At 40.3% G+C, this 61,135-nt stretch overlaps 2 protein-coding genes across 2 annotated transcripts; both read left to right on the top strand.

Moving 5' to 3' along the window:
* The first annotated feature begins 38,618 nt into the window (after positions 1–38,618).
* Positions 38,619–41,943, top strand: TSPYL1 (TSPY like 1). Its single transcript, XM_006055675.4, has one exon. The coding sequence runs from the start codon at positions 38,736–38,738 to the stop codon at positions 40,035–40,037; it is 1,302 nt and encodes a 433-aa protein (XP_006055737.1). The 5' UTR covers positions 38,619–38,735; the 3' UTR covers positions 40,038–41,943.
* Positions 41,944–56,028: 14,085 nt separating this feature from the next.
* On the top strand, positions 56,029–59,979 carry TSPYL4 (TSPY like 4). The gene has a single exon (XM_006055674.4). The coding sequence runs from the start codon at positions 56,147–56,149 to the stop codon at positions 57,389–57,391; it is 1,245 nt and encodes a 414-aa protein (XP_006055736.2). The 5' UTR covers positions 56,029–56,146; the 3' UTR covers positions 57,392–59,979.
* Positions 59,980–61,135: the final 1,156 nt, after the last annotated feature.

The raw sequence follows: 61,135 nt of genomic DNA, 5'->3' as shown, positions 1-61,135 counted from the left end.
ACAGTATGAAAAATGTAAAAGTAAACTGTATTTTTATAGCATTTAATATAAAATTATAATAATTATTAAAACATCTCTCAAATAAAATAGCACTATCTTGTGAATAAAGCAAATCTGAAAATTTCCCCAATATATTTAAACCAGAGTGCTATTTTAAAGTATTTTTATAGTCAGATGGAACATAGAAAGTTTACAGGAGGCCCAGAAAATGTACTGGAATGACTTATCTGAGCCAAAATTCTATGAGATGTCCAAACATTTCTTCTAATCCTTTATTTGAATGACTAATATTTGTTTGCGTTACAAGATAACTATAAAGGTTAAAATCCACATGATATAACTAAACTCAAACTTGTTCCCATGACCCTCAAGTCTTAAAAAACAAAAAAAACTGAAGGGCTTCCCTGGTGGCTCAGTGGTAAAGAATCTGCCTGTCAATCCAGAAGGCTCGAGTTTGATTCCTGGATTGGGAAGATCCCCTGGAGAAAGAAATGGCAACTCACTACAGTATTCTTGCCTAGAAAATCCCATGGACGGAGGAGCCTGACAGGTTACAGTCCGCTGGGTCACAAAAGAGTCAGATGTGATTCAGCAGCTAAACAACACAAAGTGAGGGGCAATCAATTTACACATGTTGCAATACGTAGTAGAATATAATTTGAAAAATCTGATTTGTTCCATTAGAGTCATGGCTTATGATAACACAACAAAATTTTCTTTTATCCTTATTGTGAAAGCACATGAACTGGAAAAAAGACAAAATAGTAAATCGTGCTTTAGTATAAGAGATTACACTGACTAAAAACAGGAAAAAAAAGGAAAAAAGGCAATCATCAAGGCAGTGACTGAGAGTCTTGAATACAAAGATAAGTAAAGTGAAATGATATAAACAGTGAGAAAACTACTCTGAGCCTAAGAGGGTTTACGTTTATGTATAATTAATTTCTCTATGAATTTTCTGATTCAGGATATGAGTTAGCAAAATTATTAGGATAGTGAGTCCAAAATCTGTTATAATAGTTAAAAGAATAGGCATAATAAATGACTAGATGACAGGCTGTTCATGAGCTTAAAACCAAAAAGTTGGAATTTGTGCTTTATAAGAAAACAATAATTAAATCATTTGATCAGCTATACACAGAAATGAATGCTTCAAGTAAGAAAAAGGAAAAGAAAGCCTACTGAAGGTTTAGCTTTTAAACTGGAAAATGTTTACTGAAGGTCTATGTCTGAATCTGCTGCTGATTTAGTGGCTTAAATTACTCCAACTCTGCTTGCAATTAACCTATAAAGGATTTACATGCAAAAAGCATTTAAAGATGCTCATGTATTTATGGTGTTTTGTAAGCAATCATTATTACTAACCAACACAAAGACAGAGAGTTCCAGTCAAATTTACCAAGTGCTGCATAAACCCATTTAGAAAGCAATGCTATAGGTTTACTATGGTTTGGCTTCATTTAAAAATTAGTTTGTAAAAGTGCCAATTGTATATTATTTTTCCAGGGCTGCCATACATAAAGTATGATAAACTAGGTGGCTTAGTACAGAAAAGATGTATTGTCACAATACTGGAGGCTAGCAATTCGAAATCACAGAATTGGCAGGGTTATGCTCATGGCATCTGGTCCCATCACTTCATGGGAAATAGATGGAGAAACAGTGTCAGACTTTATTTTTTGGGGCTCCAAAATGACTGCAGATGGCAATTGCAGCCATGAAATTAAAAGACGCTTACCCCTTGGAAGAAAAGTTATGACCAATCTAGCATATTAAAAAGCAGAGATATTACTTTGCCAACAAAGGTCTGTCTAGTAAGGCTATGGTTTTTCCAGTGGTCATGTATGGATGTGAGAGTTGGACTGTGAAGAAAGCTGAGCACCAAAGAATTGATGTTTTTGAACTGTGGTGTTGGAGAAGACTCTTGAGAGTCCCTTGGACTGCAAGGAGATCCAACCAGTCCATCCCAAAGGAGATCAGTCCTGGGTGTTCATTGGAAGGACTGATGCTAAAGCTGAAACTCCAGTACTTTGGCCACGTCATGCGAAGAGTTGACTCATTGGAAAAGACTCTGATGCTGGGAGGGATTGGGGGCAGGAGGAGAAGGGGATGACAGAGGATGAGATGGCTGGATGGCATCACTGACTCGATGGACATGAGTTTGAGTAAACTCCGGGAGTTGGTGATGGATAGAGGGGCCTGGCGTGCTGTGATTCATGGGGTCGCAAAGAGTTGGATATGACTGAGCGACTGAACTGAACTGAACTGATGCTCCCTCTAAGCCTCTAGGGAGGATCTGTTCTTGCCTCTTCCAACTTCTGGTAGCCCCAGATATTCCTTGGCAGATAATTCCTGTCTCTGCTTCTGTCTTCACGTGGCCATCTCTTTACAAGTACATGAGTCATACTGGCCTAGGGCCCTACCCTACCCCCATATGACCACATCTTAACCAATTACATCTGCAACATTTCATCTCCCAATAAAGTCACACTTGGAGGTACTAGGGGTTAGGACATCAACATTTTTTTAAAAACACAATTCAACCCATAATAATCTATACCTAGTGTTTGGCTTACGTTATCTGTCTACAAAAAAGGAGAAAAAAAGTTTAAAGTATATAAACCAGAAAAATGTGAGAGTAAGTTTCTCCATTATTGGCTCTAAAGATTTACAGATTGACATTCCACTTTCTATTTTCAGAGTAAACCACATTACAAGCGTTAAATGATTTCCTGTTAAGTCCTTACAGGTTTCCCTTCTCAGATTCTCCCTCCTATAGCAGGATCCCCCCACCAACCACTCCTCATTCCTTCACTGCGTTCCTGAAATGCTCCTCCCTCTTCCCATCACATCCCTTCTGTCCTTTCGGGATCAGTAGTGTTCTCCTTCAGGAAGGCTGCCCTGACCAGTGACTGTGCACAGGGTGACTTACATTCTTCCAAACCTGACTCGCGGGCTTGTGCCTGAACTACTGAACTGGTGACCATCTCACTGGTATTTTTCAAACTGTACTTATGTGGTTAAAACAAAAAAGGAATAGATTATACTCTCCAAAGTTGATAAAAGCAAAAAGCAAAAAAAAAAAAGTTGTCCTCTCATTGTGAGAAATGGACCATAAAGAAGATTGAGCACCAAAGAATTGATGCTTTCAAACTGTGGTGCTAGAGAAGACTCTGGAAAGTCCTTTGGACAGCAAGGAGATCAAACCAGTCAATCTTGAACATTCATTGGAAGGACTCTTGCTAAAGCTGAAGTTCCAATACTTTGGCCGCCTGATGTGAAGAACTGACTCACTGGAAAAGACCTCAGTGCTGGGAAAGATTGAGAGCAAGAGAAGGGAATTCCAGAGGGTGAGACGGTTGGATGGCATTGCTGACTCAATGGACATGAGTTTGAGCAAACTCGGGGAGATAGTGAAGGACAGGGAAGCCTGGCATGCTGCAGTTCACGACTGAGCGACTCAACAACTCAACCCTGAACCCCACATTCACTACACCTCCACACATCACTTTCATCTATTCCACAAAATGAAGGCTTGGACTACATGATCTCCAAGGTCTCTTTCAATCTGAAAACACTAAGGCTCTAAAATAGAAGATATTAAGAAGGAGGGATAACACATTGTGGTAGTTGATATACTCTAAAATGAAACAGAACCTGATTTACGAACTCAGTTCCACCTCTTTCTATACTTGTTTCTGAAAAAATGTTTTTTTCTGGCTGCACTATGGGGCATGTGGAATTTCGTTTCCCAACCAAGGATCAAATCCATGCCCCTGCAATGGAAATGTGGAGTCTTAACCACTAAACCACCAGAAAAGTCCCCTCTCATTTCCTATTTCCACCTTACTCCAGCCACTGTTCTAGGCCCTGACAATGCAGCAGCAAATTAGACTGTTAAGGTCACTGTCATCATGGTGATTACATTCTTGTAGGATAGACAAAGAATCTAAAAACAATATAAATGTATGAGTAAATAATATGATCTTGGATAAGAAAAGTAAAGCAAGGAAAGAGAATAATGAGTGAGGAAGCTGTAAAAGATGTTTTAAATAGCATGTGGGGATATGTTCTCTGGGAAGTGCTATTTGAAAGAGGGAAAATGTTTGAAGAGCATCCTCGAGGGAAGCAGCAGCATCCGTAAATATCCAGAGGAGGAAGGCACACGGTCAGGGCACAGGTCTGCTACTTACTTGTTTCATTTTATTTTAGACATAGTATAAATAAAATGGACTTGAATGGTGAATTTAACTCAGATGACCATTATATCTACTACTGTGGGCAAGAATCCTTTAGAAGAAATGGAGTAGCCCTCATAGTCAACAAAAGAGTCTGAAATGCAGTACTTGGATGCAATCTCAAAAACGACAGAATGATCTGTTGGTTTCCAAGGCAAACCATTCAATATCATGGTAATCCAAGTCTATGCCCCAACCAGTAACGCTGAAGAAACTGAATGGTTCTATGAAGACCTACAAGCCCTTCTAGAACTAACACCCCAAAAAGATGTCCTTTTCATTCTAGGGGACTGGAAAGCAAAAGGAGGAAGTCAAGAAACACCTGGAGTAACAGGCAAACTTGGCCTTGGAGTACAGAATGAAGCAGGACAAAGGATAATAGTGTTTTGCCAAGAGAATGCACTGATCATAGCAAACACCCTCTTCCAACAACAAAAGAGAATATTCTACATATGGACACTATCAGATGGTCAACACTGAAATCAGATTGATTATATTCTTTGAAGCCAAAGAAGGAGAAGCTCTATACAGTCAGCAAAAACAAGCCCGGGAGCTGACTGGCTCAGATCATGAACTCCTTATTGCCAAATTCAGACTTAAACTGAAGAAAGTAGGGAAATCCACTAAACCATTCAGGTATGTCTTAAATCCCTTACAATTATACAGTGGAAGTGAGAAATAGATTTAAGGGACTAGATCTGATAGAATGCCTGATGAACTATTGAGGGAGGTTCATGACATTGTACAGGAGACAGGGATCAAGATCATCCCCAAGAAAAAGAAATGCAAAAAAGCAAAATGGCTGTCTGTGGAGGCCTTAAAAATAGCTGTGAAAAGAAGAGAAGCAAAAAGCAAAGGAGAAAAGGACAGATATGCCCATTTGAATGCAGAGTTCCAAAGAATAGCAAGAAGAAATAAGAAAGCCTTCCTCAGTGATCAGTGCAAAGAAATACAGGAAAACAACAGAATGGGAAAGACCAGAGATCTCTTCAAGAAAATTAGAGATACCAAGGGAACATTTCATGCAAAGATGGGCTTGATAAAGGACAGAAATGGTATGGACTTAACAGAAACAGAAGATATTAAGAAAAGGTGCCAAGAATACACAGAAGAACTGTACAAAAAAGATCTTCACAACCCAGATAATCATGATGGTGTGATCACTGACCTAGAGCCAGACATCCTGGAATGTGAAGTCAAGAGGGCCTTAGGAAGCATCAGAGTCAGACGCGACTGAAACAACTTAGCATGCACACACACACAACAAGAACATAGTGAAGAGTAAGAAACCTATTAGACATCCAGATGAGGATTTTAGGGAATGATTGGATATAGGAGGGCCTTGACAGTGACTTAAAAAAAAAATTCTTCGGCCTACAGATGACTCATCAATATATTTGGAGCCATTTGGTACATGAAGCAACCTAGGGAGGGAGCATATACAGAGGAGAAAAGAGGCCAAAGGCTAAATCTGGAACCCTCCCATAATTAGAAGCTAGGAGGAAAAGAAGGACAAACAAAGATAAGAAATAGCTGCCTATAAAATAAGAGCAACAATTGGAGAATGTAGCATTCCAAAGCCACCTACAAATTACAGGATCTAGGCTTTGAGCTTTGGCTTTCTCATCTGTAAAACAGTACTTAACTATAAGAACTTGTGGGGAATGAATGAAACTATATATGTTAAGTACCTACCAGAAAACCTAGCCATGATAAATATTCAATAGAATAATAGTTGGCAAAATTTAGAATATTGTTTATACACATGACTGGGAAAGACTAGAGATCTCTTCAAGAAAATTAAAGATGCCAAGGGAACATTTCATGCAAAGATGGGCTCAATAAAGGACAGAAATGGCAGGGACCTAACAGAAGCAGAAGAAATTAAGAAGAGGTGGCAAGAATACACAGAAGAACTGTACAAAAAATATCTTCATGACCCAGGTAATCACAGAAAGTGTTGCACTCAATATGCCAGCAAATTTGGAAAACTCAGCAGTGGCCACAGGACTGGAAAAGGTCAGTTTTCATTCCAATACCAAAGATAGGCAATGCCAAAGAATGCTCAAACTACCACACAATTGCACTCATTTCACACGCTAGTAAAGTACTGCTCAAAATTCTCCAAGCCAGGCTTCAGCAATACGTGAACCGTGAACTTCCCGATGTTCACGCTGGTTTTAGAAAAGGCAGAGGAACCAGAGATCAAATTGCCAACATCTGCTGGATCATCGAAAAAGCAAGAGAGTTGCAGAAAAACATCTATTTCTGCTTTATTGACTATGCCAAAGCCTTTGACTGTCTGGATCACAATAAACTGTGGAAAATTCTGAAAAAGATGGGAATACCAGACCACCTGACCTGCCTCTTGAGAAATTTGTATGCAGGTCTGGAAGCAACAGTTAGAACTGGACATGGAACAACAGACTGGTTACAAATAAGAAAAGGAGTGTGTCAAGGCTGTATATTGTCACCCTGCTTATTTAACTTCTATGCAGAGTACATCATGAGAAATGCTGGGCTGGAAGAAGCACAAGCTGGAATCAAGATTGCCAGGAGAAATATCAATAACCTCAGATATGCAGATGACACCACCCTTATGGCAGAAAGTGAAGAGGAACTAAAAAGCCTCTTGATGAAGGTGAAAGAGGAGAGTGAATAAGTTGGCTTAAAACTCAACATTCAGAAAACGAAGATCATGGCATCTGGTCCCATCACTTCATGGGAAATAGATGGGGAAACAGTGGAAACAGTGGCAGACTTTAGTTTCTTGGGCTCCAAAATCACTCAGATGGTGACTGCAGCCATGAAATTAAAAGACGCTTGCAGAGAAAGCCTTTGACAAAATTCAACATCCATTTATGATAAAAACTCTCCAGAAAGCAGGAATAGAAGGAACATACCTCAACATAATCAAGGCTATATATGACAAACCCACAGCAAACATTATCCTCAATGGTGAAAAATTGAAAGCATTTCCTCTAAAGTCAGGAACAAGACAAGGGTGCCCACTTTCACCATTACTATTCAACATAGTTTTGGAAGTTTTGGCCACAGCAATCAGAACAGAAAAAGAAATAAAAGGAATCCAAATTGGAAAAGAAGAAGTAAAGCTCTCACTGTTTGCAGATGACATGATCCTATACATAGAAAACCCTAAAGACTCCACCAGAAAATTACTAGAACTAATCAATGACTATAGTAAAGTTGCAGGATATAAAATCAACACCCAGAAATCCCTTGCATTCCTATACACTAATAATGAGAAAACAGAAAGAGAAATTAAGGAAACAATTCCATTCACCATTGCAATGGAAAGAATAAAATACTTAGGAATATATCTACCTAAAGAATCTAAAGACCTATATATAGAAAACTATAAAACACTGGTGAAAGAAATCAAAGAGGACACTAACAGATGGAGAAATATACCATGTTCATGGATTGGAAGAATCAATATAGTGAAAATGAGTATACTACCCAAAGCAATCTATAGATTCAATGCAATCCCTATCAAGCTACCAACAGCATTCTTCACAGAGCTAGAACAAATAATTTCACAATTTGTATGGAAAAACAAAAAACCTCGAATAGCCAAAGCGATCTTGAGAAAGAAGAATGGAACTGGAGGAATCAACCTACCTGACTTCAGGCTCTACTACAAAGCCACAGTTACCAAGACAGTATGGTACTGGCACAAAGACAGAAATATAGATCAATGGAACAAAATAGAAAGCCCAGAGATAAATCCACACACATATGGACACCTTATCTTTGACAAAGGAGGCAAGAATATACAATGGATTAAAGACAATCTCTTTAACAAGTGGTGCTGGGAACTCTGGTCAACCACTTGTAAAAGAATGAAACTAGAACACTTTCTAACACCATACACAAAAATAAACTCAAAATGGATTAAAGATCTAAACGTAAGACCAGAAACTATAAAACTCCTAGAGGAGAACATAGGCAAAACACTCTCTGACATACATCACAGCAGGATCCTCTATGACCCACCTCCCAGAATATTGGAAATAAAAGCAAAAATAAACAAATGGGACCTAATTAACCTTAAAAGCTTCTGCACATCAAAGGAAACTATTAGCAAGGTGAAAAGACAGCCTTCAGAATGGGAGAAGATAATAGCAAATGAAGCAACTGACAAACAACTAATCTCGAGAATATACAAGCAACTCCTACAGCTCAACTCCAGAAAAATAAATGACCCAATCAAAAAATGGGCCAAAGAACTAAATAGACATCTCTCCAAAGAAGACATACAGATGGCTAACAAACACATGAAAAGATGCTCAACATCACTCATTATCAGAGAAATGCAAATCAAAACCACTATGAGGTACCATTTCACACCAGTCAGAATGGCTGCGATCCAAAAGTCTACAAGTAATAAATGCTGGAGAGGGTGTGGAGAAAAGGGAACCCTCTTACACTGTTGGTGGGAATGCAAACTAGTACAGCCACTACGGAGAACAGTGTGGAGATTCCTTAAAAAACTGGAAATAGACCTGCCTTATGATCCAGCAATCCCACTGCTGGGCATACACACTGAGGAAACCAGAAGGGAAAGAGACACGAGTACCCCAATGTTCATCGCAGCACTGTTTATAATAGCCAGGACATGGAAGCAACCTAGATGTCCATCAGCAGATGAATGGATAAGAAAGCTATGGTACATATACACAATGGAGTATTATTCAGCCATTAAAAAGAATACATTTGAATCAGTTCTAATGAGGTGGATGAAACTGGAGCCTATTATACAGAGTGAAGTAAGCCAGAAAGAAAAACACCAATACAGTATACTAACGCATATATATGGAATTTAGAAAGATGGTAACAATAACCCTGTGTACGAGACAGCAAAAGAGACACTGATGTATAGAACAGTCTTATGGACTCTGTGGGAGAGGGAGAGGGTGGGAAGATTTGGGAGAATGGCATTGAAACATGTAAAATATCATGTATGAAATGAGTTGCCAGTCCAGGTTCGATGCACGATACTGGATGCTTGGGGCTGGTGCACTGGGACGACCCAGAGGGATGGAATGGGGAGGGAGGAGGGAGGAGGGTTCAGGATGGGGAACACATGTATACCTGTGGCGGATTCATTTTGATATTTGGCAAAACTAATACAGTTATGTAAAGTTTAAAAATTAAAAAAAAAAAAAAAAAAAAGCTCCTAGGCAATTGAACCACTTGAGCTGTGACATAAAATCATTTCCTTTAATCTAGTTTATTCATTGTGGATAGCACTCCAAAATAATACTTTAAAAGTCAAAAAAATAAAAACAATAAAAGACGCTTACTCCTTGGAAGAAAAGTTATGACCAACCTAGATAGCATATTGAAAAGCAGAAACAGTACTTTGCCAACAAAGGTCTTTCTAGTCAAGGCCATGGTTTTTCCAGTGGTCATGTATGGATGTGAGAGTTGGACTGTGAAGAAAGCTGAGCACCAAAGAATTGATGCTTTTGAACTGTGGTGTTGGAGAAGACTCTTGAGAGTCCCTTGGACTGCAAGGAGATCCAAGCAGTCCATCCTAAAGGAGGTCAGTCCTGGGTGTTCATTGGAAGGACTGATGTTGAAGTTGAACCTCCAATACAACAGAGGATGAGATGGTTTGATGGCTTCATCGACTCAATGGACATAGGTTTGGGTGGATTCTGGGAGTTGGTGATGGACAGGGAACCCTGGCATGCTGCAGTTCATGGGGTCGCAAGAGTCGGACACAACTGAGTGGCTGAATTGAACTAAACTGATTGGGCTATTTTCATACTGGAGTTAAGTAAAGATGAACGTGTTCATTTATGAATATCTGAAGCCACAAAGTGGCAAGAGTAGGATTCACAGAAATAACAGAAAATCAATAGGTAATTGACGTTCATTTTGGAGTAATGTGTGTGTGTGCGCGCGCGTGTGTGCTTACTCAAATGACATCATGACTAAGTATATGTTAATTTCCAGACCTTCTTAGAAGTTTCCTAAAAGGAGAGTTTGTGTGTGAAGGTTGGAGGAAGAACAGAATAAAAAGAGTATTTATGAGTGCTTACTATGTATCATGTACTATAATAGATTATTCAAATTTACTTACATAGACATCAGATCAGATCAGATCAGTCACTCAGTCATGTCCGACTCTTTGTGACCCCATGAATTGCAGCACGCCAGGCCTCCCTGTCCATCACCAACTCCCTGAGTTCACTCAGACTCAAGTCCATCGAGTCAGTGATGCCATCCAGCCATCTCATCCTCTGTTGTCCCCTTCTTCTCCTGCCCCCAATCCCTCCCAGCATCAGAGTCTTTTCCCATGAGTCATGAGGTGGCCAAAGTACTGGAGTTTCAGCTTCAGCATCATTCCCGCCAAAGAAATCCCAGGGCTGATCTCCTTCAGAATGGACTGGTTGGATCTCCTTGCAGTCCAAGGGACTCTCAAGAGTCCTCTCCAACATCACGGTTCAAAAGCATCAATTCTTTGGCGCTCAGCCTTCTTCACAGTCCAACTCTCACATCCATACATGACCACAGGAAAAACCATAGCCTTGACTAGACGAACATTTGTTGGCAAAGTAATGTCTCTGCTTTTGAACATGCTATCCAGGTTGGTCATAACTTTCCTTCCAAGGAGTAAGTATCTTTTAATTTCATGGCTGCAGTCACCATCTGCAGTGATTTTGGAGCCCAAAAAACTAAGGTCTGCCACTGTTTCCACTGTTTCCCCATCTATTTCCCATGAAGTGGTGGGACCGGATGCCATGATCTTCATTTTCTGAATGCTGAGCTTTAAGCCAACTTTTTCACTCTCCACTTTCACTTTCATCAAGAGGCTTTTTAGTTCCTCTTCACTTTCTGCCATAAGGGTGGTGTCATCTGCATATCTGAGGTTATTGATATTTCTCCCGGCAATCTTGATTCCAGCTTGTGTTTCTTCCAGTCCAGCGTTTCTCATGATGTACTCTGCATAGAAGTTAAATAAGCAGGGTGACAATATACAGCCTTGGTGTACTCCTTTTCCTATTTGGAACCAGTCTGTTGTTCCATGTCCAGTTCTAACTGTTGCCTCCTGACCTGCATACAAATTTCTCAAGAGGCAGATCAGGTGGTCTGGTATTCCCATCTCTTTCAGAATTTTACACAGTTTATTGTGATCCACACAGTCAAAGGCTTTGGCATAGTCAATAAAGCAGAAATAGATGTTTTTCTGGAACTCTCTTGCTTTTTCCATGATCCAGCGGATGTTGGCAATTTGATCTCTGGTTCCTCTGCCTTTTCTAAAACCAGCTTGAACATCAGGAAGTTCACGGTTCACATATACTTCAGGAAACATGAGATAATATTAGTATGTTCCATTTACTAAAGGGTGTTCTAAAAATTTTTAAATTTGAATAAAAGCAATAATCAATCAGAAATGCTAATTACCTATCAGTTTATTTCCTTCTCTTGACTTAAAAATTATTCATTATAAAAGCTACTATTTATTGAGTATCTACTATGCTCAAGGAACTGGAGCTCATAATTTACATGTATTGTTTCATTTTAAAAACAGTCCCACAGAAAGATAGGTGCTATTATCACCATTTTATGGAAGATATACTTGAGGGAATTCCCTAGCAGTCCCGTGGTTAGGACTCTGTCCTTTCACTGCTGAGGGTCCAGGTTCAATCCCTGGTCAGGGAACTAAGATCCTATAAGCTATGCAAAATGAGGAAAAAATTCAATAGAAAAAAATTACAAATAAAGAAAAGAAGATATGTCAATACTTGAGACCCAATGGGTTTATGTAAGTTGTTTTAAAATATAGTTAATAAGTCATTAAATAAGACCATGGACTCTGGTTTTTCTCATTAAAAAGGCCTCATTGCATTCACTATACTGTACTATCATCATAATATTTTGATAATTATTCTTCATGTTCAACCTTCCTAATGTTTTCACTTTCATTTATAAAGAAGTATTTTCTGCTTAAACAGTTCATTTCAAAATATATTAGAACAAGAAAGGATACATCCAGTTCTATGTTACTTTACACACTTACAAGATTTACAAATCCCTTATAAAATTTAAGCCAAGATCAAAACAAGCAAAACTCCAGAATTTCTGAGTCTAAAGCTTACCAGGGAACAACTTGCTTCTAATGCTATCAGTGTACAGTATGGGGGCAGGCAGTGTCAGCCAAACAGTGTGTGGAATCAGTCAGGCTGTATGCCAGCCAACAAAGGAAATGAATCTGTTCTATTGTGGACTGAATGTCTGTGTTCCCCCTAAAGTTCACATTCTGAAGCCCTAACTCTCAATGTGATGGTATTAGGAGCAGAGGCCTTTTATACATGATTAAATTTAAATCAGGTCGTGAGGGTGGTATATTCATGGTGGGTTAGTGCCTGCATAAAAATAGTGAGAGAGAGAGCTCTCACTCCCTCTACACACACACATCAAGGATTGGCCAGGTGAGTAAACAGAGAGAGTGAAGGATTACAGGCCAGGAAGAAGGCCTTTACTAAGAACTGAATATTTGGGTACCTTGATCTTAGACTTCTTAGCCTAACAAACTGTGATAAATAAATATCTGTTATTAAAAATGACCCAGTCTACAGTATTTTGTTATAGCAGCTCAAGCTGACTAATACACTAGGTAACATAGCTAACATAGAGCTGGAATTATATGTGATTCAGGACATTCAGAATTAGTCTAGATGGTCTTTCAAAGGACATAAAGAGTGTATTGATAGATTTTACAATTGCTACAGATCTCATGGAATATTCATGGTCATGTAGAGAATGAAATGAAAACAAAGAAATCAAGCAAAAGTGATCTCTAGTTGACAGCAATTACTACTGGATAAGTTAGAATTTAGGAATATATCAATTTTTTCAGTATTTCTAATACTTCCTCCTAATTATGTTTGAATTTGACTAAATAGTTCATATTTATACAACCTTTCTCCAGCTTTCAGCTGGAAATATGTACTTCCCCTTTGGAGTGATCTTGTGCACATATCCTCCAAGATGCAGCATAGGCTGCACAGTATTGTTTTGAGTAAAATATCTGCTGAGTGAGGGAGTAGGAAGGGGACTATGTAGGGAAAGGCTTTTTATAAAAAATGAGCTGGAGTAAAAGAAACAAATAGAGATTCATGTTCTACCCTTGTTCAAATTTGTACTACCTAATGTTCATAATTTATTTATTGCTCACAGAAATTTACTAATAATGTTACTTCACTTTTAAAAACTTTCTAAATTAGTGTGCTGCTGCTGCTAAGTCACTTCAGTCGTGTCTGACTCTGTGCGACCCCTGATACAGCAGCCCACCAGGCTCCCCCGTCCCTGGGATTCTCCGGGCAAGAATACTGGAGCGGGTTGCCATTTCCTTCTCCAATGCATGAAAATGAAAAGTGAAAGTGAAGTCGCTCAGTCGTGTCCGACTCTGATCAACCCCATAGACTGCAGCCCACCAGGCTCCTCCGCCCATGGGATTTTCCAGGCAAGAGTACTGGAGTGGGGTGCCATTGCCTTCTCCTAATTAGTGTAGGCATGCTTTATTATCTAGTAGGCATGCTTTATTATCTAGTTCATGTGTATATAAAGTGTATGAAGGAAATTTTCTTTTCAGAATAAGTTTTGAATTAAAATATTCTTTACTAAGAATCCTCTTGAGGCTACTGAATCCATCACTGATGATATGGAAACAGAAAGGCAGGGCTATTGGCAATGTCTCTGCTTCATTAGAAACTGTGGCTTTCTCTGTAAAACGCTAAAATCAATCTGTCACAATTTCAAGCAAAGTCACAATGAACCCATACTCAAACAGTAGAGTTAATGAATAACTGAAGTGATCAGGTTTAGATTCTGCTTCTTTCATTCAGCAAGCCTGGACTCCAGTGGTCAGGCACTGCTTCGGGGACAGAAAAATAAGGTACACACCTGCTGCCCTTAGGATTCACTTTCTTGTGTGACAGAAAAATCCATCAGCAACTCATTGTACATCAGAGTCCTAACTGCTATAGCTTATTTCTAGGCAAATTGCTATGTATACACAGAGGAGATACATTAGTCTGCTTGGGTTGCCATAATGGAATGCATGGTTTAACAAACATAAATGCATTTCTCATCCTTCTAGAACCTGAGAAGCCAAGATCAAGGTGCCAGAAGATTAAGGCTTGCAGAGGTCCACCTTCTCACTGGATCCTCACATGATGGAGTAAGAGACAAGTTCTCTGGTGTCTCTTTTTACAAGGGCACAAATCCCATCATGAGGGCCCCATACTCATGACCTCATCTTACCCTTTTTACCTCCAAAGTCTCATCTTAAAATACTATCACATTGGGGGTTAGAACTTCAACATATGAATATTAGGGAACACAACATTCAGTCCCTAAGAGGAGGGATGTGTTAACGCTGCCTACGATTATGGAGTAGGGCATTGCAGAAGAATTGACCCCTGAGGTCTCAGAATGGGCATAAGAGGTCGCCAGTGAAGAAACAGTGAAGGCATACTTTGTAGAAAGAATAGCAGGGGAAAAAAAACACAGGGGGAAGAATGAAAGGTGATCGCTGCATCATGGATAGAATAAGGAGTAACTATAGGATAGGAAACAGTGAATGAGGCAGAAAAGTAGTTTGAGACCAGATTATAGAAAGGCCTGAGCATGACTCTGAGAAGCTTAAAATTTCTTTGTATGGGTAGCAAGAAGCTGACGAAATTGTGTGTGTGTTATTAACAAAGTTTGTTTGGACTAAAGTACTACAATTAAATTTAATATTTAAAATTGATTTTTTATAAGTTTTTATGATAAAATAACATCAAACTTTGAGAAAGCAAGAATAACACAAAGAACTCCTGTATAGTCTTTACAAAGATTTACCAATTATCACTATTTGGCCACATATACCTTATTCTCTCTCTCTCTCTCCATATATATATATGTTATATATATAACATATATATATTTCTTATATAGACACATAGATATGCATGGGTATGTATACACACACACACATTTATATATCAGTTCAGATCAGATAAGATCAGTCGCTCAGTCCTGTCCGACTCTTTGCAACCCTATGAATTGCAGCATGCCAGGCCTCCCTGTCCATCACCAACTCCCGGAGTTCACTCAGACTCAAGTCCATCAAGTCAGTGATGCCATCCAGCCATCTCATCCTCTGTCGTCCCCTTCTCCTCCTGCCCCCTATCCCTCCCAGCATCAAAGTCTTTTCCAATGAGTCAGCTCTTTTCATCAGGTGGCCAAAGTACTGGAGTTTCAGCTTCAGCATCATTCCCTCCAAAGAAATCCCAGGGCTGATCTCCTTCAGAATGGACTGGTTGGATCTCCTTGCAGTCCAAGGGACTCTCAAGAGTCTTCTCCAACACCACAGTTCAAAAGCATCAATTCTTCAGCGCTCAGCCTTCTTCACAGTCCAACTCTCACATCCATATATGACCACAGGAAAAACCATAGCCTTGACTAGACGGACCTTTGTTGGGAAAGTAATGTCTCTGCTTTTCAATATGCTATTTAGGTTTGTCATAACTTTCCTTCCAAGGAGTAAGCGTCTTTTAATTTCATGGCTGCAGTCACCATCTGCAGTGATTTTGGAGCCCAGGAAAATAAAGTCTGACACTATTTCCACTGTTTCCCCATCTATTTCCCATGAAGTGATGGAACCGGATGCCATGATCTTCGTTTTCTGAATGTTGAGCTTTAAGCCAACTTTTTCACTCTCCACTTTCACTTTCATCAAGAGGCTTTTTAGTTCCTCTTCACTTTCTGCCATAAGGGTGGTGTCATCTGCATATCTGAGGTTATTGATATTTCTCCTGGCAATCTTGATTCCAGCTTGTGTTTCTTCCAGTCCAGCGTTTCTCATGATGTACTCTGCATGTAAGTTAAATAAGCAGGGTGACAATATACAGCCTTGACGCACTCCTTTTCCTATTTGGAACCAGTCTGTTCCATGTCCAGTTCTAACTGTTGCCTCCTGACCTGCATACAAATTTCTCAAGAGGCAGGTCAGGTGGTCTGGTATTCCCATCTCTTTCAGAAGTTTCCACAGTTTATTGTGATCCACACAGTCAAAGGCTTTGGCATAGTCAATAAAGCAGAAACAGATGTTTTTCTGGAACTCTCTTGCTTTTTCTGTGATCCAGTGGATGTTGGCAATTTGATCTCTGGTTCCTCTGCCTTTTCTAAAACCAGCTTGAACATCAGGAAGTTCACGGTTCACATATTGCTGAAGCCTGGCTTGGAGATTTTTGAGCATTACTTTACTAGCATGTGAGATGAGTGCAATTGTGCAATAGTTTGAGCATTCTTTGGCATTGCCTTTCTTTGGGATTGGAACGAAAACTGCCCTTTTCCAGTCCTGTGGCCACTGCTGAGTTTTCCAAATTTGCTGGCATATTGAGTGCAGCACTTTCACAGCATCATCTTTCAGGATTTGAAATAGCTCAACTGGAATTCCATCACCTCCACTAGCTTTGTTCGTAGTGATGCTTTCTAAGGTCCACTTGACTTCACATTCCAGGATGTCTGGCTCTAGGTGAGTGATCACACCATCGTGATTATCTGGGTCGTGAAGATCTTTTTTGTACAGTTCTTCTGTGTATTCTTGCCATCTCTTCTTAATATCTTCTGCTTCTGTTAGGTCCATACCATTTCTGTCCTTTATCGAGCCCATCTTTGCATGAAATGTTCCTTTAGTATCTCTGATTTTCTTGACGAGATCTCTAGTCTTTCCCATTCTGTTGTTTTCCTCTATTTCTTTGCATTGATCGCTGAAGAAGGCTTTCTTATCTCTTCTTGCTATTCTTTGGAACTCTGCATTCAGATGTTTATGTCTTTCCTTTTCTCCTTTGCTTTGTACTCACATGTATATACACACATTTTTTTCTGAACTAATTGAGAATAGTTCATCCTTTTACCTCTTAATAGTTCAGTGTGTATTTTCCAAGAATAAAGGCATTCTCTTTTATAACCAAATTACAATTTTCAAATTCAAGAAATTTTAATCCATATACTTTCAATTTTGTGAACTGTTCTAATAATGACTTTTACACTATGAAAAATTTTACCCTGTAGAATCAAATCCGGAACCATGTATTGCATTTCATTTTCTTGTCTTTTTCATGTCCTTTAATCTGCAAAGTTCCTTAACCTTCTTTTTCATGATAATGGCATTTTTAAAAAGCATTGAGAATTTTTAAAGAAAATGATATGTTAAAAATACCTTATTATTGAAAAATGACTAAGGTCAGTGAAAAAGAGATGAATGAATGAAAAAATAAGGGGCAGAGAGGTGACTTGGATGACATAAACAGCTTGAGGTGATAAAGATTCAGTGGGAGGGTGAAAAGGGCACCCACATGGGAAATTCAACAGCATTCAGTGCCGATTTTGTGCGAAAAGTAAAGAAATTAAAGTTTGCTTCTAGCTTGGTCCATTCAATGGATGATGATAGGATTATAAATAAAGATTTTGCCTTCTCTTTGATTCTAGGTTGAAGGAGGATAGCCAGTTTTTCTTTTGAGTGCTAAGTGGATCTAGGTATCATGCAGTTGGAAATAAGACACAGAACTCTGGTAAGATATCTAGGGTAGAGAAAGAGTACCTGAAGAATAACAAACCTAAATAGCCTATCTTTTGTTTAGCTTTCCATCTTCCAGCTGAGACTTGTACACAGGAGATGGTTAAGATGGATTGTAGCCTGACAACAATCTCACAGTAGCTTAAAGTGAAGTTGCTCAGTTGTGTCCGACTCTTTGTGACCCCATAGACTGTAGCCTATCAGTTTCTCTGTCCATGGGATTTTCCAGGCAAGAGTATTGGAGTGGATTGCCATTTCCTTCTCCAGGGGATATTCCCGACCCAGGAATAGAACCTGGGTCTCCCGCATTGCAGGCAGACGCTTTACCATCTGAGCCATCCGGGAAGCCACCAGTAGCTTAAAGGAAAGGCAAAAGGGTGGTCAAGTTTTCTTCCAGGCAGATGAGGGCTGGGAGGACTCTGGGGATTTCCCTGCAGAATTGAGGAAGCCCTGAGCTGATCAGGGCAGCTCCTCCCTGCTGCAGAGACTCAAATAGGAATTAATAGGGTCCCAGAGGAACAACGCTTTGTACCAGCTTCACAATCCCCCATCCAGAATTTCCAAATCCAGAGAACTCCTATAGAACCTTTCACCTACACTTCTCTTCTACTGTCCTGTCCTGCACCCGCTGTGGGGTTGGGAGGGAGTGTGCAAAAAGGAATCAGACCATCCAGTTGGTCTTTTATTGGCTCATCATTTATTCATCTATTCAAGAAATACATAGTGAATGTCTATATAGTGAATGCCAGATGCTGAGCTAGGTTCTTCAAGTATGGCAATTAACAAACATCTTTGACATCATCATTGTATTTCCAATCTATCAAGGGAAACATTAAATAAATAATTAACTAAAATTGTTAAGTGCTACAAATGGGGATGCTGAGTGCAGTCAGAGTGTGTGAGAGGGAGAGGCCCAGCTTGGTGTAGAGGCTCAGGGAAGTCTTCCCAGAAAAGGTGACACGAGAAGGTGAGGAGGCAGCTGGGTAAAAAGGGTGAGGAAGCAGGGAGGATGAGGTAGAGAGAATGCCAGGCAAAGCAAACTGTATAAAAAGAACCCAAGGCAGGAATGTGGAAGTGAACATTTGCCTAAATGTGGAAGTGAAAGTGTTAACTGTGGCTAAAAGGAAGACAGCACGCCTGGGGTGAGGTCTTTACGCTAAGAGATAATCAGCCACTGGTGGGTGGGGAGGGCGGTTACTGGAAGGATGTGACAGCTACTGCCTATCAGGTCTCTGGTGTGAAGTGAAGAGATTAGAAGATCAAAGGTGAATGTATGAAGAACAGAATAATACAGTCTTTCCCTCTTGGGGCACACAGACATCTATTAATAATGTAAGAGGTGATATAGAAACATAGCAAACGAGCATGACCCTGAGCAGGGCCGGACCTCCCTGCTCCTGAAACACAGCCTGGCTCCACATGGGTAAGGCCAGGGATTCTAGAAGTCCTGGCCATCTCCAGGGAAGAAGAGGAACAAGACTCCCTCTCCAGGTAAGTCCTCAGGACTGCCTTGACCTCCAAGGGAGAAGAAACCTGACCCCAAACAGTTTGCCTGCTCTCTCTCTCTTTATGCCAGCACATAACACCAACTCCAAAATCTTTCAGCCTGACCCAGTAATCCAACTACTGCTCTATAATCAAAGAATGCTCTCTCTCTTAGGACCTTGCTCCATATTTTCTGTTTGCACAGTATCTGAATAAAAACCATACTTGAGATGATTTCACCTTTAAATTTACTACCTATAAATGCTCATCATAAGATGGCTGTGAAGTTTGCATTAAGAATCATCATCATATGTTACCATATATAAACGACTTCACTCAACTAGAGTAGCATTTACTCTGGCTTACTTCCATATGCCAAGACTTTAATGCTGCCTGCTGGCAACAGGAACACTGCTGGAATTCTTTGTTGAGCAGAACTTCTGAACTGGAACTCGACACTAAAAAGCAGTGAAGAAAACTTGTTACCATTCATTTATTTTGGACTTAAATTCAAAGGGTGAGAGGAACGGGAAGGACAATAGTTCTTTGACACAAGCAAGTTAGTAGAAGGCCAAAAATCTCTTTATTAGACTTGATAGCCTGAGGCAGAATAGTCAGGAAAACAATTTTGCAAAGTAGATCTTTGCAAGGGAGGGGAATGATAAGATAAATATATGTAATGAAGCATATTAAGCAACTGCAAATGTTGTACCTGGACCCTCTCAATTCTAAAAATTCCCAGCTTTTCACTCATGTGGAATTTGATAAAAAGAGTGATAAAATTATATATTCAGAAGTTAAAGGAACTTGGACATTTGAAGTTGAACTTTTTTGCTTTAATTTTTGCATTTATATGGAAATCATATTCAAATATGACATGAAATGAGTACTGTATTATTAAAGCGGCTGTTGTTATTATTCCCAAAATAGTAACAGCCACTTAAAATGTACTACTTGAAACTTACTCTTCAAGCATATTCTATTACTTCCACTTATTTCCTAATTGTGACTTTGGGCCCCAAAGGACAACAGCAACTTTCAGAAGCATAAATTTAGTAGTTTAGTGCTGAATAAAATGTCTTCCTGTAAGATGTGAAAGTGTGTCTACACTTTACTTTCTTATTACTGTACAGATCTTCCTAAGATAAACTTACACTCTTTTTTTGGACTAAGATTTATTAATAACTGTCAAATTAAAAAGAAATGGTTTGAACAAAAGCAAATTATTAGCAGACCAGCAGATTATTAAAATTCCACAACTGTATTTCCATCTCATGTTCTACATTATGGTTGTCCACAGACAACCACTGCCAAAACACTAGCAGTCTCAGAAAACAGAAAAGTGTGCAAAGCAATTTTCTTTTAGACCATGTTAATTTTACTTTCTGAACTTCAATATTCACAGTATACTATGGAATTTATTTCTCTACCCACCTCTTCACTACCCACAAGTGCAGCACACATTTCTTTTTTCTTCCTTACTCTGTGCATCATTCAACCCAGAAATCTGAAAAGGAGGAAATTCGGAATGGCAGAGTCTACAAAGCTGATTTAACTTGGCTTATATTCTTAAAAATTTTGGCCTAGAATAGCCAGATATATTCTAATCATAATAGTTACAAGACTCAGACGAGCTCAAATTCTACAAAATCAATGATTTTTCTTTTTTTTTAAATTTAAGCAGACTTTCCAGATGAGAGAGTTTAATACTCTTTTAGTTTACCATGCCTTGGGGTCATTTTGTTCCCATAATTTTATAAACCTATAATTACAGATAACTTTTAATTGGTTCAAATTATTCTTAAAACCATGAGAGGGAGAAAAACTGCTAGTTGTTCCTCAATATTCAGCCCTTCCTTCTTTCCCCAGAATTTTAGGTGAACACAAAATCACTTTATCTGGAGACTCATTTCTCTAGCAAACCAAGTTTTGCCATCGGCATGTGAGGGGATATGACTGTGGGATTTTTTAGGTCACATTAGAAAACTGCCTTTACTTCCTCGTTACCTATATTTATTACTTAATAATACTTAATTAGAGATACCAAGGGGACATTTCATGCAAAAATGGGCTCGATAAAGGACAGAAATGGTATGGACCTAACAGAAGCAGAAGATATTAAGAAGAGATGGCAAGAATACACAGAAGAACTGTACAAAAAAGATCTTCACGACCCAGATAATCACGATGGTGTGATCACTCACCTAGAGCCAGACATCCTGGAATGTGAAGTCAAGTGGGCCTTAGAAAGCATCACTACGAACAAAGCTAGCGGAGGTGATGGAATTCCAGTTGAGCTATTTCAAATTCTGAAAGATGATGCTGTGAAAGTGCTGCACTCAATATGCCAGCAAATTTGGAAAACTCAGCAGTGGCCACAGGACTGGAAAAGGTCATTCCAATCCCAAACAAAGGCAATGCCAAAGAATGCTCAAACTATTGCACAATTGCACTCATCTCACATGCTAGTAAAGTAATGCTCAAAATTCTCCAAGCCAGGCTTCAGCAATATGTGAACCGTGAACTTCCTGATGTTCAAGCTGGTTTTAGAAAAGGCAGAGGAACCAGAGATCAAATTGCCAACATCCACTGGATCACAGAAAAAGCAAGAGAGTTCCAGAAAAACATCTATTTCTGCTTTATTGACTATGCCAAAGCCTTTGACTGTGTGGATCACAATAAACTGTGGAAAATTCTGAAAGAGACTGGAATACCAGACCACCTGACCTGCCTCTTGAGAAACCTATATGCAGGTCAGGAAGCAACAGTTAGAACTGGACATGGAACAACAGACTGGTTCCAAATAGGAAAAGGAGTACACCAAGGCTGTATATTATCCCCCTGCTTATTTAACTTACATGCAGAGTACATCATGAGAAACGCTGGACTGGAAGAAACACAAGCTGGAATCAGGATTGCTGGGAGAATTATCAACAACCTCAGATATGCAGATGACACCACCCTTATGGCAGAAAGTGAAGAGGAACTAAAAAGCCTCTTGATGAAAGTGAAAGTGGAGAGTGAAAAAGTTGGCTTAAAGCTCAGCATTCAGAAAACGAAGATCATGGCATCCGGTCCCATCACTTCATGGGAAATAGATTGGGAAACAGTGGAAACAGTGTCAGACTTTATTTTCCTGGGCTCCAAAATCACTGCAGATGGTGACTGCAGCCATGAAATTAAAAGACGCTTACTCCTTGGAAGGAAAGTTATGACCAACTTAGATAGCATATTGAAAAGCAGAGACATTACTTTCCCAACAAAGGTCTGTCTAGTCGAGGCTATGGTTTTTCCTGTGGTCACGTATGGATGTGAGAGTTGGACTGTGAAGAAGGCTGAGCGCTGAAGAATTGATGCTTTTGAACTGTGGTGTTGGAGAAGACTCTTGAGAGTCCCTTGGACTGCAAGGAGATCCAACCAGTCCATTCTGAAGGAGATCAGCCCTGGGATTTCTTTGGAGGGAATGATGCTGAAGCTGAAACTCCAGTACTTTGGCCACCTGATGAAAAGAGCTGACTCATTGGAAAAGACTCTGATGCTGGGAGGAATTGGGGGCAGGAGGAGAAGGGGACGACAGAGGATGAGATGGCTGGATGGCATCACTGACTTGATGGACGTGAGTCTGAGTGAACTCCAGGAGTTGGTGATGGACAGGGAGGCCTGGCGTGCTGCGATTCATGGGGTCGCAGTCAGACACAACTGAGCGACTGAACTGAACTGAACTGAATACTTAATAATTTACAAATTGATATCGTCCAGGCAAACCAGGATGGTTAATCACCATGTCTGAACCTTTTACCCAAACCCCAATTACAAAGGTTTAGCAAGAATTTTTAAAAGCCTGATGGTCACAGACCACATCTAAATTCCAGAGAACTCCATCGTGGTGGGAGACGATTCCTTATGAGACCAAAAGTTGCTAGAGAAACTCTGCCTCTTCCTCCAAGTCATCTTTTCCTGGGTTTGACAAAAAGTGAATTTGCTGGAAATGGTCCAGATAATTTACCCTAAGAAGATTCATAAGCAGGGCCTTGCAAGGAGATGGGAGAACACATCTGAGAAGGAAATGCAATTCTGTCATCTTGAAGCATGTGCTGTTGTTGTTTAGTCACTCAGTCCTGTCTGACTCTTAGGGAACCCATGGATTGTAGCCCACCAGGCTTCTCTGTCCATAGGATTTTCCAGGCAAGAATACTGGAGTGGGTTGCCATTTCCTTCTCCAGGGGATCTTCCCCACCCAGGGATTGCATTGACAGGTGGATTCAACCCAAGGATCAAACCCATGTCTCTTGCATTGGCAGTGTATTCTTAACCACTGAGACACCACAGAAGACCACAGCATGTGTAGCTAATCAAATAATCCTAAAATATTACCTATCAAAGGTCTGGAGCCTCCCTGGTGGCTCAGACAGTAAAGAATCTGCCTGCAATGCAGGATCCCTGGGTCAGGAAGATCCCCTAGAGAAGGGAATGGCTACCCACTCCAGTATTCTTGCCTGGAGAATTCCACAGACAGAGAAGCCTGGTAGGATACAGTCCATGGGGTCGCAAAGAGTTGGACAAGACTGAGAGAGGAACACACTTATTAGAGGTCCTCAGTGTGGTCATTAATTATTTACAATCTACCAAAATTCGTGTCTTAACCTGCGTGCCCCCAGAAGCTGACCCTGGGTCAGGTATTGGACTGCAAGTAGTTTATTTAGGAGATGATCCCAAAAGGCACTAGTGACAGGCTGGGGAAAGAGAAGGAGGAAAGGAAGCCATTATAGGCGTGACGATAAGCAGGTTACTCATGAAGGCAGCTGGGACTACATCCCATTGGGACCTCTGAGTGATTTTCATGCATCAGAGTTGTTCTCCACCAGAAAGGAAAGGAAGCTGGGATGTTTATCCCTCCAATTCGCTAGCATTTTGGCCTGGCAGTAGGAAGCCTTCAGCATCATTGAAACAGTGAATGTCCAGGGAATGTGGACAGAATGTAGACCGACAATCCTGCTATAATTGACCATCCAAATTATATCCTGAGTCTTACCACTTCTTATCTTTTCTACAGTGACAACCCTAGTCCAAGCCAATGTCAACTCTCTCCTGAAATGCTGCAGCTGCTTCCTCATTGGCGTCCTTGCCTGTATTCTTCCACCCCACCAAATCCCCACAAAACAGCCCAAATGATTTTTCCAAAGCATGATTCCAATTATATCATCCTTACTCTGCCAAAAATTCAGAGATTACAGAACAGAATCCAGCTTCCTTACCGACTTCAAAGCCTTTTGCATGATCTTCTGCCCCACTATTTCTGACCTCATCCCCTCAGCAAAGTTAGTTGACTACCCAGTCACCCACTCTGTGTTGATTAGCCTTGTCTCAACCTTTGTTCTGTTGTTCCTTCTGTTAATATTGCTCTTTTCAGTGGATCACCTTCTAACCACACAGGTATAACTCAAATATCACCTCCCCACAAAGGCCTCCTCTTGATATCTTAGCCCTAATCACCTTATAAACTGCCTTTCCTTAGAGCATTTATCAGTCCCCATAATTATCTTTTTATATGCTTTCATATTTCTTGTCTGCACACAAGAAAGTAAACTCCTGATAGTCAGGGATTTGGCATGCCTTATTCAAAGCTATGGGGCTTCCCAGGTGGTACAGTGGTAAAGAATCCGCCCACCAATGCAGGAGACACAGAAGATGCAGATTCAATCCCTGGTTTGGAAAGAAACCCTGGAAGAGGGAATGGCTACTCACTCCAGTATTCTTGCCTGGAGAATTCCATGGACAGAGGAGCATGGGGGGCTACAGTCCATGGGGTCACAAAGAGTCAGACATGACTGAGCAGCTGGGCATGCTCGCAGGCATTCAAAGCTATATCCCCAGTACCTAGAACATACTAGGGATTTCAGAAATATTCGTCACTGAAAAAATGTTTCCAAGGTTAATGAGGTTGAATGAAAGGGCCCTTCTGTCTTATACATTGTAAACATAACTTCAATATACACTGTTTATCCTTGGTCTACAATAATAAAGAAGAGATGGTTTGCTAAGAAAAGGCAAAACTGGTGAGATTATGGAAAATTTTTCATCAGTGGAGTCCCAGTTAATGGAGTTCTACTTCTGAAGAGGTTTTTAAAGATAATGTTCTAGCTATTTTTAGAAAGAAAATAAAATGACAACTTCCAATTTTTCTTTTTCCCCTTAAGTAAACCCATTTGTAGCTTTCAGTTAAAATTGTTCTGTTCCAGGGTTTAGTCATGCATTGAAAAATTACTGAAACTAACAACATCAGAAAACATAATTTCCAGGAGGTAAATTATTTCTTTCTGAAAATCTAAAAGCTTTTCTTGTTTAAATATTTAAATTAAGGTGGTTATATTTTATTTTCCATGTGGTATTTCCTGCCTTCTCTTTCTACACATTGGCTGATTTAGTCATTAGATCACATCTCATCTTATATAAAGACCCTGAAATTAAAAAATGTTTGGGGTAAAGTCAGCAAATTTTAAACAGGAAAAAATAAATGCACACTGTTAGGGTTCAATAGGATGCTGATGGCAGAACACAACACTCCACGGTGAGCGTCAAAGCCCCTCAAATACAGCCCCCACATTCCAACCTTCCCCCTCCCCCTTCTTCCCCTGCCCATGCCACTGACTTTGTCTATACTTGCTCATCTCCAATGCTCTCCTCTAATGCCTTTTGTCTTCCTTCAAGTCCCAGCCTGTGTCCCCTCTTCTATAAAGCTCTCTCCAAACGCCCCAGGGAATCACTAGGTGCTTTTTTTTTTTTTTTTTTCCTGTGCTGAGTGTTCAGCTTGTATTGGGTAAAACATGCCTAATGTTCCCCTTTTCAAATGGCATTGTAATGTCCTACCTCCCACTGGATACTCTCTCAGGGCAGGAACTGTGTCTTTATCCTGGAATCCTCCATTCTTATATTTTACTGGGAAGTCTCAATGTGTGTGTGTGTGTGTGTGTGTGCACGTGAGTGCTCAGTCGTGTCTGACTCTTTACAACCCCATGGACTGTAGCCTTCCAGGCACCTCTGTCCATGGGACTTCCCAGCCAAGTCTCAATGTGTATATGTATGTGTGTATGTGTGTGTGTGTGTGTGTGTGTGTGTGTGTGCGCGCGTGCTCAGTTGTGTCCGACTCTTTGCAACCCCATGGACAGTAGCCTCCCAGGCACCTCTGTCCATGGGACTTCCCAGGCAAGAATATTGGAGTGGGTTGCTGTTTCCTACTCTAAGGGATCGAACCTGAGTCTCTTGCATCTCCTGCATTGGCAGGCAGATTCTTTACCACTGCACCACCCGGGGAAGCTCAGGAATAAATAGTGTTTTTTCAATATACTCCAGGGTTCTGAGAGAGTATGTTCTGCATATTGCAGAATGACAACAGTTGTTGTCGCTGTTGTTACTCAGTCACGTTCAACTCTTTGCGACCCCATGGCTGTAGCATGCCAGGCTTCCCTGTCCTGCGCTATTTGCTCGAGTTTGCTCAAACTCATGTCCATTGAGTAGATGATACCATCCAACCATCTCGTCCTCTGTCATCCCCTTCTCCTCCTGCCTTCAATCTTTCCCAGCACCTGGGTCTTCCAATGAGTTGGCACTTCGCATCAGTGGCCTTGGTAGTTGTTAATAAAGATGGGATGGGAGGAGATTGAGGGAGAGACTTGCTATGCTCCTGTCTTCTCCTTTTCTTTATATTCTCCTGGTCTCAAGATGGGGCCAGAGACTAGTGGAGTCTGGACTGAGGTTCTGACTTGCTACACTACCTCTAACACCACGAGTAAGATACTAGCTCGCAGATCTTTTAATTAACATCTTCTACTTCCTTTTATGAATATCTTTTATGAATACTCTCTCATCTATTTTCAGTCCTCAAGGACTCTTTTACCCTAAAGCTATACACCTTTTCTTCTACTGACTTTAATAATCAGTAGCATAGGGCTTTCCTATTCCTTAACACTTCTAGATTCCAAAGTTCAACCTAAGAAGGTTGGTTTACAGGTTATTTAAGTTACTTAAACTAAGGTACGAACATAGGAGTGTTCCTATTTTAAATGAAATTCTAATAAATTCTAATAGACTATTTTTATCTTGAAAGCTACCATTTTTGGCTAACTGCAGCACCCTGCTTCTAAGCCTTCTTTCATATAAAATAAACTTTTATGAAAAACAGACATACTTAATAACTATTCACTAATTACTAACTTGCATATTGTGACAACTTGCATATTGTGACAGTTAATTTTATGTGTTTTTGGACGCAGTGCCCAGACTAAATACTATTTTTGAGTGTGTCAGTGAAGGGTATTTCTGAATGAGATTAACATTTGAATCAATGAACTCAGTAGACTGCCCTCCCAATGTGAGTGGGCAGCATCCAATCCATGGAGAGCCTGAATAAAACAAAAAGCAGAGGAATTCGCTCCTTTTTCTCTGCCTCATGCTTGATCTGGAACATCTCTATCTCCTTCCTTTGGACTGGGATTCACACCATCTGCTCCCCTGGTCCTCAGGCCTTTGGATTCAGACTGAATTACAGCATGGGCTTTGTTGGGTCTCCAATTTGCAGATGGCAGATTATGGGACTTCTCAGCTTCTACAATCACATAAACCAGTTCCCCCAAATAAATGTATCTATAGCTAACTCCTGATATTGTTGTTACTCTGGAGAACACTGACTAATACAGATGTATTACAAATAAAAATTACTATCAAATAAATCACCAAGGTCACTTCTAGCTCACTGGTTAAAGCAACCAATGCTCCATAAGACAGAGGTTCATCTCCACGTATTGAGTTTCTTGAGTTCCAACTATTTCAAATTACTCTCTAGTCTATTATTGGCCTCATCTTCCAAATTTAAGCAAAAATAAAAAGCCTTCATTTACCTTGAACTCTGTCACATTTTGAGCAAGTGTTTTTGCTTCAGCCTTAAATACCAGTCCAAAAAATTAACATAACAAATGTGTTAGTTTTTGGTGTTTTCTTTTTTTAATGACTGCTAAACTCTGTGTTTGATCATATAAAGTAAAATTACTTCATGATTTTATGAGAGGGTTTTCTTCAATGCAGTCTGAAAAATATTTTAAATTAATAATGTAAATGTTATAATGTCACCAGTTCTCTTTAAAGTTGTAGGAAGAAGTTAAAGATCACTTTCCTTTTCTCATCCCCATTTCCCTGGAGACCACCACTGTTGGCAGCTGGGTACACATCCTTTCCAAATATTTTCCATGTTTAGATAGATATATGGGTGTCAATTAATGTTATTTATTAAAGTATAATTATGCTACATTTATTGACCTACAATTTTTTTGTATGTTTCTAATTTCACACAGATACTTTCCCAAGTCACTATTTGGGATCCATTTTATTCTTTCTTTAAAGGTTATGTAACATTCAATTATTTATATATACCATAATTTATACACCTTTTCTTCTACTGACTTTGTTTCATTTGTGTGGGAGGAGCTCATGCAATGGACTGAAGGTTTGTATCCCCTAAAATTCCCATGTTTAAATCCTAACCCCTAAAGTGATGGTATCAGGAGGTGAGCGCTCTGGATGGTAATTAGGTCATGAAGGTGATGCTCTCATGAATAAGAATGTTGTCACTGTTTAGTTGCTCAGTTGTGTCTCACTCTTTGCAACCCCATGGACTACAGTCCACCAGGCCCTTCTGTCCATGGGATTTTCCAGTCAAGAATACTGGAGTGGGTTGCCATTTCATTCTCCTAGGGATCTTCCCCACCCAGGGACTGAACCCAGGTCTCCTGCATTGGCAGGAGATTCTTTACTGCTGAGCCATCAGGGAAGCCCGGGTGAACAGCATTACTGCCCTTACAAACGTGACTCCAGAATGCTCTTGCATTCCTTCCACCATATGAGGATACAATGAGAAATTGGCAGTCTGCGAATAGGAAGAGGGCTCTCACCATGTTAGCACCCTGATCTCATACTTTCAGCTCCTAGAACTATAAAAAATAAACTGCTATTTGCAAGCCACCTAGCCTATGGTACTTTGTTATAGCAGTCCAAATGATTAAGACATCTGGTCTATCCCTACTTTAGTAAGAATATATGATTAGGACTTCCTTTGGTTTCATTTCTTACAAACTTTCTTCCTTCAACCCACTGTCTCCCTCAATCAATCACATATTTTCTGAATGGCCAATTATGAAAGAACTGGCCTCACATACCAGCCATATTTTATTCATTTCTCATTCATTTCTCAACCCTGCATCCTGCCCCTCTACTCTTCTGAAATTATTCTTGCTAAAGACACCCATATCCACACAGCTGCCCAGTTCAGGAACTTTTCTTCCCAGTCTTCATCTTACTCAACATGGCTGCATCCTCTTAATCCTGGTTTCCTGAAGTTCTTTCCTCCCTTGTCTTTTGGGATAACATTCTCTTCTGTTCTTCTCTTACATCTAACAGCTACTTCTCCATTTTCTCTGTTTCAGTTTTCTCTGCTTGTCAACCACATTACCTGTCTCTGTTATGTCAAGTGTCCAGAGTTCTATACTTGGCTCATCATTTTTTCTCCTAATACATGTCTTTCTGGTGTTCTCATCCTCTCTGATAGTTTCAACTATCAGCTATACACTTCAGTCAGTTCAGTCACTCAGTCATGTCCGACTCTCTACAACCCCATGAATTGCAGCACACCAGGCCTCCCTGTCCATCACCAATATGCCAAAGATGTACAAATCTACCTTTGGACCCCGCTGTTCTCCTGACCTACAAAGGCCCAGATTTATCCTTCAGCATCTCCAAAGGGGTACCTTAGATTGACAACAAAACTCTCTTGTCTATAGCTGGAAAACTCAGCAGTGGCCACAGGACTGGAAAAGGTCAGTTTTCATTCCAATCCCAAAGAAAGGCAATGCCAAAGAATGCTCAAACTACCACACAATTGCACTCATCTCACACACTAGTAAAGTAATGCTCAAAATTCTCCAAGCCAGGCTTCACCAATACATGAACCGTGAACTTCCAGATGTTCAAGCTAGTTTTAGGAAAGGCAGAGGAACCAGGGATCAAACTGCCAACATCCGCTGGATCATCAAAAAGCAAGAGAGTTCCAGAAAAACATCTATTTCTGCTTTAATGACTATGCCAAAGCCTTTGACTGTGTGGATCACAATAAACTGTGGAAAATTCTGAAAGAGATGGAAATACCAGACCACCTGACCTGCCTCTTGAAAAACCTATTTGCAGGTCAGGAAGCAACAATTAGAACTGGACATGGAACAACAGACTGGTTCTAAATAGGAAAAGGAGTACATCAAGGCTGTATATTATCCCCCTGCTTATTTAACTTACATGCAGAGTACATCATGAGAAACACTGGGCTGGAAGAAGCACAAGCTGGAATCAAGATTGCCGGGAGAAATATCAATAACCTCAGATATGCAGATGACACCACCCTTATGACAGAAAGTGAAGAGGAACTACAGAGCCTCTTGATGAAAGTGAAAGAGGAGAGTGAAAAAGTTGGCTTAAAGCTCAACATTCAGAAAACGAAGATCATGGCATCCAGTTCCATCACTTCATGGGAAATAGATGGGGAAACAGTGGAAACAGTGGCAGACTTTATTTTTGGGGGCTCCAAAATCACTGCAGATGGTGATTGCAGCCATGAAATTAAAAGATGCTTAATTCTTGGAAGGAAAATTATGACCAACCTAGATAGCATATAAAAAGCATAGATATTACTTTGCCAACAAAGGTCCATCTAGTCAAGGTTATGGTTTTTCCAGTGGTCATGTATGTATGTGAGAGTTGGACTGTGAAGAAAGCTGAGCACCAAAGAATTGATGCTTTTGAACTGTGGTGTTGGAAAAGACTCTTGAGAGTCCCTTGGACTGCAAGAAGATCCAGCCAGTCTATTCTAAAGGAGATCAGTCCTGGGTGTTCATTGGAAGGACTGATGCTAAGCTGAAATTCCAATACTTTGGCCACCTCATGGGAAGAGGTGGAAAAGAGGCTGACTCATTGGAAAAGACCCTGATGCTTGGAGGGATTGGGGGCAGAAGGAGAAGGGGATAACAGAGGATGAGATGGCTGGATGGCATCACTGACTCGGACATGAGTTTGAGTAAACTCCAGGAGTCGGTGATGGACAGGGAGTCTTGGCGTGCTGCGATTCATAGGGTAGCAAAGAGTAGGACATGACTGAGCAACTGAAGTGAACTGAAGTGAACTCACGACTTCTCCCCTCTTGTCAAAACCTGATCCTCTGCCTATCTTCCATAACTTAGTCACATTTCCACCCATCTTTGCAGTCCAAACTTAAAAAATCAATTTTCTTCAACTCCTTGCCCATCTTCGTATATGTTTTTATCACTTCTTTTACTGTTTCTCTGAAGTAATCCATTATGTTACTATCGCATTTCTAAAGAACTATTCATCAGTCCTTGTCTGAACCATTACACTTCACAACTGATATCCTAGCCTTTAGCCACACAAGCGTCAAGTCATTTTATTGCCAATTAAGTTATTATTTGATATAATGTATGTTAGTCCCCTGTTTAAAGACCTCTAACATCTAACAGTCACAGGATTTTAAGATGCATATAATTACAGAGACTATATGAATATAATAGTCTCTATAATATTACAAACACATACACACACAAGTACATAAAAGGCTGTTAGTCATTAGACTCCATTTTACTGAAGCATCATCCCTCACTAATTGTCCTCTTTCAGTCACTCCTCAAGCTGCCTGGGCACTTAAGTCCAGGTCTTTGCTCAGGGTATTTTATCAGCTTGTAATTCTCTCTCTCTCCCTCTTCCTAATAATCTGATTTTTCTACTAGGACTCACCTCAAAACTATTGATATCTCCTCTGTAATAGTTCTCCAAGCCCTCTTGTCAGTTACGGGAATACAAACTTTAAGTTCTGTGCATTCACAGCCCTTAGCTCACACCTCTCTTGTTCCATTTATCACCTGGTATTGTAATTATTTGTTTCTCTATCTATCTTCTCCACAATGGCATAAATCCCTAATGAACAAAGTTCACATCTTTGTATCCTATCACACAGTGCTGTGTCTTGCATGTACTATACACTAACAAATATATTTGAGTTTACTATTTGGAAAGACCAAATAGTGTGGCCAGGTCTCCAGCCTGCGCCTCCCGTCTACTGTGCTCCAGATGACAGTGCAGATCACAATGGTGACTAGATAATTTAGCAAATTTAGGTTGGGTGCTCTGTTTACTTTGTTGTATTAGTAACATAGTTCTAGGATCAGCATTTCATCAGCAATTTCACTGGGGATGAACCCAGAAAACGTTCTCTCTTTGGAAGAGAAGAAAGCAGTTAAGATGATCAAGTTCAATTTTTAGAATCAGAGAAATGTTTTCAATGAAAGACTTCATAAGGGCAGATGAAACGCTAAGTGGAAAGATGCAGATTATCTTCCTTTTCTCAGAGTAAGTTAGCATTACTTCCAAGTTGGACTTCATGTATTTCTTAACAAATCTTTATTTTCAAAATTTCCTCCTGAGTACAGACAGTAAAAACTAACGAAATATTTATTGACTAGAGCTCTCTGGGATATAGTAGAGGTCAGGGAGGCCTGTTGTGCTGCAGTCCATGCAGTCGCAGAGTCGGACATGATTTAGCAACTGAACAACAGCAAGAGCTCTTTTACCCTTAAGTTCATTCATCACAAAGGAACTCTTTGAACTTCAAATCTGAGAATCTGGAAATACTGTTAAGTTAGATATATCAGCAGTAGCAGGAGGTACTGTTTCTTAAATCTGTCCCACATTTAATAAATGCTTCCATGGAGGGCACTTGTCTCCTAAAAACCGTTATGTTCTGTTTAGATTTATACAATATAGTTTTCATGGCTGTTTATGCTAGATTTCAGCGTGGAATCATTCAATCAATGCAATAAACACTGCAAGAAGATCCTCTGACTGCTAGGCATGGAAAATGCAAACCCTGGCAAAAGCAGTTATCAGCAAACAGGCAGTAGTCCTTAAGTTCCCTGGTTACTGCCTAAGATTTAAAAAAACTCAGAAAAGTAACATGACGTAGTAGAAAGAGCTTTGAAGACAGGCAAACTGGGCTTATATCCACACTCCATTACTTACTAACTATATAACCTCAGGCAAGTTATTTGACCTCTCTGAGTCTTCTTATCTCTTCAATAAGATGAATTCTACCTATGATCAAATCAATGAATGATAGTCACTTTCCAACCTTCCATATTTTAAAAACAGATGTGCGGACTTGCTTACAAACCAAAGGAAATTTTAATATACAGTCTTAGAGCCAAAGAATTTATAAGGCAGAAGTCTCAGCTAACAGATGAAGTGTTAATGAAAATCAAAGTATTAAGTTATATACTATAATATAAACTTTTCACACTGAATTAATTTTTATGCCGAAAGTAGTAAATGACTGATGAAACTTGTTTTAAAACTTGTTTATGCATTATGACAGTCTGGTTGTTCTAATAAGGCTCTTTGACCTTGGGACTGTATTTAAAAAAATAACTAATATTTTTGTAACTTATAGATGAGCTCTGGAGTTTAATTAATAACCACAACACAAATTCATGGGAACAATATTTAAAGAGTTTATCTAGAAAATGCAAAGAAATATTTTTCCTGTATATGAAATTTCTTAACCTGAGGCATTTGAGATGCTAGATGCTTTCAGATATAAAAATCATATTTATTAAAGGGCTTTACTGTCAATTTTTGGTACTGTACCACACAAATCACTATGATTCATATTAATTTTAAAAATCTATATAATTATTTCCATTAATTGTTTCAGATATTTTCATTTTATTAAAAATCTTTTTCACCTTACTAAAAATACAGTAGGAGGTCATTCATCAGGCACACATTTTTGGGTTACTTAAATAATTAATGTAATTACACAAATTTTTCAAGTAATTCTGCCTGAATTTGATTCATTTAGTTTCAGTACTTTATCTGAAGGGTAATGGCTCACTTTGGCAAACTATTTTAAATCTATAAGCTTTATAGTAAGGGATTTGGATTGCATAATATTGGATTATCTTTTTGGTACTAAGTGAGCCAGTAGACGAGTACTTCTAGTGAGAATACCTACTCCCAAAGTAAACACACAAAATTTTTGTTAAAAAATAAATGTTAACTGAAAACATTAATTTTAACAAATAATTTTTCTTAAGATCTTTATAAAACATAAGTCTGCAATCTCTGTGGTATGGCATTTTAATTCTAATCAGCCTTTTTTCTACCACCTGAAGGTACTGTATGTCTAGAACAGCACTGTCCAATAAAACTTTCTGCCATGATGAAATGCTACACACGGTCCAATGCAGTAGCCATTAGCCAGATGTTGCTACTGAGCATCTGAAATGTGGTGTGACTGATGAACTGAATTTTTTATTTTAATTAATTTAAAGAGCTACATGTGTCTACTGACCACTACATTGGACAGTGTAGGGCTAGAATGCATGTTGAAATAACTGGAGCAAGCAGTGGACCAATATGCTTACTATGTCCTCATGCCCCATCTCCTCAAGCTCTTTAACTCTTATCTACCCACAGCAGGATACAAGTTAAGTCTCGTTTCCTCCATGAAGCTTTCACTGACCACTCTAATACACATGCATGTCTCTCTCTTCTGAACTCCTAAATACTTACCTGTTTTATAATGGAATTTAGTACCTGTTATACAACACAGACAACAGTTTACTTATAATGTACGTAAACTTTAGCATAAAAACAATACAAATAATAGTACCAGCTTCTATTCATTGAAAGGTTATAATGTTAAATATTTTATACACATCTTATTTCATCTTTTTAAAATAATTTTACTTATTTATTTTTTGGTTGTGCTGGGTCTTCTTTGCTGCACAGACTTTTCTGTAGTTGTGGCAAGCAGGGGCTACTCTCTAGTTGCGGTGTGCGGGCTTCTCATTGCAGGGGCTTCTCTGTTTCTGGAGCACGGGCTCTAGGGAACTCTGGCTTCAGTAGCTGTGGCATGAGAGCTCAGTAATTACAGTTCCCGGGATCTAGAGCACAGGCTCAACCATTACGGTGCATGGGCTTAGTTGCTCCATGGCATATGGGATCTTCTCAGCCCAGGACCAGGGATTGAACCTGTGTCTCCTTGGACACAGTGGCAGATGGATTCTTTATCAGTGAGCCACCAGGGAAGCCCTATTTCATCTTTTTAATAGGCCTCTAAAGTATGCATATATAAATGTAAAATTATAATCTCTATTTTACCTATGAGGAAACTGACTCAGAAAGATGAAGTTACTAGTCCAGGTCACAACAGCTAGTCAGGGGAGCTGGAATTTGAAATCAGGTACATGACTCCAGTAATACAGGGTAGGGACCTTGTCAGAGTAGGCACAGTCAAATGAGATATTCTGGCCTGAGCTAATTACTGGAAGCCATAATAAACAAAGCTCAGTTTGTGTGAGAAAATTACTTGGTAACTGTTGGTGATGGACAGGGAGGCCTGGCGTGCTGCGATTCATGGGGTCGCCAAGAGTTGGACACGACTGAGCGACTGAACTGAACAACTTAAAGGGAATAAAAGATTATGATTCAATTTAAATTACAAGAGTATTTCACTTATAGTGAGAGAACCAAAGTTCTGTCATCATAATCTAGATATATCAATACCACTTTCTTATAGACAAGTTGCTCCCTCTAGTGAAAGCTGATGGGAATAGCATACCCTCAAATATTCAAAGGAGAAAAATCTCTGCAGAAGCTATACTTTCCTAAGGAATCTTTTGGAAATTTGTGGAGGTGAGTTCTATATATTACAAAGAATGGAGGTTGTTACTGGCTTTCATTAGGTGAGGCTGGGGTGCTAGATACCATGCAGAAGGTCCTCATAAACAAAACACTGGCCTATTTCTGAGAGGGAAAACCCATTTATATTTATCTGAGCCTGGAAGTTAGCATCACTTTACATAAAAAACACAAAATATTTTGGCACTGTTTTACTATGCACTGAAATTTTCCAGGAAGGAATCTATGGCATTTCACCTGACAAAACACTGTCACTTGTAAAGCATAGTATTTAAATAGTATCCATGATGAAAGAAAAAGAAAAGGGAAGAAAAACAATTGCCAATTAAGCTAGGACACAATGCATTCTTATACATAATTTTATCTCTATTTAAATGGTTCCTTTAGACATATTTAGACGTAAGTCAAGTGTCACACTTGGACACATATAAAGGGGGAAAAAGCAAAATAAATTAAGGTATTTCTAAAACTTCTTTGTATTCAGAAGATTTTTGACTCAGAGTTGTTAAAATCCATGTTTTTCAAAACAAAATTATTCTCTTGCCACCAAGTATTTTGATGATGCTGTATTTGTTAAAACACTGCTCAACTTGTGTCTAGGTTTTTTTCAAAGCCACTGACACCAATTATATGCATTTTGACATTGGTACTTTTTTGAGCCTTCCAAAGATATTGATGGTTGAAGGGGTTTCTGCCAGGAAAAACTTGAGCCACACAGAGATGCAACCGAACTTCAACCCAAGGAATATCCCTTTCATACTGTTGTAACAAATTACCACAGACTTAACAACGTTAAGGTACACAAATTAATTATCTTACAGGTTTGGAGGTTAGATAAAATCAAGATGTGGTAGGGCTGCATTCTTTTGGAGACTTCTATGGGAAAATCTACTTCCTTACCTTTCCAGCTTCTAGACAGGCTGCCTTTATTCTTTGGATCTTTGTTCCTTCCTCCATCTTCAAATATTTTTTTCTCCCTCTTTTTCACTTTCTCACCTCTGCTCTGGTCATCAGTCTCACACTGACACTCCCACTTCCTCTTACTGTAATTATACAGGGTCCATCCACCGGGATAGCCCAGCACAATCTTTAAATCTCCTGATTCTTAACTGAAACATACCTATGGAGTTCTCTTCCAAGGTAAGATAAGACACAGGTTATGAAGGTTAGGACATGGACATTTTAGGGGGCCATTATTCAGTGTAATATAATAGAATTAAAAAAAAAAAAACCCAAACATTTGCCTCTTTTACATCTTGAGGTAACTAACTTAAAACTGGTATCCAGCCGTTTGTGTTCTATTCAAGGCCATCTTGGTTATCCATTTTAACTGGCTTTTCTTCATAAAAATGGAGGTGGATGGCCCCTCTACCAGTATTTCCCCGAGGTCCCCTAGCTCTCTAACACGTTTTCCTCACAAGTCAACACACTACAACAACCAAAGACACTGACATCCCTTTTGAAAAAACTCTACAAGCTAATTACCATGAACAGATAACTTCACCAGAGCCAACCTTTCCTACCTTCTTTCAGAACTAAATTCGTTATTAGATTAATAAATTGATGGGGCTGGAAATAGCTTTTCTATTTCCTGCAGTGACGGGCCGCGGAGCGAGATTCAGCAAACTGATTCTGACTTAATTCCTGCAAACATCACGCAAGACAAGCTCTTCTTTGATAGATTATCAAGGTAAGGCTGCTGCTGCTAAGTCGCTTCAGTCGTGTCCGACTCTGTGCGACTCCACAGTCGGCAGCCCATCAGGCTCCCCCGTCCCTGGGATTCTCCAGGCAAGAACACTGGAGTGGGTTGCCATTTCCTTCTCCAATGCATGAAAGTGAAAAGTGAAAGTGAAGTCGCTCAGTCATGTCCGACTCTTCACGACCCCATGGACTGCAGCCTACCAGGGTCCTCCGTCCATGGGATTTGCCAGGCAAGAGTACTGGAGTGGGGTGCCATTGCCTTCTCCGAAGGTAAGGCTAGCAAGGAACAGTATGCATGACTTTTGTGGTAAAAAGTCGTTCAGTAGCTTTTTCTCCCAGAGATGTTACAGGCCAGAATATTTTCACTCACTACCCGAGAAAAGGGAACAATTTGCTATTACTTTAGTTAAAAATTAAAGAGAATTTTGCTCCTGCCCATCATGGAATAACAGGGAGTAGATTTACCCTCTTGCCTACAAAACCATAAAAACATGTTTTCAGACAACAGAAGGCAGTGTAGTACTGGGATCCTTACAATTACCCCAGCGAACAATCTGGAGGTACTTCCAGATGCACTGCCAGGAAGGGAGGGGGGCGGGGGTCTCCCTGCTTCAGCCTCTGCTTGCGAGCCACATATTTACGTAAATCAAATTACCAATCCACCGGATTAAATTCGTAAAAATAAAGCTAACAGAAACACTCGGGCTGTAGGAAGCCTGGTAAGCCATCCCAGGAGCCGCGAGTTCTCGCGTCACATCGAGATTTACTGCCCTGACGTCATCCTCACGGAGTCACTCGCGAGATTAGAGAGAGAGAGAGAGTGGTAGGAGCGACCGGTTTTCGTCGAGCGCGACTTCTGAGAGAAAAACAGACATTGGCCTTCGGTTTTTCTGGGTGCTGCCGACATGAGCGGCCCAGACGGGGGCGAGAGGACCCCTCTCCTTGAAGCCCACAGCCTCACCACATCCGACTGTGCCGCCGGAGCTCCGGACCCTTCCCGGTGCCTGAAAACAGAGGCGTCACAGGTGATGGCGGAGACGGGTGAGGGTTATTTCGAGGCCGTCGCGCTCCCACCACCCCTCCTTCCAGAGGAGGAAAGCGCACCCCCAACTGCTCCCTCAGATCCAGGCTGTGCCGGTACGTTCCAGATCCGAGCCGGCGGGGATGGCGGTTACGTAGTGCCCGAAGCGAGGCTAGAGCCGGCTCCGCCTCCTACGGAGGGCCTGGAAACGGCGTCTGTGTCCCTGGCAACAGACGACAGCCTGGGAAATGGCCGTCAGCCCGGAGAGCCGCAGGGCTTGAGTCGGGAGAAGCCGCTAGAAACTTGTGGCGCGGAGAAGTTGGGGTCTGACTTGATGGCGGAGGCGAAGGCTGAGGAAGTGAAGACTGAAGAGGGCCCCGTCTTCTCGGTCGCAGTGGATGAGGAGGTGGTTGGGAAGGAAGGAGCGAAGGAGGAGGAGGAGGGAGTGGAGCAGGGAATGGAGGTGGAGGAGAGGCCAGTCGGTGAAGAAATAGAAATGGTGGAGAACAGAGTGGTGGAGGAGGCGGGGCACCGGCCCCTGCGTATCGATCTCCGCATGAACCCGCTGGAGGCAATCCAGCTGGAACTGGACTCTGTGAACGCTCAGGCTGACCGGGCCTTTCAACAACTAGAGCATAAATTCGGGCGGATGCGTCGACACTACCTGGAGCGGAGGAACTACATCATTCAGAATATCCCGGGCTTCTGGGTCACTGCCTTTCGGAACCACCCCCAGTTGTCTCCCATGATTAGAGGCCAAGATGCAGAGATGTTAAGATACATAACCAATTTGGAGGTGAAGGAGCTCCGACACCCGCGAACAGGCTGCAAGTTCAAGTTCTTCTTTCGGAGAAACCCGTATTTTCGAAACAAGCTGATTGTCAAAGAATATGAGGTCAGAGCCTCTGGCCGAGTAGTGTCTCTTTCCACTCCAATCATATGGCGCCGGGGCCATGAACCCCAGTCCTTCATTCGCAGGAACCAAGAGGTCGTGTGCAATTTCTTCACCTGGTTTTCAGACCACAGCCTTCCAGAGTCTGACAGGATTGCTGAAATTATCAAAGAGGACCTGTGGCCAAATCCACTGCAATACTACCTGCTGCGTGAAGGAGTTCGTAGAGCCAGACGTCGCCCAATAAGGGAGCCTGTGGAGATCCCCAGGCCCTTTGGGTTCCAGTCTGGTTAAACTTTGCCATTGGGAAGGTTTCTGCACAAGGTCCCTTTTGGCCTCCAAATGGACCTGCGTTTGGGCAACAGATACGGATATGTCTTCTAACCACCCCTCTCCCTCCCCACCCCACTTTTTTCTCTGACATTTCTGGAGCCTTTTTCCTCTGGACATTCAGTTCTCTCAGCCTCAAGATTGAGACAGTCATGGCCATGCTCCTTCACTTCCACATGGCCTTCGTGCTTTTCTGCATTAATATCACATGCTGCATGGCCCATGATTCATACCACTCCTGAGTAAGCTTGTGATGTAAATTGCATAGTCTTTCTCTGCACTACTTGGACCCTGTTTGTTCCCAGAGCCTCCAGTTTGACTCATACCTGGAGGTATTTGTCTGGGAGGCCATTCTACCTATCCTACTCAGCAGCACAGGCATATAGCCTGTAGATAACTGGGCGTTAATGATATCAAGGGAGAACTGGGCCACTGGGCCTGTATGATTTATGTGACTCCATTGCTCTTCTTGCGCCTCTGGTCACCTATTATTGCTGCCTGCTACTGGCTGTTCCCTTGACTGCTACCTACTGGATGGACATCTTCTAGAACTTTGTCACCCCCACTCTGGTTTCTGGTAAACAATCTCCAGGTTTCCTGCCAGAACTCAAAAGAGCCTTCCATTTTTCACAAAAGACTTATCCTCTATTCCTCATCCCCCGCCCCCATCTCCCTTTCCTCCGCTCCCATCATCCAGAACCCTAATAACTGTCAGGCAAGTGGTTGAGGTGACAAGTTAGACTTCTCATGGCAGGTTGGCCTAAAGATGGTGTCCATTCAAAGTGCCAGGCTTTTTCAGTCTCTAGTGAATCACCCAAAAGCTGGGTACTTCTTTGTGCCTCCTTTTTTCATCCTGAGTGTAATTAAGTGCCAGAGTGGCAGTACACCTCTGTTGTCTCTCTCCTGTCTTAAATGGTAGCTCATAAGTGTGTGCAAATCAGGTCTTTTAATTTGGCTCTCCATTATTTCAAGGAACAGGCTGTCTTGTCTAATAGATTGCCAGAGCTCTTATTTTCTTCTGCTCTCTTCTGCATCCTCCACCCACGTTAGCAACATCTAGAGGATTTAAAGGGAGACATGAAATGAAAAGTGCTATCTAGGCCATAATTGATGGAAGAATTAAAGATATTGTGATGGGTTCCCAAAACAGGAGACACTGAACAGACCACAGATAGGCAAAAATGAGCCAGGTTAAAATTGGGCCTGAAATTAAGATGGAGAGTCTTAAAGGAGGTTCTTTGTCAGTGGTGATGGGAGAAGAGGTTCTTTTCCCAGGATTAACACGTGAGAATTGAAGGGGGTTAGAATGTTAAGTACATTACCTAGAAAAGAGTTCTGTAAAAAAGGCAACTTGAGTGCTTGCTCTTGTTTGCATTTGACTTAATTTATAAGGAGGGTTAGTACTGTGTGGTTTATTTCACTAGTATTTAGTAAAATCGTGTTATTTTCCTTGTTTCTGGTTACTGGGAAAATTGAGCTATACAGGCTTTATTTTGCTTTCAATTGAGAACATTTGGAAAAATGTGCTATATCTCTGTATGATATAGACACCTAAATGAATATCTGTAGTGAATTTCAGCTTCTGTTAATAATTAAACTGTATGCTTAGAAATATAATCTGTGTAACTTGTTCTTGTCATATTCTTAATACTTTGGAAATTGTCTTCATGAAAAAGTAGCCTACTAAAAATATGTGGCTTAATTGTCTGTCGTGATAATTTGCCTGGTTAACAGCTTAGTAATTCATGTGTCTTTTCCTAAATAGCATAAATACTTGTGAAGCTGCTCTGTCAAATTGAAAGTGTACCATTGATATATTTGTTTTTCTTCATATGCATGATGGTAAAATAAAAGCATGTTACTTGCTGGATTTCTTATATTTTACCCTGCATGTAAATATGCATGAAGAAATTGTTCCATGTAATGGCAGGTTATGAAATTACTACAGTTCTTAAATGGATGCAGTAGGCGTTCTCCCAAAAGTAAGAGAGGCTTCTCTGGTGAAACAGACAGTAAAGAGTCTTCTGCAATGCAAAAGACCCTGGTTGGATCCCTGGGTCAGGAAGATCCCTGGAGAAGGAAATGGCAATACACTCTAGTATTCTTGCCCAGAGAATTTCATGTGCAGAGGAGCCTGGCAGGGGAGAGTCCATAGGGTTGCAAAGAATGGGACAGGACTGAGTGACTTAACACTTTGACTTTCAAAAATAAGAAAATGAGGCTGACTACTGTACCTTCCCATGCAGGGAGGTTTGTTGTTGTTTTATTTAAAATGTTAACAATTTTAACTTCTTCCTCATGATTTCATTTTTTTCCATAACAGCTTGTGTAGCATCATCCCCCTTTCACTTATCCCCAAGTCATTCAGGCTCTTTTTATTCACTTTTGCATTTAATAAGCAAACATGCCTAGAGTTCTAATGAGTTATATACTTTTATATCCTTATACTTTCTCAATTCTAGAAACTTGTTTATTCTTTTCAACTTCATTACTTACTTTCTGTGTCAAATCCTTTAAGTCCTGTCATAGATAACACTTTTGCCTTAACAGTTTTTCTATTCTAAATATTTCTTTATAAACTTGGTATACTTTGTAGGGACGTATGTTCTAGAAAATAACGTAATAATTCATTATAGTGAATTCTGCATAGTGATACAGTAAAATAAAATACAGAGATATACTTTCACAAGTTTTTCACACCTTTCCTTTCTAATTTGAAAGCTTTGTGAAAATAGAAGTAGGGTGTCTTTTACTTACAATGTTTTGCCCATAGTTGTCACCAGATAAATACTAATATTTATTGAATGACAAAATGAATAACTCAAATGGAAAGATATAACAACTTAGTACCCAGAAAAGACTTTTGATGAGGTAATGGAAAAAAGAAAACAGTTTTTAAGGCATTTGTAAAACTGATGTCAACAAATTTGCAGAGCCTTTCTTAAATTTCATGTTTAAATAGAAACGGTATAAACACTAACTTTTCACTTGCCATTTTAACAGGGCATTACTTACTTAACTTTGAGTCAACTTTTGTGTGCTTTGGTTTTCTACATTTTTAAGGTGACTGTCACACTGGAGATAGAAGAGGTTAGACTCTAGGCATGTGCTGTCTAATAATAGTCACTTAGCACCAGTGGCTGTTGAGCACTTGAAATGTGGTTAGTCCAAACTGGAATCTGCTCTAAGTATAAAATATATTGCTAAGTCACTTCAGTTGTGTCCGACTCTGTGTGACCTCATAGATGGCAGCCCACCAGGCTTCCCCATCCCTGGGATTCTCCAGGCAAGAACACTGGAGTGGGTTGCCATTTCCTTCTCCAATGCATAAAAGTGAAAAGTGAAAGTGAAGTCGCTCAGTCATGTCTGACTCTCAGCGACCCCATGGACTGCAGCCTACCAGGCTCCTCCATCCATGGGATTTTCCAGGCAAGAGTACTGGAGTGGGGTGCCATTGCCTTCTCCGATAAAATATATACTTGATTTCAAAGACTGAGTGTGGAAAAAAAGGATGTAAAATATCTCAGTTTTTATATTGATCACGTTGAAATACTTTTGATACGTTAAAATATATTAATAATTTCCCCTACTTAACCACAGAGGGTGAGACATGACTTAGCAACTGAACAACATTTTTAAAAATGGCTGACAGTAAATTTTATATAGAACAGCATGGTTTTAGACTTCATGATGAATATGTCAGCATATATAAAATACTAAAATGTCATTTTCTCCCCATGAAATTTTTTGTGACTTTCAGTTCAGTCGCTCAGTCATGTCCGACTCTTGGTGACCCCATGGACCACAGCACGCCAGGCTTCCCTGTCCATCGCCAACTCCCAGAGCTTGCTCAAACTCATGTCCATCAAGTCAGTGATGCCATCTAAGCATCTCATCCTCTGTCATCCCCTTCTCCTCCTGCCTTCAGTCTTTCCCAGCATCAGTGTCTTTTCCATTTTCCAGTGAGTCAGTTCTTTGCATCAGGTAGCCAAAATGTTGGAGTTTCAACTTCAGCATTGGTCCTTCCAGTGAATATTCAGGGGTGATTTCCTTTAGGATTGACTAGTTCGATATCCTTGCAGTCCAAGGGACTCTCGAGTCTTCTCCAACATCACAGTTCAACAGCATCAACTGTTTGGTGCATATTTTTCTTCGGCACAATTCTTTGTGACTTGAGAGCAAAGTTTATCTAGCTAAAATTCAAGATGTGTAAAGTATAGCTTGGGCTTCCCTGAAGGCTCAGCGGTAAAGAATCCGCCTGTAATGTGCAGGAGACATGGGTTCAATTCCTGGGTCAGGAAAGTCCCCTGGAGAAGGAAATGGCAATCCACTCCAGTATTCTTGCCTGGGAAATCCCATGGACAGAGGAGCCAGGCAGGCTTAAGTCCATGAGATTGCCAAAGATTTGGACATGACTTAGTAAACAACAACAAAATTATAGCTAGAAGCTGATGGGTAAGTGATAAAATGAACTGTCTTTAATCAGTTTGTTCTTGGATACTTAAGATATACTTAGCACTTTGTAAAGTGTACTGTGTAAAACTGATTTGGGGTATGTAGGAAAGATGTTGAGTGCCAAATTTGCACTGACAGTTATATTGGTTATTTAAAGTAGTGTATAACAACATTTAGGACCTGCAGCTTCCTATTTTTCTAGAATGAAATGTTCTGTATTTTTTGGTGTACAGATGTACATGAAGCTCAGAAAACAATTTCAGTCATTAATCATATTGTTTATCTCCAAATTTTAACAATTGGCTATAACAGAAAAAGCAAGTCCCCATCTAGTATTGGACCAAATCCAATGCTCACCACTTGAAGCATAGTTTATTTTTTTAATATTTATGATATATTTTTATGTTCTCTATACCTTACTGTAAAATGTATTTTGTTTTAGAAAATTAGTGTTGTCTAAATTGTATTGAAAATTAGTTTGCAGCAATTACTACTAATTTTGTTTTGGATATTAAGGATTATATGGGATAGTGAAGTAAAGGTTGTCCTTGCCCTTGGGGAACTGTCTCATTGAGGGGGTATCATTCTTTGGATGTTTCTTCAGCAAATTCACATATTCAAACTAGTTACATTCATAAGGAGACTCGGGCATAATGTGGCCTAAAGGAGGTATCAGAGATGTTCAGGACCATACTCTCCTCAGGACCATTTTCCTCTCCCTCAATATTAATATATAATTGAGGTCCTAGACTGTACAGAAGTGACAGATAACAATATATCCTTTCATCAGTATGGGAGGTGTTTCCCTTGTGAACAGTTCTGTCTAAGTTTGCTTGAAGTAAATTGAGCTCTGAAGAGTTTGAGCCATTGCCTCTGCCCTCAGAGGTTCTCAAAACCTTGAGAATTTCTCTGGGGCTATATTAGAAATACTGAATATCTACTTGGCTCTACTTTTTAAGGATTTGCATTTAACATAATTTCCTGGAGAACAGGCCAGGAAGAAATGGTTCTATTAAGAACGGGGTCACTTAGGTAAGTTCCTGATTTTTATGAACAAGTGTTTTACTATTGACTTGATGAAACTCGAAAGGCATGCTGGTTTTAAGTTGGAATTAACTGTTTTACAATCTACCACCTAGCATATTTGCCAAAATAACTACCTTCCCTGAGCCTCAGTTTACTTGTCCATATGCAGGGATGATAATATCTTTATTATAAGCTAATATTGTCCTAGCATGTATTTGGAGAATAGATTATATGGTTTCAGAGAGGATAATAACAAACGTTTGGGAGCTTGCCGTGTTCCATTGTTCTAAAGATTCCAAGTATTAGTTAATAAAGGTTACATTGTGAAAATGCCAATGCCTGGCATATGGTATGAATTAAAAAAAAATATTAATTTCCATTTACCTGCCTCATTTAAATTTCTCATTTAATTCATATCCTGACAAGTAGTCATCTAGCTTAATATTTATCAAACCTAACTGTTCATTATCAATAGCTGGGGAGTTTTGAAAATAATCCTGATGTTTAGGCCCTACCTCAAACTAATTAAATTAGATTTTAAGGTGCAGATAGGATTTAGAATCATGGATAACCTTTCCTTGGACTCCTCAAATGAGGGAATACTCAACTTTTTTCCCAGTTTTGTTGAATTTACTCAGAATCCACTGCCTTACAACGTCTAGCTGTTGCAAAGGGCCTGGCAAATAGTTGTCTCTCAGCACATTGCTCCCTATTTTGACCCCAGCAGTCTCGCAGAATGGAATTAGCCTGACTCCACAAAAGAGTTCTAAGTACTTGAAGATCATCCTTAACATGCTTCTCAGCTCCCCACTAACCAACCTGGCTATCTATCAGTTCCTTCCATTTCATTTTCTGTTCTGTATGCTAATTATTTACTTTGCCAGTGCTCTTTCTAAAGTCTGGTGCCTGGAACTGAATGAGATAACATCCAAAAATAAAACAGGATGAGATTTTTTCCCCCTGCCTTTATTATGAATAGTATGTTTCTTTAAATGGATCCTTGGAGAGCATTAGCTTTTGAGGCAGCAATATTACCCTTTTACTAAACCCTTAAGTTTTAAAGTACTCGTGTGCTGCTGAGTTTGGCTCACCATCTTACCACATTTTATTGAATTTTGTGCCCAACAATTTACATGTATCTATACTAAATTTCTTTCTATTACTCTCCTGTTTACATTTGGAGGATTGTTGCTAATGAGTAATTCTCCCTAATTTCATGTTGTTTGCAAATCTAGTCTGTAATGATGTCAGGTTCTCCCTCCCAGGACCTTGCCTTCAGAGTCACACTGCATCTTTAAGACATCATCTTCCCATCAGCTATGAATCCATCTATTATCTAGTGTGTGTATAGTTTAACTTTGTTCTAGGGCATCAGAACTTGGTGCCCAAGTATACTTGGCACCTCTTAAGGAATTAGGGAAAGATGCCCCCTCCAGACAGGGATTAGGAAAGTGTGCCAGTTCTTCCCAGATATAGTCCGTTATAGCAGATGTGTTTATCTTTCAAATTTCCTTGTCAAAAAAGAAAATGACTTAGTGATCTTCATTTAACTCTGTTGATCACTCTGCCTTTTTTTTGAAGGCAGTATTAATATTTTAATATTACTACTTCAACATTTTTGTGGGTTTGAAATTTTTCAAAATAAAGTTAGAAAAATATTAAAAATGTCATACAGCTTATTTTAAATCAGTCATCAAAATTAGAAAACAAATTTAAAGTATGAAAGTGCACAACTAAAAGCTTAATTTATAGACCTGATGAATTTCCATCAAAGTAATAAGAATACTCACATTTAAATGATTGTTCTATAATTGGAAACTATAAGAAATAGGAAGTATATATTATTGTGAAGACGTATTGCTGAAAGTGGGTTCTTTCTTTCAGCTCTAGATAAGACCCACCATTGTGCCAAGCTGATCATATGTCTTGAAACTTATGATTCAGGTTCTCCTTTACAAAGTTCTAGAAATATGGGTCTTAGTGAGGGCTTCAGAACTTATTTCTTGAGGCTGAGGCCCACTGATGGAGCAGATTGGCATTGCAGAATCAGGCACAGCTACTGAAAGCATGATTTGTATACCAAATCATATCTGTGTCTTTATATTCACATTATATATAAGCAAATCATGGCTCAGAGAAGTCAGGTGACCTGTGCAAATTGAACAGCTAGTAAGCACAATTGAGAAATGAAGCCAGATCTGTCTGATTTCAATGTATGTGTGTTTACTCTGTATTAGTCAGGTTTGCTAGAGAAATAGAGACAATAGGAATAGACAGTTATGAGGAATTGGCTTGTGTGGTTATGGAGGCTGAGAAGTCTCATGCTATGCCGCCTACAAGCTGGAGACCCAGGGAAGCTGGTAACAGTATAATTCCCAGCTGAGTCCCAAGGTCTGAGAACCAGGAGAGTTGATGGTATGAATACCAGTCCAAGGGCAGAAGACTGATGTCCTAGCTCAAGTACTTGGGCAGGAAGTAAAGGGCAAATTCTTCCTCTACCTTTTTGTTCTATTCATGCCTTCCTAGACTGGATAATGCCCACCTAAATTGGGGAGGGCAATCTACTTTCCTGAGTCCACCAATATCAAATGCTAATTCCAGAGATACCCTCACAGATGCACCCAGAAATAATATTTAATCTGTCAAATTAACCCTGCCAAGCTTAAACAAAATGAACCATCATTACCAACATACAAAGGTATGAGGTCTCTCAGGTCAGGGATTTGGCTCTGATTTCACTTATAATTGGGAAAAGCAAGGCTTTTTTCGGGGGGCGGTGTGTGGGGGCGTTGTCACAGGGAATCATCATAACTAAGACTGAGAAAATTTTAATTTTGTAACAGAATCTAAGTGTTAAAAAAGATTATTATTCATTTTAATAAAATATGGAACATTAAACATTGAAAACTCATGCTGTAGTTCTTTTAGTGAACACATGGTTTATAAAATTGTACTCTTTGGAACAGTTTAAACTTTAACACCAAAGATGAACTAGTCAGGTTATTATTATTTTGGTTTATTATTTGCTTTTTTAAAAAAAATAATGAGGTCATCTATTATATCTAAAATTGTTCTATAAAATATTTTAAATATAATAGATTATTTTAAAAACTATTTCCTCCCTCTAGTGACCAAGAATGGGAATACCACATCTACAAGCATTAAAAAAACTGATTCTCAGTGTGCTTGTGTACCTCCCCCTAGAGGATGCCTGGGAAATTTGCCAGTTATTTTGGTTATTACAATGAATGTGGGTGCTACTGGCATTCATCAGGGGCATTAAAAATGCTAGCTAGCATCCTGCAGTGTGATGGACAGTGCCCCATATAAATGAATAATCCGTTGCTGAATATTCATGTAAATAAACTTATTATTTAAGCCTAGTATTGTTTCCTGGAGAATCCCAGGGACAGAGTAGCCTGGTGGGCTGCCGTCTATGGGGTCACACAGAGTCGAACACGACTGAAGTGACTTAGCAGCAGCAGTAGCAGCAGCAGCAGAGCCTACTGTAATCCTACATATGAAAACAAAAATTTTTGTATTCTTTGTACACTGCATTTTTGAAAGCAATTTATTTCATTTACTCTAAAACATTGTAAGATACATCATTACCTAACACTGAAGAAAACTGCCAATTAAACTGATACATACACAAATAAATGTTGACACAAAGCTTTTTAAGATTTAGAACTTTTATTTTATCAACAATCAACAGAGTGAAAAGGCAACCTATGGAATGGGAGAAAGTATTTGCAAACCATGTATCGGAAAAGAGGTTAATCTCCAAAAAATACAAGAAACTATTGATTCTATAGTTTTAGCCATCCAACTACCTCATCATGTAATTTAATATAGGCATACCCAAGAATTTACAAATTAAAACAGATATTCTAAGACTGATTTTCTTTTACTTGCCTAAATTTCCAAAGGCAGAGCTGGAACACCTTCTTCCCAACACCAATGACAAGAATAACACAAAAGAAATGTTAAATCTAATGGGCTGATTTAAGGCATGGAGTGAGGACCAAAATTCTTGTTTCTCCCCTTAATAATTGGGCACTTTCCCAACAATAAGCACTACTTTGTGGATGTGGGGCAGGGAATAGAAAGATGGGGATGATTTAATATTAAACTTGAATGGCCATATGGTCTTATTTCTAAGAAAGTTGCTTTCTCATTTTACATGTTGTGTACAGTTGAATAATATAATGAATGAGTGTACTCGTTCCCGAGTCAGTTTACCTGGATTCAGATTTTGGCTCTATCACTGCTATATGACCTTGGATGTTGTTTTTGTTCAGTCACAGAGTTGGGTCCGACTCTTTGCGACGCCTCGGATGGCAGTACATCAGGGTCTCCTGTACTTCACTATCTCCTGGCGTTTGCTCAAACTCATGTTCACTGAGTGGGTGATGCCATCCAGCCATCTTATCCTCTGTCGTCCCTTCCTCCTCCTGCCCTCAATCTTTCCCAGGATCAGGGTCTTTTCCAATGAGTCAGCTCTCTGCATCAGATGGCCAAAGTATTGGATCTTCAGCTTCAGCATAAGTTCTTCCAATGAATATTCAGGTATGATTTCCTTTAGGATTGACTGGTTTGATCTCTTTGCAGTTCAAGGGACTCTCAAGGGTCTTCTCCAACACCAAAATTCGATCTTGAATAAACAACTCAATTTCTCTTTGCTTCAGTTCCTTCTGAGATAAAGTCACTTAAATGGAGGTGATCATACTACCATCTCCCAGGGGTGTTGTTGGAATTAAATGAGATAACACATTTAAGTGTTTAAGTGGTGTATAGAAGATACAAAATAAATGTGAGCTATGATGAGGCTTCCCAGGTGGCTCAGTGGTAAAGAATCCACCTGCCAGATGTGGGTTTGATCCCTGGGTCAGGAAGATACCCCGGAAAGGGGGATGGCAACCCACTCTAGTATTCTTGCCTGGAGAATTCCATGGACAGAGGAGCCTGGAGGGCTACAGTTCATGGGGTCACAGAGAGTCAAATACGACTGAGCATGCATGCATCTGCATGATAAATATATACAGGCAAACCTTGGAGGTATTGTGGGTTCAGTTCCAGACCACTGCAATAAAGTGAGTATCTTAAGTCTTAAGACTTTTTTTTTTCTTCTCAGTATATACAAAATTATGTTTATACTATAGTCTTTGGTATACAATAGCACTATATCAAAAAATAAGCATACTTTAAAAATAGTCTGATTTAAACAAATGCTAACCATCATATGTGCCTTCAATGAGTTATAATTTTTTTTTTTTTCCCAGTGAACGATTTTGCCTTAATAGCTCATGACTGATCCTGGTGGTGGTTGCTGAAGGCTGGGTGGCTGTGGCAATTTCTTGAGAGGAGACAACAATAAAGTTTGCCACATAGATCGACTCTTCCTTTCATGAACAATTTCTCTGTAGAATGCAATGCTATTTGATAGGATTTTACCTACAGCAGAACTTCTTTCATAATCGGAGTCAATCCTCCCAAAGTCTGCCTCTGCTTTATCAACTAAGTTTATGTCATAATCTAAGTCCTTTGTTGTCATGTCAGTCGTCTTCATAGCATCTTCACCAGGAGCAGATTTGTCTCAAGAATTTCTTTGCTCATCCATGGGAAGCAACTTCTCATCCATTAAAGTTTTATAACAAATACAATGAAAAAGTATGAAATATTATAAGAGTTACCAAAATGTGACACAGAGACACAAAGTGAGCAAATACTTATTGGAAAAATGATGCCTATAGACTTGCTTGACATGGGGTTACCACAAACCTGCAGTTTGTAAACACCAGCATAGCCATATTATTCATTTCAGTAAAGCCTTTTAAAAACTTCATTTAAATCAAATCATCAAATTTCACTAAAATCTATGAGATTGTCACTGGACTACTGTGTAAATATAGTATATGCTAAAGAAGAAGCCACTATGCTGCCATCCTTTTCTAGCTGGGGCGAGGAGACAGTTACCTGCATGAAACAACCAAGTTTAAGGTAGAAGATAAATAAGTACAACCTGGATGGCAAAGGTAACGAGCTATAGAATGGTAAGTGATTAAGGAAGGTATAGGAGATGGGAGAATGCAATTTGTCAATTAATATGTGTCTGACCATGGTTAACTTCTCAGTGATACCTGGGTTCTTATTTCAAAATTTACTCATTTAAAACACCTAGCACAATCTACTGAGAAGGCAATGGCAACCCACTCCAGTAACTCTTGCCTGGAAAATCCCATGGACGGAGGAGCCTGGTAGGCTGCAGTCCATGGGGTCGCTAAGAGTTGGACATGACTGAGCGATTTCCCTTTCACTTTTAACTTTCATGCATTGGAGAAGGAAATGGCAACCCACTCCAGTGTTCTTGCCAGGAGAATCCCGAGGACAGCGGAGCCTGGTGGGCTGCCGTCTATGGGGTCGCACAGAGTCGGACACGACTGAAGCGACTTAGCAGCAGCAGCAGCAGCAGCAGCACAATCTAATGAGGTAGGCCTGAATGGAGTTTTAACAAATGGGCAGGCTATTATTAATGGAAAATGATTCCATTGACAGGAATAATCAAAGCTAGCTAGAGAGGGATGTTTCAAGTAGTGGAGACAAATTAAAAAAAAAAATTTCATATGTACCATGCACCCCAATGGTCAGAGCTGCAGCATTTATTAATAGAAGAGGAAAGAGGTGAGAGATAATTAGTTTGGGAAGAATGAATCCTGTTTGCACTTTTTTTTTCACCCCCCTCAATGGGTAACTAATTAGCTCGCAGCAGTCAGTCTGGAAGTCTGTCCTTGGATATCTTGTTTATGTAATTTCTGGAAAACCTTTGTGAGCTAAACTATGAAGATGAAGGACAGGCTATTTCTCTGTAATGTCTGCCTGTATCTAGCACCTCCCTTCTTAGCTGTGCCAGGCCTACACTACTTCCCTCACAAAAATGTCAATATAACTGCTGACTTTCTTGAAATCCTTTCCCCTCAAATCTTTACTTCTCATTGGAAATCTCTTCTGCACCCTTATTTGAAAGTGATCATAATCTGAGGTTGTAGTGGAATTTCTATCACAATTTATAGTCATTTTTGAATATGAATTTAAGATGTTAATCAAAAATATGCAAAATTCAAGTTTTTTTTTTTGTTCTACTTCAACCAACAAAACAGATAGCAGTGACACCATTATCAAATGAGTTGTATGAGTTCATTCTGACCCCTCAAAATTTTTAAAATATTTTAACATTAACTTTAAAAATGTTATTGAAAATATTTTAATTAAGACAATAACTCTGGTGCCTGCAAACAGTTGATCATGGCTTGCACCCTTCAGTGAATTATCACAGAAGAAAATTTTGGCAAATTTACTGGCTTCATTCCCACAGGCATTGTGAAGCAGGAACTCTTTTCACATTAAGATCACAACTCTAGGATAAGCAATATATAATATGTAAACTCCAGTAATGCTGAAGAAGCTGAACTGTTCTGTGAAGACCTACAGGACCTTCTAGAACTAACACCCCAAACAGATGTCCTTTTCATTATAGGGGCCTGGAATGCAAAAGTAGGAAGTCAAGAGATACTTGGAGTAACAGGCAAATTTGGCCTTGGAGTACAAAATGAAGCAGGGCATAGACTAACAGTTTTGCCAAGAAAATACACTGGTCATAGCAAATACCCTCTTCCAACAACACAAGAAAAGACTCTACACATGGACATGACCAGATGGTCAATACCAAAATAAAATTGATTATATTCTTTGCAGCCAAAGATGGAGAAGCTCTATACAGTCAGCAAAAACAAGACTGGGAGCTGACTGTGGCTCAGATCATGAACTCATTATTGCCAAATTCAGACTTAAATTGGAGAAAGTAGAGAAGACCACTAGACTATTCAGGTATGACCAAATCAAATCCCTTACAATTATACAGTGGGAGTGACAAATAGATTTAAGGAATTAGATCTGATAGAGTGCCTGAAGAACTATGGATGGAGGTTTGTGACACTGTACAGGAGATAGGGATCAAGACCATCCCCAAGAAAAAGAAATGCAAAAAGGCAAAATGGTTGTCTGATGAGGCCTTAGAAATAGCTGTGAAAAGAGAAGTGAAAGGCAAAGGAGAAAAGGAAAGATACAACCATTTGAATGCAGAGTTCCAAAGAATAGCAAAGAGAGATAAAGCCTTCCTCAGTGATCAATGCAAAGAAATAGAGGAAAACAATAATATAGGAAAGACTAGAGATCTCTTCAAGAAAATTAGAGATACCAAGGGAACATTTCATGCAAAGATGGGCACAGTAAAGGACAGATATGGTATGGACCTAACAGAAGCAGAAGATATTAAGAAGAACTGGCAAGAATATACAGAAGAATTGTACAAAAAAGATCTTCATGACCCAGATAATCACAATGGTGTGATCACTCACCTAGAGCCAGACATCCTGGGATGCAAAGTCAAGTGGGCCTTAGGAAGAAGCATCACTATGAACAAAGCTAGTGGAGGGGATGGAATTCCTTTGAGCTATTTCAAATGCTAAAAGATGATGCTGTGAAAGTGTTGCACTCAATATGCCAGCAAATATGGAAAACTCAGCAGTGGCCACAGGACTGGAAAAGTCAGTCTTCATTCCAATCCCAAAGAAAGGCAATGCCAAAGAATGTTCAAACTACTACACAATTGCACTCATCTCACATGCTAGTAATGATCAAAATTCTCCAAGCCAGGTTTCAGCAATATATGAACTGTGAACTTCCAGATGTTCAAGCTGGATTTAGAAAAGGTAGAGGAACCAGATATCAAATTGCCAACATCTGTTGGATCATCGAAAAAGCAAGAGTTCCAGAAAAACATTTATTTCTGCTTTATTGACTACACCAAAGCCTTTGACTGTATGGATCACAACAACCTGTGGAAAACTTTTCAAGAGATGGGAATATTAGACCACCTTATCTGCCTCCTGAAAAATCTGTATGCAGGTCAGGAAGCAACAGTTAGAACTGGACATGGACCAACAGACTTGTTCCAAATAGGAAAAGGAGTACGTCAAGGTTGTATATTGTCACACTGCTTATTTAACTTCTATGCTGAGTACCTCATGAGAAATGCTGGGCTGGATGAAGTATAAGCTGGAATCAAGATTGCTGGGAGAAAGATCAGTAACTTCAGATATGCAGATGACACCACACTTATGGCAGAAAGCGAAGAAGAACTAAAGAGTCTCTTGATGAAAGAGGAGGTTGAAAAAGTTGGCTTAAAACTCAACATTTAGAAAGCTAAGATCATGGCATGTGGTCCCATCACTTCATGGCAAATAGATGGGGAAACAATGGAAACAGTGTATAGACTTTATTTTGGGGGGGCTCCAAAATCACTGCAGATGGTGATTGCAGCCATGAAATTAAAAGACGCTTGCTCCTTGGAAGGAAAGTTATGACAAGTTAGACAACATATTAAAAAGCAGAGACATTACTTTGCCAACAAATGTCCGTCTAGTCAAAGCTATGGTTCTTCCAGTAGTCATTACGGATGTGAACGTTGGACCATAAAGAAAGCTGAGTGCCGAAGAATTGATGCTTTTGAACTGTGGTGTTGGAGAAGACTCTTGAGAATCCCTTGGACTGCAAGGAGATCGAATAAGTCAATCCTAAAGGAAATCAGTCCTAATAGTCATTGCAAGAACTGATGCTGAAGCTGAAACTCCAATACTTTGGCCAAGTGATGAAAAGAACGGACTGATCAGAAAAGACCCTGATGCTGGGCAAGGTGAGGGCAGGGGGAGAAAGGGACGACAGAGGTTGAGATGGTTGGATGGCATTACCAGCTATATGGACATGAGTTTGAGTAAGCTCCAGGAGTTGGTGATGGACAGGGAAGCCTGGCGTCCATGGAGTCCCAAAGAGTCAGACAGGGCTGAGTCACTGAACTGAACTGACTGAACTGAATAGGTTAACTTTTAGCAATTAAAATCCCCTTTGATTACGTTTCTCCCAGTACTGCGCAAATGCTGAATTTGCTCTTTTACAGGTGCGTGGGTTACTTCTAAGTAAGGAAATACATTTTGCTATTCACATCAGTTAGAGGTAAGAGAAAATATTGTCCAATTGCTTCAGAGGTGTTTGCCAAAGTACATAAACTATGAAATGTGTAAGGCTACTGGAATAATCTTTTATTATGTCTTTTTTAGCATGAGAGGAATTTTCCTTTTTAGCTGCTCCGAATTTTAAAAAATCATCTCAAGTATTTTAAAAAAGCAGTTTAGATACCTTAGAAGTTTATTCAGTCTTAGAAATCCACATTAACACACAGTTCTCACTTGCTTGAGTTTGTCTACGTCCATTTCTGTAAGCCAACTCTTCCTGACTAATAAAATTCATAATATTTTTTAACAAAATCAAATACACTTAACTGACATGCAGAATCAGACGGCTCAGCGAACTCTCGCGCGATTTTAAGACGCTACCGCCAGACGTCACAGGTTGCCATAGCAGCCATCACCCGGAGTGGAAAAGAGGGGTGGTGCGACGGGCGGGTCGCTGCTGCCGCCGCCGCTGCTGCTACTGCGGAGGACCGCGGACGGTCTCCTGCAGGTCTGACTTCTGCCAAAATGAGCGGCCTGGATGAGGGCGACAGCCTCTCCGTCGCTAAAACCTGCGGCCCCGCTACTCCCGACCATGCCCCGGGACATCCGGACCTCAAGCAGTGTCAGAGCGAGGAAACCGAGGCGACCTCGGTGATGGCGGACACAGGTGAGGGCGGCTTGGAGACTGCCGCAGAGGGAGGCGCAGCCCAGGACCCCACGGGCTGTGGCCTTGCGCTCCGCATTCGAGTTGCTGGGAGTCGCGGCCGCGTAGCGACCAAAGCGGGCCAGAAAGAGGCTCCGGCTTCCACGGAGGGCCTGGAAGCAGCCTCTGCCTCTACCTCTGTGGGAGCCGACAATAGCCAGGAAAATGGCTGTCAGCGTAGAGAGCTGCGCAGCCCTGCAATCGAGAAGGCTCTAGAAGCCTGTGGCGCAGGGAGCTTGGGGGCTCAGATGTTGCCTAGAGCGAAGGCCAAGGAAATGACAACGAAAAAGTGCGCTGTTTCTGCGGCAGGGGAGAAGGAGGGAGTAACAGAGGAGGTGGTGGAGGGAAAGAAGGTGATGCAGAAGGAAAAAAAGGTGGTAGGAGGCGCGAAAGAGGAAACCCGGGCCAGAGCCCCGAAGATCAATAACTGCATGGATTCGCTGGAGGCCATCGATCAGGAACTGTCAAATGTAAATGCCCAGGCTGACAGAGCTTTCCTTCAGCTGGAGCGCAAGTTTGGCCGTATGCGGAGGCTCCATATGCAGCGCAGAAGTTTCATTATCCAGAATATCCCAGGTTTCTGGGTCACTGCCTTTCGCAACCACCCGCAGCTGTCACCTATGATCAGTGGCCAAGATGAAGACATGATGAGGTACATGATCAATTTGGAAGTGGAGGAGCTTAAACACCCCAGAGCAGGCTGCAAATTCAAGTTCATCTTTCAGAGCAACCCCTACTTCCGAAACGAGGGGCTTGTCAAGGAGTATGAGCGCAGATCCTCTGGCCGGGTGGTGTCTCTTTCCACTCCAATCCGCTGGCACAGGGGCCAAGACCCTCAGTCCCATATCCACAGGAACCGGGAAGGCAACACTATTCCCAGTTTCTTCAACTGGTTCTCAGACCACAGCCTTTTAGAATTCGACAGGATTGCTGAGATTATCAAAGCAGAACTGTGGCCCAATCCCCTCCAATACTACCTAATGGGTGATGGGCCCCGCAGAGGATTTCGAGACCCAGCAAGGCAGCCAGTGGAGAGCTCCAGGACCTTCAGATTCCAGTCCGGCTAACCTGCCCTGTATGAGAAGCTCCTGCACAAGTTCCCCTACCACCCACCTCCTCTCAGACCCATGCTTAGCCAACAGCATGCTGTCGTCCCTGTACTTTATCTTCACACTGGATTATTTTGTCCTTTGATCCTTCTAAATTCTCAAAACTCAGTGGCAAGATAGTTGCTTATATGCCAATGCTCTCCTTCCTCTGCGCCTTCCTGCTCTTCTGCATCCTGTTCCACTGTTCCAAGTGCATGGCCTTCCACTGCTTCTATGCCAAGCACATAATACTGTAGATACCCACTGCCTTCTTTTGCATGCTCTGGGCCCTGTCTGACTATAGCCTTCTCCCAGTTTTTAAAGTGGTTGTCTACCACGAAAAAGCTTGATATACTGTTGCAGCTACTTAGCTGGGCGTCATACTTTGTGCTGACTGTCCTCCTGATACCCATGTACTCTGTGGCCAAATCTTTGTTTCACTGCTGCAAGATGAAGCTGATAGAGATGATGCCAGCCAACACCTAAACTGAACAGTCCAGGCCACCAGTAACTGGTTTTCAACTGTCTTCTTGGGTCCGTGCCATCTACCCTGCTGATTATTTTTGCAGAATAAGCAGCTGACGGGTGGGTGGTTACTAGGCATGAATGAGGTAACAGATGAGAAGTTTCTGTGTTATGTTGATCTTAGGCCTTTGGTCACTCTGCATTGTGACCAGGTGGTGGTGAGTATGAAGCCCTGTGATACCCACCCAAACCTGCTCTCAGCCTTCTGGATGAGATTTGCACAGGCACCATTCCCTGCCTCTTTAGGAACTATCTGGAGACTTAAGCTCCTGGGCAGCACACAGGAACCATCCCCCGCCAGACCCTCACCCCCCGCTTGCCAAATGGTTACCTGGAAACTGCTTGGCTGTCAGGCAGGTTGGGCAGTCATAATATCACAGTGCCTAAAGCAAAGCTGGTGGGAGGCCCTTTCCAGCAGTTAGCCTTTTTGAGCTCTAGCCAACAAACCACCATTAATCTAGGTGTCCCCTTCTGCGCCCATTCTAAACATGACAAAGTTGCCAGGATGGGGCCACCAAGGAAGAGGTATTTCTGGTCTGTGGGGCCTGTTACATATCTTTCTCTCTTTCACTTTCCTGCTTTCCTCCTTTTCTCTTCCTCCTCCTCATAAACAGTTACAGCTGAGAAAACAAAACTGGCAAAGTAGGCTTTTTGTTTACTTTGCTTTCCCTTTGATTGTGTCCAGGAGAAAAATACTGTGCATTGGACTCCAGCTTTCTTACTGCTCTCTTCTGCCCTCATGTATCCACCCCACTTCCTTGAGTAAAGTCGAAACATTTCAAAGGGAACTCTGTAGGGTGAATTGCCTGCTTATGGACATTGTTCTTTGGGGCCCACTTTGACAGCCCTGTACTCTTCCCTTATCCATTTACCAAAACCTGTGTGTTTTCTTGAGCCTTAGCTTGAGAAGCTGAGGGGAGATCACAGAAGGGCTGCATGACAGACCCAGAGCAGGCTGTGATCCAAGGTAATAAAAACTTAGTTTCACTCCACCTTTTTAAGCTTGGAAATTTTTTGAAGTGGCCCACTTAGAAATAACCAAGGCAGCTTTTTGAGGGGCACTCCTGTCTTCTGTACTGTTTTTTTTCCCTGAATTCCCATGGGCCTGCATCCTACCACCCTGGCCTTGGCTCTCAGTCCACAGCTTCTGCATTTCCTTCCCTGCTTCTGACCTAGGAAATGAGGGAACAGGTTGCAGTCTCCTTGTGGGAGCTGCCGAGACTCCCTCATTGGGAGTAAGGGGGTGTGTGAAGTCTGCCCCATAGGATGTCTGTACAGAGCCGTGGGGAGGGTGTCCTAGGCTGTAGAAACTGAAAGCCCAGGAAACCAAATGAGTTTCCTGCAGGGTCAGCAGTAAAAGGAGAGACGCCTGTGGTTTTTCCCAGGAGAGGTGGGAGAATGAAAGCGTTTGATGCTTTAAGATGATGCTTGCAGATGTTAGGTTTTCTCTCCAATTTTTCCTGACTCCTTGAATTCACCAGTAGATTTTTGTACTCAAATATAAGTCTGAATGTTTTGTATTCCAGCATATGTGGACAATTAATGGTATATGCTCCTTATTTCACTGTTTGAGTAAAGTCCTATTAATTCTTTTCTCCGTATTTGCTTGCTGGCAAAATTGACATTTACAGCCTGCTGTTTGCTTGTAATTGAGAATGTGTGCAAAAATATCAAGCTTGTTTCCTGTGCAGTATGAAAACTTTTGTGACTACTCACAAATATATCAGCTTGTTCTGGTCTCTCTTCTTATATAGCTCGATTCTTAGAAATATAATTTGAATGTGATCTTTGAAATTGTGCAGATTGTTGCTGTCTTGTGAAAGTATTCTCAAACAGAAAAACATAACTTTGTCGTCTTGATACTTCTTGGTCTAGTAATAACTGTTGTACTTGACATCTTATGTTCCTAACTTGTAGAATTGTTCTGTCAAACTATACAAAGATAGTACTTTAGTCTTCTCCTGTGTGTTCAAAAGGAAAAATTAATCTGTTACTCTGCTGTTCCTTGTTTTCACCAAAAATAAAAATAAATAATGCTCTGTTTTGTCTAGGCTAATAAATGGTTGGAAAATCATTAAAGTTATCAAGTTGTTACAGTATCATGTTGAACCTTTAAAAAAGGCAGTAGTGCACCTTCCAAGAATTTTTGCTTGGAAAATGGTAGATAAGAAGCCCAAATGCTTATTCATAAATATATTTCCTATACAGTCAGCATAGTTTTTGGTGGTAATTGAACTGCTGTGTATTGATTTTTGTCACTTACCTAAAATACTGTTTTCAGTGGAGAACTGTTCTCTATTGCACAGTCATTTTTTTTACTTACATTTATGTTAACTATGTCCCATCTTTGGCTCATTCTTTACTTGATGAGCTTAAGATAGATTTTTGGAAAACTTAATCATTGGATATTCTCTAAGTACTACTTAAATTCTTTTCCTACAATAGTGTGGTGCTCTAAAAAGAAAGAAAAAATATAATGTCTTGAAGCAAATGATACCAGACATCACAGTGTCAGTTACCAGTAATGTCTTGCTTTTAAGCATCTATTACATGAAGGTTTGGGAGATAAATACTTCTGCATTCTCTGAAGCAGAGAATGCAACGAATACTACAAGGTCTGCATAAATGAATCACTGAATATTTTTAGCCATCTAAACAAAATTTTGACATAAATGGCCACAATTACAGATTTGAATTAGAGATTGTTGATTAAACCTACAGGTAAACCAGACTTGCTGACTCTTGATGCAGTTCTTGTTTGCAAGTTCTATTTGCTGAAGTGTAATTTTTCTAGACCTGGAGAACTTTTAAGTATTAGCGAAGTTTTCCTTTATAAGTTTTATACTCATCTTCCCCATACTATGTTCATTTTACCTTTTCAATTCAGTGATTAATTTCTGCATTGTGAACCATCTGTTTCAAGCATTATCTTTTTATCCTATTCTGGATATACTCAGAAAATGTCATTTTTGCTGGTTTATTATCAGCTTCAGTCTAACCAAGAGTATTCATTTTTCTAGTAGGCTGGTGCTACTCATTTGTCACAGATTAACATGGTTTCTGTTATTTTTAGTCCAATAAAATTAGACTCAGCATTTTCTTGGATTCACATACTACACAATTGGTTAACTCAAATAACCCTGCTCCATTTCTTTGCATTTCCTTTTTGTTTTTATTCCTCTGTTCTGGAACCAAAAG

The sequence above is a fragment of the Bubalus bubalis genome, chromosome 10, assembly GCF_019923935.1.
Source record: "Bubalus bubalis isolate 160015118507 breed Murrah chromosome 10, NDDB_SH_1, whole genome shotgun sequence".
NCBI classification, from domain to species: Eukaryota; Metazoa; Chordata; class Mammalia; order Artiodactyla; family Bovidae; genus Bubalus; species Bubalus bubalis.
Note: the sequence above shows the minus strand (reverse complement) of the source record. Positions and strands in the feature narration are given on the sequence as shown.

Coding starts and splice junctions, on each gene's coding strand:
- TSPYL1 (XM_006055675.4), top strand. CDS start 38,736: ATGAGCGGCCCAGACGGGGGCGAGAGGACCCCTCTCCTTGAAGCCCAC.
- TSPYL4 (XM_006055674.4), top strand. CDS start 56,147: ATGAGCGGCCTGGATGAGGGCGACAGCCTCTCCGTCGCTAAAACCTGC.